The sequence below is a fragment of the Manihot esculenta genome, chromosome 8 (genome assembly GCF_001659605.2).
Source record: "Manihot esculenta cultivar AM560-2 chromosome 8, M.esculenta_v8, whole genome shotgun sequence".
Lineage (NCBI taxonomy): Eukaryota > Viridiplantae > Streptophyta > Magnoliopsida > Malpighiales > Euphorbiaceae > Manihot > Manihot esculenta.
Genome location: NC_035168.2, coordinates 8,002,289 through 8,074,377, shown reverse-complemented (window position 1 = coordinate 8,074,377; position 72,089 = coordinate 8,002,289). Strand labels below are relative to the sequence as shown.

Here is a 72,089-nt window from a genome sequence, read left to right as displayed (position 1 = left end):
GGGATCTCATCAATGCCCCAATGGGCGATATACATGTGTTGAGTTGGCTAAGCATCTATATCATAAAACATCTAAGATCATGTATTTAAAAGGGATAACACATCCATATGGTCAAGCACAACCTCTAATCCTCAATGTCAATATACATATCATGACTATACAACTTTACATTTATCTTACAATTTATCATGTCCACTACCTATCTATTACAAACATGAGACTTTACTCTTCTTGGCTTCTCTGTCTAGTCCGTACCTGCAATCCTGGGGGATTAGGGAGAGGGGTGAGCTACTAGAGCCCAGTGAGCAGAATAGTGAAATCATATATTTAAAAATCTCATGTCATTATGTAATGCAACACATCACAACAAATCACATCTCGGATGGTATTGTCACCAATAGTCCTCTACCTAGTCCAACTGTGCCGGGACGTAGAATGGGTACAACTGGTCTTTCTCTTATCATACATATCATAACATACCAATGTGCCAGGGACGTAGAATGGGTACAACCTGGACTTTCTCTTACATCGTGCCAGGGACGTAGAATGGGTACAACCTGGACTTCCATACCATATCATGCCGTAACATCATCATGCCATATGAGGACTAAAGGATCATCCAATAACCAATCCACATCAACATCATAAATGCAATGCAACATATTCGTGAATACTAATGCAAACAACCTACTATATCTCATGTCATTCATGATGCATGGATCATGCTCAAATTCATATTTCATTTATTTTAAAACTTACGGTTTATTCCACTCACCTCTGGCTAGCTCTGACAAACTCCGTAGCAGCTGGCTCACTGCTGGGGTCCTCGGTTCCTCGGGTCCGAACCTACACAGGTGGACTCCAATTGAGGGACCAAACATACATAAACATAACTCTAATATACTCCCCAAAAACCCCCTAAAACATCATAAAACAACTACATAAAAACATGCAAGAAATGGCTGGACAGGGCACTTTCGGCGGCAGGTTCGGCGGCCGAAAGTCCCTCCAGAGCCGAAAGTCAGGCAGGTTCGGCGGCACCTTCGGCGGCCGAAACTCCCAGACAGAGGCGAAACTCATGCATGTTCGGCGGCACCTTCGGCGGCCGAAAGTCCCAGACAGAGACGAAAGTCTCCTTTCGGGGGCAACTTCGGCAGCCGAAAGGCCTGCCTCCCCAGCCATGTTCGGCGGCCGAAAGTGCCTTCGGCTGCCGAACCTGGTTTCTGCCAAAGGGCAGAAACTTGGCTCCTTTATGCACATTTGCCTCCAAAACTAACCAATCATGCATAAACTTGTTCTAAAACATACATACACATCATACATCACACCTAGGGGTCTCAAACTATCAAATACCCCAACTACAACACTTCAAACATGCCACATTGTTCAAAAACATAACATTTGCTTAAAAACTCATACAACCCTATACATGCCATTCTACCCCATAAAACAACTTAAAACTTACTTAAAACATCCAATGAGCTTAAGATTGGCTCTTACCTCTTGAAGATAGAGAGAGAGACGACCTAAACTCGGAGATCCAAGCAAATGAGCTCCTGAGTTCCCAAAGCTCCAAAACTTGTCTTAAATGCTCAAAACTTGCAATGAGAGGTGAAAACTCAAGAAAAATGGAGGAGATTTGGAGAAAGAACACAAGATCTGGGGAGAGGGAGGTCAGAAGCTAGTTATGGCCGAAAATGGGAGAAAGCTCGCCCATTTCAGCTAAGTGACCCTTTTATAGTGGCTGGCCAGGCCACGTTCGGGGGCCGAAAGTGCCTCCGCATGCATGCCATGTTCGGCGGCCGAACTTGAGGTTCGGCGGCCGAACCTGGGCTTCCCTCACTTATGCCTTCGGGGGCCTAAAGCACTCCCGAAGTGCATGCATGTTCGGCGGCCGAACTTTGAGTTTCGGCGGCCAAACCTGAGTTTCCTCCAAGGGTGTTTTTATCCAAAAACTCATTTCCTCTTTACCTAAAATCATCAAAAACATTAAAACATTTCATGAAAACATGATTCTACCCTACTAGAGGCTTCCGACATCCGAGATTCCACCGGACGGTAGGAATTCCGATACCGGAGTCTAGCCGGGTATTACAGAAAGCTCTTGCAGGGCCAGAGATAGTTGCAATGACCAGCAAGTTAGTGCCTATCATCAGAGAGAGGATCAGAACAGCTGTAAGCAGACAGAAAAGTTATGCAGACATCCGTAGGAAGCAGATAGAATTCCAGGAGGGGGATATGGTGTTGCTGAAAGTGTCTCCAATGAAAGGAGTGGTTCGCTTTGGAAAGAAGGGTAAATTGGCTCCACGGTACAGCGGTCCCTTTGAGATCTTGCAGAAGATCGGGCCTGTGTCGTATAAGCTGAATTTACCTGCATCGATGGAAAGGATTTACCCGGTATTCCATGTTTCGATGTTGAGGAAATTTGTGTCAGATCCAGAGAAGGTTCTCAGTGAACCTGATGTAGAGATTCTTGGAGATCTCACGTATGAAGAGCAGCCAGTATGGATCTTGGACACATAGATTAGAAAGTTGCGGAACAAGGAGATACCAATGGTGAAAGTCCTGTGGAACCACCACAACGTAAAAGAGTGCACCTGGGAGACACGGGAGTCGATGCTCCAGCAATACCCATATTTGTTTTGAGGTTAGTTATAGCTCATTTTTTCCCCTGTTCTCTGTCTTTATGTGTTTAGTTGTTTGAGGAACATTCGAGGACGAATGGTCTTAAGGGGGGAAGAATGTAATACCCGGCCCGAGTCCGGCCTCGGAATTCCTGTCGTCTGGTGGAATCTCGGGTGTCGGAACCCTCGAGAAGGGTAAGACATATGTTTTCAGGTGTGTTTTAAAGAGTTTTGAATGTTGTTAAGTGTGAAAGGAAATGAGTTTTGCAAGAAAAGAAATAAGGGAGAAATGCAAAGGTTCGGCCGCCGAAGGTCACTTTCGGCCGCCGAACATTGCATGGTTTCGGATTCACGTTCGGCTGCCGAAGGTGGTCTGGCCAGCCACCTATAAAAGGGCCAAAGGTCGGTGGAAGGAGGATATTCTCCTTCACTTGCAGCCAGAGGTGAGCCAAAACCTTCTCACGTTGACTTTGATGATTTTCATGTTTTTCACCAAATCCTTCAAAGTTTTTAAGAGTTTTATTGTTGTTTTGAAGATTTGAGCAAAATAACCAAGTTTTGAAGCTTGGAGCTTTGAGAGAGGATTTCTTCATATCTCCACGTTAGGATCCTTCATCCTCAAGTTACTTCAGAGGTAAGTGAAGATCCTGAGCTATGAAGTGAGTTTTATCCGCCTAGAGCAATGAGGAGCGCTAGTAGGGATTGGCAGAGAACAGAGATAGTGCATGCACAGGTTAAGCCTTGGAATGAAGAAAAGTTTTAGAAAATGTATGATCATGTATGGGATTTCACAGGTACACAGACAGTATAACAGGCTTACTACGGGTCCCGGCGACCTTAAGTCGATCTGGATCCTAGTGTCGGTAGCAGTTCGATTTTCGGGCTGTTACAGAAGAAGACAAGAAAAACGCCACAAGGCGAGTAACCTCCAGGCGAGCCACAAGGCGGGTATCCTCTAGGCACATGACTAGGTATCAGTCCCGCTAACTAAGGTGTTATTTAAGACTCTAGAGATAATACAATCCTTGCAATTTGTTTCTATTTCCTAAGAGAAATTAGCATGCATAAAAAAGAAACTCCATTTTTTATACAAATAAGGAGAAAGTTTATGGTATTAAATATAAAAACCTCCTAAAAAGCTCTCATCTGACTTGGGAAAGATTTAAATTCAGGTTTATTACTTGTACACCTCCTAAAAAACTCTCCTCTGACTTGCGAAAGATCCACCAAGGAGAGAGCGAGTTTTTAAGGAAGTTTATCTCACGATTTGATGCAGAAGCAATACAGGTGGAAGAATTAAATCATAAGATAGTATGTGAAGTATTAAAGAAAGGAACACGCATTCATTTATCAAAAATCCCGCCACTACCTATCAGTAGCTAATGGACAAAACTCTAAAGTACATAAGACTCGATGATAAAGTTCAAGTATTGAGAGAGGACAAAAGGACGAGTCAAAAGTAAAACTAAAAGCTAAAGAGGCGAGGGTATGAAGAAGACAAGAAAAACGCCACAAGGCGAGTAACCTCTAGGCGAGCCACAAGGTGGGTATCCTCCAGGTACATGACCAGGTGTCAATCCCGCTAACTAAGACGTCATCTAAGACTCTAGAGATAGTACAATCCTTGCAATTTGTTTCTATTTCCTAAGAGAAATTAGCAAGCATAAAAAAGAAACTCCATTTTTTATACAAATAAGGAGAAATTTTATGGTATTAAATATAAAAAATCTCTTGGTTAGCATATGGGGATAAAAACACACGGTTCTTTCACTATATACAACTAGTAGAAGGTAGAGAATTACATTTCTCTAATACAAGGAAGGAAGGGCATTGGATCCAGGATTATTTAGCTCTTAAAGAGGAAGCTCGAGTCTTCTTTCAACATTTTTTTACAGTAGGAGATACTTTGAATGAAGAGCATTTGTTGCATCACATACTAGAGGTGATAATCTCAAAAGAAATGAAGCGCTTTATAGTATTATATCAGAAGAAGAAGTGCTTACTTTGAATGAAGAGCATTTGTTGCACCACATACTAGAGGTGATAATCTCAAAATAAATGAAGCGCTTTATAGTACTATATCAGAAGAAGAAGTGAAGCAAGTAGTTTCGGAAACTTCCAAAGCTCCATGGTCAGATGGATATCAAGGTCTATTCTTCCAGAAATATTAGTCTATAATTAACTGCAATGTATTTTATTAAGTTCAGGATTTTTTATCCCATGGAGTTTTGCCTAAAGAAATCAATAACACAAATATTATTCTTATACTAAAAATGGATGCTCCAATTTCTTTCTTAGATTTTAGGCCTATTAGTCTTTACAACTTTGCATATAAAGTGATATAAAAAAACTCTAGCCATTCGGTTGAAATCTTGGTTTAACCAAATTATGTCTTCTCTACAATCTTCTTTTGTCCCTTACAGATGCATTCAAGACAATATAATCATACCTCGTGAAGCCTTCCATGCCATCAAACGACATTTCATAAAGAAAGAAGGAACTATGGCAATCAAGTTGGACATCCATAAAGCATATGACAATCTCGAAAAAGGCTTTCTGTTGAGTTATGAGAAAATTGAGATTTTATGCAATATGGGTGAACTGGATTGAGCAATATATCTCAACTGTTAGATATTATATCCTCATAAATGGCTCTCCAATCATCGTCGTTTAGACCCAATAGAGACATACAATAAGGTGATCCTATTCCCCCATATCTCTTTCTGTTGGTATCAAATTGTTTATCTAGACTACTTGAGCATGTTTTGAAGTTTGAGTCCATATAAGGATACAAAATAGCTAGAGGTTGTCTAAAGCTAACTAATTTACTATTTGCCGATGACACTTTAATTTTTGGCAAAGCTTCCTTCCTTGAAGCCAAAAGTATCTTGGATACTTTTGATCATTATAATAAAATGTTTGGGTAAAAGATAAACTTACATAATTCTGATATAATCTTCAGCAAAAACACTCCCCTTGAGCTTCAAAAGGCTATTTCAAAAATGTCCTCTATCCCCTACTCATGGGTGTGGAAGAGCATGATGGAAGAAAGGAAAGCTTAATGGCTAGGACAAATGGAATATTATTGGACCTTCCTTACTGAATGTGTGGAAGGACCACTGGATGCCAACATTTCCTAGTTTTAAAATTTCAAGTAACAGACTATTGAATAGTCCAATTATTTATATTTTTGATCTTACTGATGCAGCCTCTATACAACGGATTCAACCTTTTCTCTATTCCAATTTCAGCCCCTATGAATGTGCTCAAATCTTGAAAATCCATTTGAGGAATGTTTACAAGGATACGGAGCTGGTCTGGCATTTTAATGCTTCTAGTATTTTGACTATGAAATTTGTTTGCTATATCCTAAAAACATATCAATATAGTGCATAAATAATAGAGGGACCTTTTTTCTCAACAGTATACCATGCTCCTTTTTAGAATAGTATTTGGAACCTACAAGTCTCCCCCTCTCAAATTAAAAATTTTGTATGGAGGGCAGTCAACAATTCCATTACAACCAGAGCCGATCACTTTAAGAAGCACTGTGCTTACTCTCCTATTTGCCCTATTTGTGACCTTGAAGAAGAATCAGTTGAACATATATTATTTTTCTGCTCCTATGCTATGGCGACCTAGTTTTCATTAACTTGGTATTTTGTCCTTAAGTTAATGGTTTGGGAGATTTACAATTTAGTCATTGAGTATTGTCATTATTAACAAGTTAGTTCTTGTATTTTTAGAAACCTATTAAAATGTGCTTATCTTTTTTATTCGTCAACGAAATAATCATTCCGTCTATCTTTGCCGTTAAAAATATAGTAAAAGACCAAATTACCTCCTTCTTTTCCTCCTCCTCCTCCTCCTCCTTCTTTTTCTTCTTCATCAATTCTTCCTCCTTCTTCTGCTTCTTCTTCTGTTTCTGCTTCTGCCTTCTTCTTCTGCTTCTGCTTCTGCTTCTGCTGCTTCTGCTTCTTCTTTTTCTTCTTCTCCTTCTTCTTCTTCTTCTTCTGCTGCTGCTGCTTCTTCTTCTTCTTCTCCTTCTTCTTTTTCTTCTTTTTCTTCTTCTTCTTCTCCTTCATCATCATCTCTTCTTCTTCTTCTTTTTTGAGGAGGAGGAGGAGGAGGAATTATTTCGTTAACGGAAAGAAACGATAAGGACGTTTTAATAGATGTGAGAAAAGATAGGGACTATTTCGTTGACAAAAAGAAACGATAAGGACATTTTAATAGATTTCTAAAAATATAGGGAGGGACGATTTCTTTGGCGGAAAGAAACGATGAGGAGGGACTATTTCATTGACGAAAAGAAACGATAAAGACATTTTAATAGATATGAGAAAAGATAGGAACTATTTCATTGACGAAAAGAAATGATAAGAACGTTTTAATAGATATGAAAAAAGACAAAAATGTTTTAATAGATTTTTGAAAATGTAGGGACTGATTTGTTAATAATAGCAATATCCAAGGACTAAATAAGGGGTTTTATTTAAGAGTAAAATTGAATTTTAAAATTTTTTTCTCTCCTCCTTTATCTAATTTTAACGGAAAAGATGACGGAAGGACCTTCGTTGACGGAAAGAAAAGAAAAGAACATTTTAATAGGTTTCTAAAAATATAGGAACTGACTTGTTAATAATGAAAAAATTTAAGGACTAAATTATAAATCTTCCTAATGATTTTAGCTCTTTTAGTGACTGATGGGTTAATATTTAATCTTCTTTAGGATAATAGGATATGAACCCTTTAAGCTTGCTAGCTTATTGGATTGGCAGATTTAGAAAGCTTGAAATAGAGCAGTGTTTGATTATATAATTATCTAGTGGGAGGAGTTAGAGGAAACGAGAGATAAGAACAGACAGAGAGAACACTAAACTTAGACTTAATTTTATTAGTTAAAACGTACTCTATTCGTTTAATAACTTTTTCCTATTTTTCTATTTTCATCTATTAAAATATTATTCATTTTTTATATTATAATTAATATATAAATTAACTATTATAATTTTATGTAATTTTTATTTTTTTTATAAAATCGTCCATTAATCATTATTGATGAAAAAATTATCCGCTAATTAAAATAACTATTATTTTCAAAAATGTAAATTAGATAAAAATTATGTAATAAATAAAGTAAATAAAAATTTATTAAAAAATAGTAATTAGTATAAAAAACACTTTTTAACCTATCCTCAAAAATTTTGGGGTTGCGAGTAATTTGGATAACGTTGCAGAGAAGAGTTTTCCCAATACTTTCTGGTTGCCACGCTGCCCGTACGTTTAGGGCTGGGTTTGGAAACTTATTACTAAAATTTTGGGCTTTTGTATAATAGGGTGGATTTTGGAGCCTCATAAATAAAATGAAATCAATGGCTAATATAATTGCAACACTTGAATAAACAATTTATTCATGATTTTTATTTTTTTCGTTTTAGATAGAATTTATTTAACTCTATCAAATTTCATTCAAAAGGGAAAATTTTGTTTTTTTGGGTTTGTTTTAGAAATATTTCACATTTAATTTCAATTATATTATTTATTTTAACTTTAAGTGAGATTTAATAATAAATAAACTATTTAATTCAGTTTAGTTTTATTTAATTTTATTAATAAAATTAAAAAAATTTAAGTAGGATAAATTTCTTAAAAATAAAAAATGAACTTTAATTTTTATTTTAATTTAACTTCATTTAATTATCTCTTTCATTTTCTTTTTCAGTTCTGATAATTGAGTTTAATGCTTTTATAATTTTTTATGTTTCTCTTCCTCTTCTGCTTCAATTTTTTTAGGAAAAATTACTTTTTAGTCCCTAAAATTTAATATAATTAACACTTCTATCCCTCTATTTTGGCGACCCAACACTTAAATCCCTCACTTTTTCTTCCATCAAAATTCATAGTCCTTCCGTCCATTTAAGCAGTTTGGTCAAAGATTCAAAGGTGAGAGGTGCTAATTTTTTTCAAAAATACTCTCCTCTCAATGTAAAATCCTTATTTTTCTTCTCTTTCATATCTTTTTCATTTCCTTTTATCCATTGTTAGTTCTCCTCTTTTTTTTTCTCTCTATTTTTTTATCTTTCTTCTCCCTCATATTTTCTCTATTTCCTTTTGACATTGTGATTTTTCTTTCTTCTTTTCTCTTTTTCATCTTTTTTTCCCTTATATTTTCTCTATATTTTTTTGACATTGTTGATTTTTCTTTTTTTTTTTCTCTCTTTTTCATCTTTGTTCTACCTCATATTTTCTCTATTTTCTTTTGACATCGTTTATTTATTTTTATTTTTATTTTCTCTTTTCTATCTTTCTTCTTCTTGAAACATTATTTGAGAGTTGCAGAAAAAGTAAGAGTTATGGTGAAGAAGAAGAAGAAGAAGAAGAAGAAGAAGAAGAAGAAAAAGAAGAAGAAAAAGTTGTAGAAACAGGTAGGAGTTATGGTGAAGAAGAAGAAGAAGAAGAAGAAGAAAAAAAAAAAAGAAGAAGATGAAGAATCTACAGTGGAGAGGCATTGGGTTTGAGTTTCGTGATTTTGAAATAGTGGGACTTTTAGTGAGAATCAATTTTGTCAATTTACATGTCCCAAACGGCTATTTTAGACGGAAGGACTACGAATTTGAACAGAAAAGAAAGTGAGAGACTTAAGTGTTGGGTCGCCAAAATAGAGGGATAAAAGTGTTAATTACGTTAAATCTCATGGACTAAAAAATATTTTTTTTTAAATACTACAATTAATCAATAACTGTAATTTAATGGTGTTAATATTATTTTAAATTTAAAATTAAATAAAAATACGCTACATTAAAATCCATTTTTTTTTCTTTTAAAAAATCAGAATCCCATATTTCATTGAAAATGGTCTTACACTTATAAAAAATAAAATCACTAATCAATTCAAATCTAGGTCCAAATAATAAAAACTGCACAAAACACATGCAAGCCCAAATCTTTCTTCTGTTGCAAGATAGCGGATAGTGACTCATTGTTGCGGAGAAATTATCGAGTACTATCACGATAAGCTAGTTCATCAAACCCATAATATCTTGATAAGTAATAAAAATGTGATACACTGAAACATAATAATTTGTATTATCGTTAATACAGAAATTTAAATTAGAGACTCAATTTTATTTTTTCATAATAATTTTAATTTCATTTAATTTATAAAAAATATTTATTTGCATATATAAAGTTTTTAAAATAAAATTTAATTTTAAACATATATAAAATTTTATAAATTAAATTAATTTACTCACTACTAAATATCGAATATGAATTTTTAAAATTTTTTAATATAAGTTATCTAAATTATTATCCATTAAAAAATAAGATGTGATTTTAATATTTTAATCTATATTTAAAATGTTTTAAATTTAAAAGATAATTGTGAATTATTAAAATTATTTTTTATTTATACTAAACCGTAGTGTTAATTATGTTTTAAATTTTTAGAAAATAGTAAAATTATTGTGGTTTAATTTTATCAATTCATAAAAAATTAAAATGTAATTAGCAAATTTAAAGCATAATTAATAATATATTTGATTAATTTAACATTTTTTATTATATTTAATTATCATAATTTCAAATATTAAATAAAAATAATTAGTGAATAACTTACGCTATAAATATTTTAAAAATAAAAAAAAATTAAGTAGAGAAGTTAAAATTTTAAAAATTAAAAGTAAATGTTTTACTTCGAATAAAAAATAAATAAGAAAAGAAATATAGATTAGGATGGCTACTTTAAAATTTTATTGCTTTATAATTTATTAATTTTTATTTTTATAAAAATTACTCAATTAAAAAGTTTATATATTTTATAAAATCATATTTTTTAGTTCATTTTTTAAAGTAATTGTTGACTTAATTTACTAATTTTCATTTTTATAAAAATTACTTAATTAAAAGATTTATATATTTTATAAAATCATATTATTTAGTTCATTTAATCAATTTATTTTATTTTTATCAAAAAATTTAAATAGTATAAATATTTAAATATATAGATATTAAATAATATATATAATTAAAATTATATGAACGAAATGATATAAATATTCAAATTAATAAATTTATAAAGATCCCTCAATTTCTGATCCGAGTAAATCTGATAGGTCTTAGATTCTATTTCCTAAATCTCAGTCCTATTTTAAAAAAAAATCCAAAAATTTATTTTATAAATATAAAAAATATTTTAATTGATTAATTTTTAAATAAGATAAATTAATAAACTATTTTAAAAATTTAGAGGCTGAATGATAATTTTTATTTAATTAATAAAAATTACATAAATATTCTATTAAATTTTTATAAAGTTCAAGGGGGCCATGGCCTCTGTTTAGATCCGTCGTTGATCGCTAGTACTAGGGATAGACTATCATGTCCATCGCCACTAGCAAGAGCACATCTCCATTCATGGATCATAAACAATGACAAGCACTAAAACATGCCACAACCATGGATAAAGAGGGGAGAAGCAGCAAGAGCCATGAAAAGCTCCAAGACTGAGACCTGTCCGGAGTCGCAGGGATCACAACTAAGCAAAAAGTGAGGATTGGAGATGAGGCCCGTCATTGCCAGCCCTTATCACCTCAAAGAAACCCATTTTGAGGAGGATCATAGACATATAATTATCTCCTCCTAAATAAACTAAAAAAAGACTAAAACACAAAGAAAAAATAACAACTATCATTCTTCTCATTCCCACCCTATGAAGTTTGAGGCTAATTTTCATTCTTAGTCTCTTGATTTTGAGGATATTTTTAATTTAATACCTTTTAATTTATTTTATTTTTTTTAATTTTGATTTTAGCATTATTAAACCTATTTTTATCTATTATATCAAGTTTCGAAGACAATATAAATAAAATATTAATTTTCAATCTTTATATCTCCTATAATTTCATTTGTTTCTAATCAAAATTTAATAAATTTTAAATATTTATATTAATCACATCACATATAAAATTTATTTTATTAATTTTAATTATTAAATATAAATTTTTATCTCTTTTAAAAAGTATTAAAATTTTTCCCTTTTATCCATTTATTTTTCTTAAATTTAAAGATTTAAAAATAAAATAAATATTCAATATTAACTAAATTATAAGAGTCCATAAATTTTTTAAATATTACTCATTTTAATTTGTGTTTGTATTTTATTAAATATTATTATTATTGTTATTATTATTATAAATTACACCTGTTAGTATATATTTTACGGAAAAAAAAAATAAATTGAGAGATAAAGTGAAGATAAAGAAATATTTTATTATTATTTTTATTAACATGAAAAATAGAGTTTTATGATATTTAAATTAAAGTGAAAGAACTAAAAAAATTTAAAATTAATTGATGAAATTAAAAAATAATCAAAATTAAGAAACTGAGTATAAAAATTACCCGAAGTTTGATATTTTACTTGACATATAGTGGCATTTTTTTTTTCCAATTTTCTAAAAATATTTTAAAATTTTAGCAGCATTCATATTAAAGAAAGCTGAAACTTGTTTATTATTTATTTTTTTTTCAAATTTTTTTATGAATACTTTAAAAAAAATTTTAAAATTTTAATTTTTTATTACTTTAACTAGTAAAAATAAGAAATTTTAACGTCACTATTATAATTCTTTTATTTTTAAAATAAAATAGTAAGTAATTTTGTCGAACATTATATGAGCTAATATTTAGGGGATGAAAGTTATAACATTTATTTTATAAATTATATTCATAATATGCATAGTGTTTGATCATGAATCCATGAACTTGGTGTGTTTTGCTTCAACAAGTTTGATCTTCAAATGGTGGGTAGGCCCAACAATTGATTAAGACTGAAAAATAATAGATTTGATAGTTACATCATTGATTACAGCTAAGCTGCTTAATCCAAGATGGAGGTTGCTGCACTAAATTACCTTTCTATTATCATTAAAGTGATGAATAAATTCATTCAACCCACTTCCCACACTAATAAGATTTTTTCAAAAAAAAAAAAAAATGTTAATAAAATAACAATGCCTTAATCTAAAATATCCACTTTTATGCTTTTATCTGGGTCACTTCACTATTATAATATAAATTTATATATATATATATAATAGAAATTAAAGATCAAAGGGTAATAATATTGAAAAATTAACTAAAAGAAAATCATATAAAAAATAAAAGAAAAGTATACGATTTGGGTTAAATATCAAAGATAAAAAAATTAAATGTGGTTGACTACTTTCATGAAGTACAAACATAAACTTTAAAAATATAACTTATAAATACAATACACAACACTTTGAAAGCTATGACCTTCTAAAAAAATTGGTACAAGATTTAAAGATCGAAAAAGATTTCTTATTTATAGATAAATTTTGAATATTTTGTGACTTTGTTTGAATTTTTGCTCTTTAGAGATTCTTTTTTAGAATCGTTTTCCTTTTTTAAAATGCTTTTAGGTACTTTAATTATTGGTTTTTCACTTTAGATGCAATAATTTTATTAAAGATAATACATTATGAAATGCTTTTGGACAATAATGCTGAATATGCTTTTGGATATAATAATATTAGTAAGTCTAATTTAATTTTATTTGAAAATGCTAAAATAGGAACCAACGAGATTTTTTTTCAATCAAATATTTAAATTTAATAGAATAAAGGATATTTTGGTTGTAGGTAGAATTTTTGAATAAATCTCAAAGTTTGTAGTATTAATTGCTAAATAAATTAGCTGCACAAACATATGGGTAAGCATCGCAAAAAACATCTTCAATAGTAAACAAAGTTTGAGAATATTCCTTTAAAAATATTATGAAGGAAGTCTAGCTCTTTAAAAATTTTTTTTCAAAGTGCTAGTTCCTGAGATAATAAATCATTTGGACAAATATTTTTTAGTTCAAAAAGAGATTTTGAATTTGAAATTACAATCTCTTTCCGAGAATTTTGTGAATAAATTTATGCAACAATATTTTCTGGAGATTCTTAGGTCGAGTACACTTAAAGACTTTAACAAAGATTAAGATGGTTGAAAATTGAAGCTAACCAATCTTAACCTATTGTCTAGAGAGATCGGGTTTTAAGAAGAAAAATGATTTTAGCTTTGTAGAAAGTTTTGGCTTTTTAATTGAGAAATTTCAAGAGTACTTTCAAATAATTGGCTGTTTTAGAATAGTGAATTCTAAGGAACAATAAATTATTTTGTCGTAAACTTTGATTAGATTAGACTCGAACCATGAGTTTGGCCTTAAGTTTTTCAGGTTGATAATGTAGGATTTTATGATTGACTTTTTAATTTTTTAATTGGAAGAGACTTTTACTGTGAACTTTATTTCTTTGGATTCTCTAGGGGCTTCCTAGGAATCATAGTAAGAATTCTGTAGAAACTCACAGGTGGAAGAGTGAAGGAACTGAATTCATATTTCCATTAATATATTCAATACTAAAATAAAAATACCTAAAATGGCTTGTTATTTTGTAAAAATTTATTTTCAACAATATTTTAGACATCTTTTTTCAAAATCATTTTTCGTTGATTTCCAATCTATCCTTAAACGAAATTTCTAGTTTAGCAAATCATTTTGGAATTTTTGGATACAAAGGACAGTTGAAAAAATGTCTTTTTAATAGTAGAATAAATTTTTAGGTACTATCCTAATATTCAGAAACATATTGCATAAAACTTTTCTTTTTAGAAGGGTTGATTTGAGTCTTCTTTTAATATGATTCTAGTGAGAAAAGTGTCTTTGTAACACTTGAAATAGCTAAGTTTTTTGCAACAAAGAATTGCAAGAAATTTAACATTCTTATTTTTAGATGTGGTGAATCTCTAATAAAATAAAGAGTGAGTGGTAGGATAAGAGTGTCAACAACATTTTAGAAGGGTTTACCGTTTTCATCTAATATAGGCTTGTAAATGAGATGAGAGAAGTGGTTTTGTATATCACTTCATAAAGAATACAGAGGTATAAATACACAGTTGAGTCCCTATATCTTAGGAATTACAAAATACAAATATACTTTAAATATACACATCTAACTAACATTATCTTTGTTTGTTATTATCTCCAATACCCCCTCTCAAGCTAAGAATCTCTGTCAAGAATTCGCAGCTTGTTTTTGTGTTGCAAGAATCTGGTTGAACTCAATGGTTTTGTGAAAATATCAGCCAACTGATCTAGTGAAGAAATATAGTGAACACTTATATGACCCTCTTTAACTTGCTCACGAACAAAATGGAAGTCTACCTCAATGTGCTTTGTTCGTGCTTTAAAACAAGGGTTTATTGCAAGATAAGAGGCTCCTATATTATCACACCAAACTACAGTTGGGTTGCGTAGTGGCTGGTTCAATTCTGTAAGCAGTGACCGGATCCAAATTAATTCAGCAACTGTATTGGCGACTGAACGATATTCAGCCTCTGTCGAAGACCTTGCAACGGTTGGTTGCTTCTTAGCTGACCATGAAATTAAGTTTGGTCCCAAATAAATTGCAAAACCACCTGTTGAACGACGATCAATAGCATTCCCTGCCCAGTCAGCATCACAGAATGCTTGTAAAGTAGCTGCAGGTGATGGTGTAACAAACAACCCATGTCGAATGGTACCTTTGACATACCGAAGGACTCTTTTACAGGCTGCCCAATGTATTGTGGTAGGGGCAGATAAAAATTGACATAGCTTATTCACTGCAAACGCAAGATCTGGCCACGTTAAACAAGCGTATTGTAATGCACCCACAGTCTTTCGATACAAAGTTGGATTGTCCATAGGCTCACCATCACTGATATGTAACTGACAAGAAGGAGCCATAGGTGTCTTAACAGCAGTCGCTTGATCCATTGTTGTCTCTTTGAGCAAATCTTGAAGATATTTCTGTTGAGAAAGCAAGATTCCTTTCGGAAGATGAAGTACCTCAATACCCAAAAAATAATGCAGCCGTCCTAGATCACGGAGTTTAAATTCAGTAGAGAGCTGTTTGAGACAAGTAGTAATTGCAACTGAACTATTCCCAGTAATAACTATGTCATCCACATAGAGAAGAATATAGAGAACTACTGCATCACTCTTGTAAATAAAAAGAGAGGAATCCGTGTGAGAACCTTCAAACCCAATACTGACTAAATAAGCACTCAGCCGTTGGAACCAAGCTCGCGGAGCTTGTTTTAACCCATATATAGATTTGTTGAGCTTACAAACATAGGATGGACATCTAGGATCTGTAAATCCAGGTGGCTGCGACATGTACACAGTCTCTTCCAAATAACCATGGAGAAACGCATTAGATATGTCAAGCTGTCGCATTTCCCATTTATGTGAAACAGCAAGTGAAAGAATAATACGAATAGTTTGCGATTTAATTACCGGACTAAAAGTAGCTTCATAATCAATCCCCTCGACTTGATTATAACCCTTCGCTACTAATCGCGCTTTACATCGTTCAATAGTACCATCCGGATTGCGTTTCACTTTGAAGACCCACTTGTTGCCAACAATATTTGTATGTAAAGGCTTTGGAACCAACGTCCAAGTTTGATGTTGAAGTAAAGCTGAAATTTCCTTACTCATAGCCTCTCGCCAAATTGGTATTTTAATAGCTTTGGAGTAACAAGAAGGTTCTGTAATTGATTCCTGTAAAATATCCACCTTTGTTTGTAAACCAAAAAATTTCTTCTTCTTTGGATTCGGTCGTAACAGCATTGGATGAGTACGAATTGGAGGAGCAGAGGTAGCAGATGGGAGAGCAACTTGTAGTGGTTCTGCGGATTCAATTTCTACAGCTGCTGTCTGTTCAATAATAGAAGATTCAGAGTGATGCGGGACTGAAAGTGAGATATCAGTAGCAGAATCGGTAACAGCTGGGGCTGTATGTTCATCACTAGAAGGAGCAGAAACAAGTGTTGGAGATGATGATTGGGGAGAAAAAGAAGGAGCTGCAGCAGTACATGTAAGCCACGGCACTGAATGTTCAGATGGAGGTTTTCCCAAAAGAGAATCAGCAACATTATCACATTCTTTATAAAGAAACCGAGATTCATCCACACGAACATGTCGGCTAAGATATATCTTTTGATCTGTAGGATTAAAACATATATACCCAAGATGATGATTTGAATAGCCAAGAAAAACACAGGCAGCACTTCTATATGAGAATTTATTCCGATTGAAAGGACGAAGTAAAGGATACATTGTGCATCCAAAAACCCGTAAGAAATTATAATCTGGTGATGTGCCGAATAATTTCTCATAAGGTGAAGACTGTTGGAGTACAGGAGAAGGAAGTCGATTCACCAAATAAGCAGCAGTAGTTACTCCAAAATTCCAAAACCGCCTGGGAACAGAAGAATGAGCTAGCATAGTTAAACAAGTATCCACAACATGTCTAATTTTCCTTTCGACAGTTCCATTTTGCTGATGGGTGTGTGGACATGTAATTCGATGATGGATACCATGTTCTTTGAGATAGGTATGAACAGCTCTAAATTCCCCACCCCAGTCTGATTGAAAATTCAGGATTTTTGCATTAAACTGCCGTTCCACTGCTTTATGAAAATTAACAAATACCGAACACACATCACTTTTCCTCTTAAGTGGAAATAACCAACAGAAGCGAGAAAAATCATCAACAAATATTGCAAAATAGCGATCACCAGTAAAAGATAATTCGGGAGCAGGACCCCAAACATCACCATGAATTAATTCCAAAGGTTTGTTTGAAACAGAACCAGTAAGAGACAAATGAATTTGACTATGCTTTCCTAAACAGCAGGCTTCACAAAGACTATGCTGTTGTTTTATTGACGAACTAGACAAATTAAACGTGGAAATAACAAATGACACTGTTGTTTGTTGAGGATGACCAAGGCGTGAGTGCCAATCTGGAGTTGTACTGCGAGCAGAATAGAAAGCTTGCTTTCGTGATTCATGTGAAGGCAAAACAAGCTTGTACACACCATCCTCAGCCGGCCCTTGAAACAACACTTGTTTACTTGGCTTGTGCTTCACAACAAATCCATCAGAATCAAATTCAAATGAACAAGCATTATCTTTGGCAAATCAATAAACAGACAAAAGTTGATGTTGCAGAGATGGCACATGAAGAATATTATTGAGTTTAGTATGTGCAGTGGAAGTGGGAACAAGGCGTTTTCCAACATGTGCAATAGATAAGCCAAAACCATTACCTATGGTAACTTTGTCAGTTCCTTTGTATTTATCAGTAATATCCAAAGCTGACAAGTCTGGTGTCATATGGTGAGAGGCACCAGTGTCGGCAAACCAATTCTGTGAATCAGAAGAATCTGAAACATTAGCAATATTAGCAGTAATCTGATTGGAATCCTGATCGTACCGTTTTCGACACCACTTGGCCTGATGGTTGTTGAGACCACAAATTTGACAAGGATTAGGGTACCATCGTTTGGAACTCTTTGAATTAGTTCCAGAATGCGCCCCAGAATTGCGATTATTACTGCCACGTTGATAATTCTTACTGCCAGAGTGAGACCCAGAATTGTTTTGTCTTGCAAAATTAGCAAGAATAGGAGAAGCCCGATTGGAATTTTGAATCAAAATCTCATGCGACATCAACTGACTAGACAACTCGGAAAAAGTTATTTGTGTTTTACTAGCAGACAGTGTAGCAATAACAGGATGATATTCAGAGGGCAATAAACGAAAAATAGTAGCATTAAACTCATCTGTGGAGATGGGTGTCCCTGCAGCAGCTAGCGCATCTGAAATCACCTTAGCTTCGCGCAAAAATTTAGCAACCGATTTATCACCAAAGGACAGATTCTGCAAGGCGATATGGAGCTGAACCCGTACGGCACTATTGCTAGTTCCAAACGCATCTGAAAGAGATACCCAAGCGTCACGAGCATTCTCAATTCCAGTGACATAGGGCATAACCTCCTCAGTTAATGACGAACAAATCCAACTGAGTAGAAGTTGATCTTCTTGAACCCATTTGATATACTCCGGATTTGGAGAAGGTAGATTTGTTGTTGAATCGGTAATAATAGGAAGAGGGGCTGGTGTTCCATCAATATGCTGATTGAGATTATAGCATTTGATGATAGGTAGGAACTGGGTTTTCCAGGCTAAATAGTTTGTCTCTTTCAATTTTAATGAGAAAGAGAGTTGAGCATGAGGTGGTGTGGTGAATAAATTTGATGTTTGAATAGGAAGAATGGGTGATGTAAGAGATGAAAGAGAAGGAGATACAGGAAGAACTGGAATGTTTGTTTCAGAAATTTGAGGAGAGGTACTCATCGTGGCTCTGATACCATGTAAATGAGATGAGAGAAGTGGTTTTATATATCACTTCATAAAGAATACAGAGGTATAAATACACAGTTGAGTCCCTATATCTTAGGAATTACAAAATACAAATATACTTTAAATATACACATCTAACTAACATTATCTTTGTTTGTTATTATCTCCAATAAGGCTTATGTTCTACGTCAACTTGCACTGACTTTAAAATCTCCTGCTTTTATTGAGTAGTAAGTTGATAGTCCCACCAACCTTTGAGTTGGCCAAAGAAACTAGTTATAGGAAATTCAATAATATTTTAGTTAGGAGTTTTCGTTTGAGTTTAATAAGTATCAACAACCATTATCATCTATTGAAGAGTGTTGAGAACATTGTTCAAACATTTCATCTATTTTCTATTCATATAAAAAAGTGACATTGTAATGATTTAAAAAAAAAAGTATTAGGTCTATCTTCAAGGCTAATGTTTGGAATTGTGGCTCTCAGATAGTAAAGTTGTTAGAGTTTTGCCAATGGACTTTGTTGAGTTCATCTAGGGAGCTTTATTAATAGGCTTTCTCATATTTTAAGTCTTCATATAGCTATTCTATTATGTTTACAGAGGCTTCATGGGAATTTGGGATGACAATATTTGATTAAGAGGAAGTTGAAGGGTGAAGTCAGTTTAGTCGGACTTGGATGGCTTGAAGGAACTTGACATGGAGTAACTAGTTTTGGATTTTATGACAGACTTAGATCGGACCTAATTTTTGCTGCTGACGTTCGATGAAGACCCACGATAACTTTTCGGAAAAGGAATTTCGAGACACGACTTTCAAAAGTGTGACAAGAGCCGTAGGTCTGTCACCAAGTTTGATATGGAAATTCCATCGTTTAGGGGGTCAATTTTGCATTTTAATTATTTTTTGATATTTTTGTAATTTTGCATATTAGGGTTTTTTTTTTTCTATTATAAATAGCCTTCCTTAACTATTAGAGACTCACTTTTCAATCTTTAAATAATTTCAATAAGACTCTTTGGCTTCTAATCTATCTTTTCTTTTATATTATTTTAGCTAAACGATGTTGGTTAAAACTCCTGATGGAGTATAATCAATCCCTTATCAGAACTCATCACTGGTCTTTTAAGGCTTAGTTCTCTTTGAAACTTCAACAGGCTTAAAGATTGGAGCTGTTGTCTTTGAGTTTGATAAAAAAGTAATCATTGTAGAATGTTGGATATGCTTCTGAACAGCAGTTAGCTGATTCCTAATAGTATAAAGATAGTTATTGGTCCATTTGTTTTAGTGTATAATACTTTCAAGGTCTTTAGCTTGGTCACTGTCACTTTTGAGATTAAAAGATGAAACTATTAGGGTTGGTTTTGAGGTGCTTAATATGGATTTCTCTAAAGGATAGATGAATGGATTAAAACCATTCATTTTTGGTAGTTTTCCAAGAAGTGATTTCTGAGAATGGATTCAATGATTTGGAAAAGGAGTATTCTATATAATTCTTAAAAGTATAGATCTCAAATCAATCAAATTTCGCTTCATTATGAGGCGCATAAAAATATTTTTAAAGATAAACTTTATTTATATGAAAATTCTTTTGAAGAACATTGAGTCTATATTCTTACTCATAACAGAGAAAGAAGGAGGTGTAAGTCTCGGTTATTCTTCAAACTTGTAAATTGGCTTTGGAATAATAATAGTAAAATTAACATCTTGCATGGAAGTTTGAGATATGTTTGAAATTGAATGTTAAAAAAAGTTTTTGTAAGATATGTGGATAATTAGAAGTGGCTTTTGGTACAACTTTCTTAAATGATTAGTTCTTTATAAGGTAAATTAATGACATAAGGTAAGTTTGAAGCTCTTCTTATGTGTAGGGTGTCTATTGAGAAACAAGCATTATAGAAATATTGCAAGCTTGTGGATTTTCTAACAAATATTATTTTGACTTTTCCATAAGCAAATTAGATAATTTGTCAAAGTTGCGTGTTTGAGGTGGGGGCTTTGTGGCTTCTTCTAGGATCCATTCTTCTGGACGAGAAACATCTTTCCATTTGATGAGTTTTGAGATAACAACATTTTCTCTTGTAAGATCAGTTTAGAAGTGGAGTGCTTTTTCTTTTTAGCTGTGAATGAGGGTTCTTCAAGAAAAATACAATCATCATTGGTGTAATTTATTTTAAAAGTTAAAGCAACAAGAATAGAACCATCAAGCATTTTGTAATTATGAGTTTTGATTTGAAAAAAAAAATGGTTACGATAATATTTTTATCATTCAAGGAAACAATTATGTTTGGATACCATTTAAATAAATTAGACCATTATACAGACTGAAATCAACAGAACTAAGTATTAAATCTTAAAAAAATCATAAAATCGTGCATATCTAAGAACAACCAAGATGGAAGTGTTTATGCCTTCTCTAGTCAATGGCTTTATTCCTACTTTGACTAATCCTAGATGAATACATTTGTAATTTTTTGCTTTGTGCTTGCTCAAAAAAGACTGAGTTAAAAGCTTTATAGTCTCAAAAGACTTTATGAATGACCATATCTTCGGTTTTAATGATATAATCAATTTTGCTAAAAAATTTTCATTTGCTTTCTTTGTACATATGATCTTGAATTTTAGAGATTTTCCAATTATTAATAGATTTTTCAAAATCTTCAATTATTTGAGTAGATCTAAACTAAATGGGATAACGATAATTTTAAACTTATGCTAAATTGTTGTTTTAGTATTATTAAAACAATAATTTCACAACTGCTATTTAGAACTATTATCCAAACTTTAAAATATAGTAATAAAAATTATATTTTTCTTAGTTTATTTTTGAATTTCAAAGTTTGGACCGGCATAAACTTGAATTTTTATCATGTGTAATTTTAAATAATTTATTTCTAGAGCAATTTTAGGTTAATTTAATTGCTTCTTATTTTTAAATTGTATCTTAGAATGTCAAATTTTTGCCAAATTCTATGTATTTTGGTATGTGAAATAAATTTAAGATTAGATATCAAATTTGTTCTCTGTAATACCCGGCTAGACCCCGACACCTGAATTCCTACCTCTGGCGGAATCTCCGTTGGAATCCGGAATTTCTCGGATGTCGGAAACCTCTAGAAGGGTAAAATATGTTTTCCAAAATGTTTTTACATGTTTTATGGTTTGATTAAGAAAGAAAATTAAGTTTTGAAAGAAAATAATAGTTTGAAGGGAAATGCCAGGTTCGGCCGCCGAACCTCATGTTCGGCCGTCGAAAGTGGCTCCCTTTTGCTGCCGCCGAATGTCAAGTTCGGCCGCCGAACGTGGTGGAGTTGTGGAAGCACCTTTGGCCTCCGAACGTGGTCTGGCCAGCCACCTATAAAAGGCCCCATGTCCAAAAATGGGCGAGTTTTTCTCTCCATTTTCGGGCAAAGGTGAGTTCTTGACCCTCCATAGTTGATTTTATGTTTTCCTTCAAATCTCCCAGAGTTTTTATGAGTTCTTACCATATTTTGAAGATTTTAAAGCTAAGATCAAGGTTTTAGAAGCTTGGAGACCTCAGGAGCTTATTTCTCTACATCTCCAAGTTTAGATCGCCTCTCCTCTCGATCTTCAAGAGGTAAGAGTAGATCTTCACCCTCTCTTATGTTTTAAGTAAGTTTTGTGGGGTTTTAAGGGTATATGATGCATGTTTAGAGTAGATTTAAAGTGTTAGGGTTTATGTACCATTTATGGTAAATGCATGTTTAATGTGATGTTTGTTGGGGTTTAGGCTAGTTTTAAGCCCCTAAATGCTTGGGAATGTGTTTTTACATGAGTTGGTATGAGTTTGGAGGGTTTGAGAGGCAAATGAGCATGAGAGGCTTGAGTTCTCCCATTCTGGAAGAACTCAGGTTCGGCTGTCGAAGCCATGTTCGGCCGCCGAACCTGCCTGTGGTGGTATGTTTTGACCGCCTAAACTCACCTCCGAAAGTTGGACTTTCGGCTCTGGAGGGGAGTTTTGGCCGCCGAACCTGCCGTCGAAAGTGCATGAGTTTCGAATCTGGAAGGGACTTTCAGCCGCCGAAGGTGTCGCCGAAGGTGCCTGAGTTTCGGCTCTGGAGGGACTTTCGGCCGCCGAACCTGCCGCTGAAAGTGCCCTGTCCAGCCTTCCTTTGCATGTTTTCTATGGATGTTTTGTGATGTTTTAGAGGGCTTTTTGGGGAGATGTTTAGAGTTATGTTAGAGTATGTTTGGTCCCTCATTTGAGTCCACCTGTGTAGGATCGGACCTGAGAGACCGAGGAGGTCAGCAGTGAGCTAGCTGCTTCAGAGTCAGTAAAGCGTCAGCCAGAGGTGAGTAGAACACAACTTATTTATTTTAAAGGAATGAAATCCTTTTTAGTATGACTCATGCATCACGAATGCCATGATATGTATTAGGTTGTTTTGCATTAGAATTCACGAATATGTTGCATTGCATATTATGATGTTGATGTGGATGGATGTTGGATGATCCATTAGCCCTCAATGTGATATGATATGATACGAGATGGAAAGACCAAGTGTGGCCTAATCGCCCCTGGCATAGAGTAAGAGAAGACCAGGTGTGGCCTAATCGCCCCTGGCATATTGGATATGCTATGTTATGTCATGCTTAAGAGAAAGACCAGTGAGGTCCATTTTACGCCCCCTGGCACGATTGGATATGTAAAGGGCTAATGGTGACAAGTCTGTCCTTGATGTGAATTGTTTGTGATGTGATGCATTCCATGAAAGCATATGTTTTAATATATTGTTTTACTATTCTGCTCACTGGGCTCTAGTAGCTCACCCTTTTCCCCTAACCCCCAGGTTTGCAGGTTCATGATAGATCGGGAGGTCGTCAAGAGTAAAAGAGGTGTCTATGTAATAGAATAGTTGTGGATATGATGAAATGACATGTAATGTAATGAAATGTAAAATGAGATAATGTAAAGTATTATAATGGTGATTAGTATTGTGTTTGGCCCTAATGTTTATGGTAAATCCCTATTGTACATGATCTTAATGTAAATGTTTTAATGTTATGGTATGTTGAACCAAGCTTGACGTATGAGATGTTGACCCAACTGGAGCATTTGATGAGGGCTCCAGTAAGGGGTTTTATGTTTACAGTATAATGCATGCAGGTCAAGCTTGGTGTATGTGAAAGATTAAAGTTTTTATGAAAATGTATGATCATGTATGAGATTATATCATATGTACAGGATGTATAGTAGGCTTGCTACAGGTTCCGGCGACCTTAAGTCGATCTGGATCCTAGCGCCGGTAGCGGTCCGGTTTCCGAGTCATTACATTCTCACTGCATCACTAATGCCTTCTTTTGCTTTTGCGAATGAATTTGTGTATTTTCATATCAATTCATTTTTTTTTCTCCATTTTAGTATGATAATTTAGGTGGTTAATTAATCATACAATTTTATAATTTTTCATGCATGTAGTTTACTATTTTAATAAATTTTACAAGTTTAATGTCCAAAATTAGGTCATCTGTAATTTAGTTGAATTTTTCATTCGTTTTAAGCTTCGTTCACTACAAAAATTTCACAGTTTAATAATAGAAAAATCCGTTAATAAAGAAAAGAAATTTGATACTCATTCATGTCACTAACGGATTACAAATGAATTTTATCTATTGTAAAAAACTTCATTAGTAATTTTTTTTTTCCAATAGCTTGCAAAAATTGTTAGTGACTATAACAAAACAACAATGGATTTTTTTCACTGTAATTTATAATAGATGAGTATTCCGTTATTGGCGGTAGACATTTTGATAATGATTTTTTTAATATTACTAATAGAAATTCCATTATTGATTTGTTACAAATAATAACAGGTCGTTCGTTAGTGTAGTGTACAACTAACTAAATTTTAGCACTAAGGGATTTTTTCTGTTATTAATACCAATGAAAAATTCATTGATAATCCATTATTGATAAGTTTTTTCACTATAATCTATATTTTTAAAATGCTACGCCTTTGCATAAATATTCATATATACTCATGATCTCAACACAAACATAATTGACTATATTATATATAGGCAAGAACTAACTTAATCACTAAAATTAAAATTAAAAGTGCTTTAAATGCCAAATATTTTATAGATAATAAAATAAAAGTTATACTAAGTTTCATAAGTTAAAATAAAAGTGACATCATCATCCATAAAATATGGCAAACTAAACTCGCTAGCTTATTTTATGTATCTTCATCATTGCTTGCATACTGATCAGAATTGATAGGGGCATCATCACGGTGTTGTTGTGAAGCAGGAAGAAGAAGCGAATGTCTGAGAGGATGTCCAATACCTTGTTGCGCCATCATCCTATGCATAAACTTCTTCAGCTATTGTACTTTCGAGTTAAGACTATCATTCTCTGTCTTTAGTTAATCAATTTTATTTTTCATTATGTTTATTTTATCATTCACAGCAGCATTCACCTAGAGATTGAGATAAAATAATATGAAGAACTATGAAAATATATAGAAGTTTAGGATAAACTTGACTTTTTTTTTGTCCACCAATTGCCTCATGATATAAACTGAGCCTTATCTATGGCTCGCGGCTCACTAATTCTCTTCTATTGCTATGTAGCTGACTTCTTCAACTCTATGAAGCATTCATGCAAAACTTATGTAAATAGCTTGAATTCTCTCATCAACGAACTCATTTATTCTTTTTTTTTAGGTATGCACTCAAAATGCTGACAAATCTATGATAAAATTTATTTATGAAATATATAATTATCACATAGTTATTTTTAAGTTCATAATTATTATATTATGAACGTCAAACATGTACGTCAAGGCTACCCCACATGTCTCCACTGGATGCATTATCAGTGATTTATATATTCTTTTCAATGTTAAAAAATTCAAAGGAGGGGCTAATTAGAAAATCAAAACATTTTTTTATTGACTAATTTGAAACTCAATGAAATTGTATTTGATATTAAATAATTTAAATTATAAACATAAAATTCAAACTAACTCAAAATTAAATTTAAATCATTCATCAAATAACTGATATATTTTAATTTCTTTGATATGAAACTAGTTTTTTAATATAAAAAAATACAATTATTTATTGAAATATTTATTTTAACTTAAATGGATTATAATGAAACTATAGTAAAAATAAATAGAACTTCTATATTTATTTTCTAATTCAATGGTAGATCCAATTAAATAGTAATTATCCATTGAGAATAAAGTGTAAATAGTTATAAGAAATTTTACATGTTACATCAAAATCTGCATTTGTTAATTGGTATCCTTAATTGAAAAGCGATCATATACCTTTATGGAGAAAAGGAAGCGACAATCTTAAGCTTGTGATCATGATTTCATCGAATCGGTATTTGATTTTTTTATTTCTTTCTTTTTATTGATTGTCTTTTTCGTATGGATTAACTTTTCTCTGCTTTTGGTCAAGGGAGAGATTCTTTTTTTATCCTTTTCTTTTGTTTGTGCCTCCTCTTTCAGTTTCTCTTGTTGGAGATGGGATAATTTTGGTCGTTTTATTTTGCTGTTGTGGTTGTTTCTTTTGTTTTCTTCATGCAGGCTTTAGTTTTCTCTGTGAAAGAATCATTTTTATGATCATATAGTTTGAGATGCTCCATTTAATTTTCAGGGAGAACTTTGTTTTAGATTACATGAACATATTGAAACTGATTGATGCTCCTATTGGTATTAGGAGTGAACATTCGATTGATTTAATTTAAAATTAAACCGAACGAATTAAAAATTAAAATTTTAATATTTGAAAAAATCAAACTGAATCGATTTTGGATAGAAATCAATTTGAATCAAATCGGTCTGATTCGATTTGATTTGATCGATTAGACTTTTTAACAAGTTTTTTTTTTATTTTTTACATATTATTTTTAGTATTCTAAAATTCAATTGAAATATTTCAATATTAGTTATGATCTAATCTCTCTATATTATAAAAAATAATATATTATTTCTCACTAATCGGTTCGATTTTATTAATTTTTTTATTAAAATTGAATCAAATTGAAATAACTGAAATTTTTAAAAATAAAAAATTAAACTGAACTGAAAAAAATAAAAAATAAAATTAAAATTTTAAATTAATTTCATTCGATTAATTTTTTTGGATTTTAACCAAAAGCTATGTATTCACATCTAAAGCTCTTGTCTATTTAAAGCTATTGTCTATTTAGCTCTTTGCATGTTGGTTATGATTGTTTTTATGGTTCTTCTTTCCTCATTGGGTTTGGTTTTTAGTGATTGGCTTTATTGTTTGTCCTCTATGGCAGTGGATTAGTAGATTGCTATTGGTGCCGCTGTGATGGATTGGTGTAAGGTTGTTACTAGCATGTCTCCATGGGTTTCCACATTTTTTATGGTTTGGGTCTGTTTGATTTGGTATTCTTGATTGGGTTTGGTTTTATTTGATTTTATATGTTTGTGGTTTGACCCTTTGCTATAGAGTCTTTGTGTAGCCCTATTAACCTTATTGTGTATTTTTTTTTTCTAGAAATGTAATTTAAATACATAAATCACTTATTTTATATATAAAATTTACTTATGAGGTTATATAAACTAAATTTTATTATATTTTAAGAGAGAAAAGAAATGGCTAAATATTTTTTTTTTATATTGGGCAATTTTCTCTCAATTCATTTTTATATTTTTTCCAGTTGGGACTTAGTCACTCCTACTTATCCTACGGGACACTATCATCTGCTCCTTCAAACAGGAATGGTCTTCCTATTTGAAAAAAAAAATTTATATTTATATTTTAGTTGAAATATTTTAATTTTAAATTTATTATCCAATGCTTTTTTAATTTTGTGAGACTTAACCTAATCCTAAAGTTAATATATAACATTCAGTTTTTATTGACATGAAATTCAATAAATATTGAAGATTAATTATGTATATATATTGAAAAATTGAATTTTTATGTGTATAAAAATTAAATTTTAGGGGTTGATTTTTAAGTTAGAATAAAATTGCACATAATTAAAAAAAATTGGGGCAGGAAATTTAAATTATTATGTTTGAATTAAATATTTTGTTGTTTATCTAATTAGACAAATAAAATTTTTTAGATGAACCATAATTTAGTCTATGTTATCTTTAAATAATTATTTAGTTGTTCTTGAAAAGTTATAGGCTATAGGCTACTTTTGAGGAATACAACGTTTGGGAGGAGACATCATTCATGGCCTTTCAGAGGAGGGGAGAACGTTTCTATTGATACCTCAAGGATTTAGATAAGAGCGATTCAAGCGTAGTCCAAAAGGAAGGCTAAAATGGAGGATGAAGTATTGCCGGATGAGGCTTTGAAAAACGTCGCCTGAAAGATGGTTCAGGCGATGAAACCAAAAGGAGCAGGAAGAGGATTATACCTTAGATAATACCTCACCTCTGTCAAAAGAGATCTTAGTAGAAACTTTTCCAACTAAGTTTAAGCTGCCAAACTTGGAAAAATATAAAGGAACATCATATCCTAGAAGTCAACTGGCGATCTTTAGGATGACCATGCAGTTTCAGGATGTCAACAACTTCGCGTTATGCCAAATGTTTCCATTAACACTCATAGGTTTAGCTCGGAAATGGTATCAACATCTGAGTCTATGTTTGATTCAGAACTTTACATAATTCGTTATGTTATTTAAATTCAGGTTTATTACTTGTATACCTCCTAAAAAACTCTCCTCTAATTTGCGGATGATCTGTCAAGAAGAGGACGAGTCTTTAAGGATTTTTATCTCACGGTTTAATGCACAAGCAATACAGGTGGAGGAATTAAATAATGAGATAATATGTGAAGCATGAAAGAAAGGAACATGCAACGATTCTCTAATCAAGAAATCAGCCGCTTGTACCAACAGGTAATGAAAAAATTCCAAAAGTGCATCAGGCTGGATAACGAAGTCCAAGCATTAAGAGAGGACAAAAGGACGAGTCAAAAGCAAAACCAAAAGACAGAAAGGTGAGGATATGAAGAAGACCACAAAAGTTACCCAGTGTCTCGAAGAAGGGATAACCAAGTATAAGAATTGTACTCTGTTGAATTACGATCACATATTCTAATGTAGATAAGAAAAAACGACAAGGAGGTCAGGTAGCATTCCAAGCTCAATCTTAAGAAATTCGAAAGGCGAGATAGAACCAAGTACTGCCACTTTCACGAAGAATATGGACATGCAACAGAGGAATATCAATAGCTAAGAGACGAGATCGAGAGGTTAATAAGGGATGACATACTTTAAAAGTTTATCCAAAAAAAAAAAAGAGAGGAGACTCGAACCCGAGGTAGCAGCTCTTGAAACTATCCCTGACTGTAAACCTGTAGGGGTTATACATGTAATTGCAGGAGGATCTAGCAATGATAAAGAAAAATGAACAAGCCACAGAAAATGTCCTGAATGTTCAACAGTAGAGTCAAGTCATATGCATTGAAGGTAGAAGACTTAGTCCTTAAAATAACAGAGGTAACAGGAGGTAATGTCGGGTATGGTAAGTTGACCATTTAGGGTCTCGAAGGTTATTCAACTAAGGTCTTATAAGCTACCCAAGTTAGATAGCCGAGTCATTCCCCACTCCTGGGTATTTGTAATATGATTTTTTTTTTATCAATAACAATTAACGATGTATTTTTCATGTGTTATTCAATGACAAGGAACAAGGGTTTGCCTTCTTCAAAAGAATTAAAGAGCATTCATTAAAGGCCACAAGGCGGGAATCCGTCAAGCCATACTCCGGGTGTTAGTCCCACTAAACAAGACATCTCATGCCAAGCCATAAGGTGGAAATCTGGATATTAGTCCCGATAAACAAGGTATCTCGTACCATGTCACAAGGCGGGAATTCATCAGGCCATAATCCTGGTGTTAGTTTCACTAAACAAGGCTTCTCATGCCAGGCCGCAAGGCAGAAATTTGTCAGGCCATGATTTGGGTATTAGTCCCACTAAACAATGCATCTTATGCTAGGCCACAAGGTAGGAATCTGTCAAGCCATAATCCGGGTGTTACTCCCGATAAACAAGGCTTCTCATGCCAGGCTACAAAGCAGGAATCTATCAGGCCATGATTCGAGTGTTAGTCCCACTAAACAAGGCATCTCATATCAAGCCACAAGGCTCCGCCAGGACATAATCCAGGTGTTAGTCCTAATAAACAGGACATTTTATACCCAAGACAGAAAATAGGTATCCGCCAGTCCGACCAACTGGGTGCTAGTCTCGTTTTACAAAAAGTTTATAAGGCATTTTATGCTCAGGTCATAAGGCGGGTGTATGTCATGCCGACCAACCAGGTATTAGTTCCATTTTACAAGAAGTTCCTAAGGCATTTAATACCAAGGCCATAAGGCGGGTTCCGCCAGGCCATAATCCGAGTATTAATCCCGCCAAACAAGACATTTTATACCTAGGCCACAAGGTGGGTATATGCCAGGTCGACTAACAAGGTGTTAGTCCCGTTTCACAAAAAGTTTCTAAGGCATTTTACGTCTAGGCTACAAGGCGGATATACGCCAGACCGGCCAACTGGGTGTTAGTTCCATTTTAGTAAAAGTTTCTGAGGCATTTTATGTAAGGCCACAAGGTGGGATCTGGTAGGCCATAGTCCGGGTGTTTATCCCGTTAAATAAGGCATTTGATGCCAAGGCCACAAGACGAGATCTGCTAGGCCATAATCTGAGTGTTAGTCCCGCTAAATAAGGTATTTGATGCTTAGGCTATAAGGCGAGTTTCGCAAGGCATAATCTGAGTGTTAATCCCGCTAAACAAGATATCTGATGCTAGAGCCACAAGTCGAATTTCGCTAAACTATAATTTGGGTGTTAGTTCCAAAAGACAGGCAAATTTTTACTAAAAAGCACCACAAGGCAGTTAAACACCAAACAAGTCTTCTGGTGTCCTTTCCAAAAGACAAAGGCTAGTCTTCTACTATCCTTCCCAAAAGACAAAAGCAAGTTTCTGCCAAAAAGTGCCATAAGGTGGGTATCCGCCAGGCAAACGATCAGGTGTCAGTCCTATTAATAGAATTCTTTAAATTGTTATCATGACCGAGTGTTAAGTTCTTTTTATTTTTTATTTTTTTTAAGTTATTTATTCCATAGCCATAAGGCGGATAACCATCAGGCGAGTCACAAAGTGGGGATAACTCTCGTTGAAAAGTTAAAAATATCTTATGACAAAAAGAGTATGCCAGGTGCCTGGTCGGGTGTTAACCTCTTAACAGTCTTCTAAAAAGACTATTCAAAGTCTTATTTGGCTATGGTCGGACGAGGGTTATGGTCGAGTACCGAGCATATAAACACTTAGAGAAAATAATGTAGGAAAGATTTCTTAATAAAAATATAAATTAAAAAATAAAATAATTATCAGGCAAAGCGATGCAAGTATGGAGAGCCAATCTAAACAGGCTACATGGCCCAAATCGAGAAGACAACTGTCACATTCGAATCTAAAGAATCGAAGGCCAGCGGGAGACTTCTGATATTACACAACGATCACTCAAAGTAAGGCATGAACTGTCACCATTAAATAATGCCACGTGACATGAGTCCGATAAGCCGATACACAGTCCTATCTATGGAAAGGAAGGCCCGAATACCGTAATACCCGATTTTTCATCAAGACTCACTATTTCCTGAAGAGATCGAGTCTTCATATAAAGTTACCGTTAACAAGCACAATCCAGCAGATTCCTATTACACCTGTAATCGCGGGATCTTTGACCGATTAGCTGGCGAGATCTCTTATCAAATTAGCCGGCCACATCATCGCCGAATTTCCAGTAAATACTATAATTAACTCCCACATTCTTATAGTATAAAAACTAACAATCACAAAGATAAATGTACACAATTCTTGCGCAACTACTCTTGAGTTCTAAGAATTACATTATACTTGCCATTCTTTTCAGTTTATTGACTTGAGTGTCGAAATGACTACCGTAGGTGTCAACCACCTCATTTTCTCTTTTTTGCAGATTAACTAATTACAATACAATTTCATTTTGGTCACATCACAGTGTTTAAAGAAAAAAAATTTTAAATTTGACCCTTTGTATTCTATTTAAGAAATAATTATTTAAAAGTATTAATATTTTTTTAATATTTATATCGCTGAGAATTGCATAAAGTTGGCAATAACGAAATCTGTGAAGGTTGCTAAGGTACAAAAATTGGTTAAACTATTATTAAGAAAAGTGCTATTTTTAAAAAAAAGTCATTAATTATAGTATGATTATAAAATAATTCTTAATAACATAAAATTTTTTTAAGTAATTTATTATTTAATTCATGTAATATAAAAAAAATTATTAATTAATTTTTTTATTTTAAAAATATATTAAAATATTTATGATATATTAAAAAATTTATTAATCAATCCTTCATTAATTTTAAATATTAAATATACTTTTATGTAATTCTTATTATGAAAAAAAATTTATTTATCTAGAGATTTTTTATATTGAGACGAATTTTTTGTGTTATCTTTTAATGAAAATATGAACGAAGTACCATTGTAAAAAATTAAAGTTTGAGATTTTTATGTGTAATTTTTCTATTTAATATTATAAAAAACATATATTATTATAATTATATAAAAATTAATAACTCACATTCTTTATAAAAAATAAATAAATTAAAAGCTACCTATTCATAATGGGAATAATAAAATAAGGGCATAATGGATAAAAGAACAAAAAAATCTAACAAAACATCACTGGCCACCATTAAATAAATTGATTCTGGATACCGTAGGAACAAATCTCTTTATAGGTATAGATTCTACTTACGTATTTTTGCTGGAAGTAATTATCAAAAAACACATTACATATATTTATTAATTGGGAAAGAAACAGAAAAACGAAAAATAAGAAGAAGAAGAAGAAGAGAGAAGCAAAATTTACATTTGAAGTTCAGTTATACGGTAGAGAACTCTCGTCTTATGCAGTTTGAGCACTGGTGTGTAGTGCTACTAAGGAGGCGTAGAAACCATCTTTGATGTTGATGAGAGTCTCATGCCTTCCTGTCTCCACAATCACTCCATTCTTAACCACTGCTATAACATCTGCATTCTTGATTGTTGATAAACGATGAGCTACCACTACTGTTGTCCTGTTCACCATAACTCGGTCCATTGCATCTTGAACCACTCTCTCTGATTCTGCATCTAATGCACTGGTGGCTTCATCTAATAGCAGTATCTTTGGACTCTTGACTATGGCACGAGCTATGGCTACCCTTTGCTTCTGTCCCCCTGACAACTGGACTCCTCGCTCCCCTACTGCAGTTTCATACCCCTGCATTTGCATTGCCAAGTGTACTTTAGTCTAACATCAATATAGGAAAATTTTGTGAAGAAATAAATGATGGTGTTTGAAAGCAATGGTTGAGTTAATCATTCATTTTATTAGTTTCTTACCTGTTTTAAACTACTGATGAAATTGTGGGCATTGGCCAATTCTGCTGCCGCTATAATTTCTGCCTCAGTAGCTTCTCCTTCCTTTCCATACGCAATGTTGGCACGGATTGTGTCATTGAATAAAAGAGGCTCTTGGCTTACTAGCCCCATCTGCTGCCTTAACCACCTCAGTTGCAGTTTCTGAATTTCAACTCCATCAAGTGTGATATGGCCTAAATCGGGATCATAAAATCTTTGCAACAGTGCAAGTACTGTTGATTTGCCACTCCCACTTTCTCCAACCAGAGCAACAGTCTGAAGCAAAATTAAAACCGATCAATATCATTCTAATGTATTGCTCCTTTACAATTCCCTTCTTCATGTGCTAATTGGCTGAAACAAATGGGATTCATACTAGTATACAGAAGTTACCTTTCCAGAATGAATAGTTAAGCTGAGGTCCCGGAAAATCTGAATGTCTGGTCTAGATGGATACTTAAAACTTACATGATGAAGCTCAATTTCTCCCCTTACATTCTCTATTGTTGCTCCCGACTCATCACTAGGGTCTATCTTTGACTGCCTGTCTATGATTGCAAATACAGAAGCAGCAGCAGCCTTCGCTTTGGCGGAATCGGTACCCATGGAACTTGACTGAGACATTCCTATGGCTGCCATAGTCAAAGAAAAGAAAACCTGCAAGATGAAAATCAATGAAAAATATGTGGTAATGGGAGAAAAACAATTGATAAATATGAAAGATAAACCCACTTGAAAAACATCTGCAAATGTTATATGGCCACCCTCAACTAGTCTTGCTCCCGCGTAGAAACTAATTGCATAGAAACAGAACAAAAAGAAGGAGGACAGTCCAAATCCTATGCCGCTGACCATTCCTAGCCTTACTCCTGTCCACATAGGGCCTTCACATTTCTTTTCATATAGTTGCATCGCCTTCTCTTCAGCACAGAAAGAAGCAACCGTTCTTATGCTCCCAACTGCATCATTTGCAACTTGGCTTGCTTCCTCGTACATAGCCTGCAGCCATTAAGATTCATGTCTTAGGAAACAAAATAAGTGAATTTATGGGACTCTGTCATATAGCATGTCTGAATATGGAATAGTGAAAATCTCAGCTTGACAGATAACATCGATGAGGATTCAGTTTCTTTAATCATGAACCATTTATTTTCCCCTGGATTGAATTCAGCTTGTTGCAGCCAAGTCAGGCTGATTGGCTTTAGAGCATACCTTTGCATCTGCACTGAATCCTTTCATGAACTTTACTTGGACTACTCCATTGACACCTATCAGAGGGATTAGTGCGAGGATAACGAATGCTAGTTGCCAACTTGCAGTGAAAGCAATGACCATAGCAGTCACTGTTGTTGCAATGTTTTGAACCAACTCAGCTAATGCATCTCCAACTAGGGCTCGCACCGTGGCAGCATCTGCTGAGAGTCTAGCACCAATTGCACCACTTGAGTGCTCAGGCTCATCAAACCAACCAATCTCCATGTGGACCACCTTCTCGTAACACATAGACCTAATCCGTTGTATTAACTTGGACCCAGCTACCGAGAAGAAGTAAGTTCTGAATGGATGCACCAAAAATGACGCCAGACCAAGGGTCATGAACATTAGCGCCCAGAACTTTGAATCCTTTCTCAGTTCATGAGGTGGTTCGAAAAATGTTTTGATTGCTTTTGAAATTAGTACACCAAATATAGGAAGTATTGTACCGTTGATACTTGCAGCAATAGTTCCAACTATAAGGACTGGAAGTTCTGGCTTGTTGAGATATGCAAGGCGGAGGATTGGGACCTCTGGATATTTTTCTTTTGAGGGAACTTCTTCTAGATTTTCAAGGTCGTTTTCAGGGCCATCGAGTCCTGTGGGTAAACCAAACGAGAGTGACAGCGAATGGTGGCTGCTATTTCTTGATGATCCCCTACTTATGGAACGTCGCAAAGACCTTTGACTTGACAGTCTAAATGATTCCACAGAAATTTCTGACCTGCTACAATCATTTGGTGCTTGTTCTGACTCTTTGTTTACTTCCTGCAAGCGTACTAGCTGAGAGTAAGCTCCATCAGGATCCTCCAATAATTCTGAATGTGTACCTGGAAATTGACAAATATGTCAAAACTTTTCTCCCTAACATGATCACATCACAAAATTCAAATTTCTATAAGACCTATTAGGCATAAATTTTAATTTATACAGTAAAGAAATCGTGTATAGATTCCTGATGTTCTATGTTAAATTTAGGATAGAAAACTTCAGGAATTGAATCGTGTAAAATTATTACACATAAATCATACAATTCTTATTTGTTATAGTGTGAATATAATCTATACATAATTAGAATAGTTTGCAAAATTATAGGACTAATTAATACTAATTGATAGATTGAGAATTTTTAAAAAAATAATTTATTAATTTAATAAGGCTTATAATATGTATATAAACACTCTTGTTTAATAATTTTTTTTAAAATGATATATTAAAAAAAATGAAAAAAAATCATATTTGCCTAAGAACATTTTCAAATTTAGGGTGTTTTGAATTTTTGTTCGAAAATAATACTGTTGAAGTTGGAATAAAGTATAGAACATGCCAACTTAAAAAAAAAAAATTATGGGCTATATATATTCAATACTTGGCCACTTGCATGCAGGAATTTTCCTGCATGCAAGGTATTGTTTATAAAAAAAAAAAAAAAAAATTAAAAATAGTTTATAAAAAAATAAATTTATTGTTTTAAAAGTATTTTTATTTTTAAATGGATATAAATATAAAAAAATATTTAAATAAATAATTATTTAAGAAAAATTACATAAAATTATTATAATGAAATTATATATTTTTGGAATCTTTATCAATTATTTTATTAAATTGAGTTAAAAAAATTTAGAATTTCAATTATAATAAAAATTTATTTTTAGACTTTGTTTGTTTTATAGAAAATATTTTACTTAAATATTTTTCAATTTTCTTTAGCACACTCAGGAAGATTAATCAATAAATATTTTAAATATTTTAGAATTTTTTTCTTTAAAATATCTATTCTTTTCATATTTATATACATCTAATTTAAAAAAAAATAATTTTAATTATTAAAAAAAAGTGTCTAGTTGACATTTTGTATAAATTTTTCATAATTAATAATAATTTTAATTATTAATTATTATATATATATTTTTAAAAAGAAAGTATTTTTAATTTTTTTTAATAAATAATACCTTGCATGCAGGAGAATTCCTGCATGCAAGTGGCCATGTTCGACACTTAAATTTTTTTTTGTAAAGTTGGCATGTTCGACATTTAAAGTAAAGAACATGTCAACTTATTGTCCAACAAAAATTTAAAACACTGTGGATCTGAAAATATTGCGGGATAAACATGATTTTAATTTTTTTTGCATGATTTAAAAGAAAGCTTTTTGTTCAATAGAGAAAATAACAACTATTTTCTACAAATTTAGTTTGTTACATGGTATAAGAGTCTTCAATTTTTGAGATTTATTTTTTGGGCATTGTTCACGAGAATTATTTATCTTCATGTGCATTGTTTATCGTACTATTCAAAGACATCTGAAAGATGCGCCTGATTTTTTTTGTTGCCTCTATCTTGCGGTTCCAACCCTGTGTACTGTTTTGTTTTTTTGGAACCTCTTTTCTGATGATGTTTTGTGACTTTGCTGGATTGGGTCTCGTTCCAATCCGATTTCAATGTTTTAGAAATTTAAAATATGGGCATCGGTAGTAAGACTATGATTGCCAAAGGAGAGTGGAAAAATAATAATCAATGTGGAAATACTGCTCCTCAATAAAAGGGCCTACTCAAAAGGTCAACTTCAATCACTACTATTGTTGAGACAAGTAGAATATGCCTTATTTCTCCTCAAATGAATGGATCATTGATTCTAGTGCCACGGATCATATGACAAGCAATGTGCCTATATTCTCTACTTTCCAATCACATGGGGTACATGTTTTTGTAATCATAGCTGATGGGTCGCAATATAATGTTCATGGATCTAGGACTATTAAGCTTACTCCTTCCATCACTTTATCATTCGTGTTAAGTTTATACAATCTTGCCTTTAATTTAATCCATGTGAGTAAACTTACTAAAGACCTAAACTGTTGTGTCACCTTCTTTCCTGATCATTATCTTTTCCATGATCTTATGATAAAGAAAATTATTGGTAAATGACATGTATCTGATAGAAGATTATTGGTAAATGACATATATCGGATGGTCTCCATATTTTGGATGCATAGGTGCCTCAATTAGTTGCTTGTTCTAGTGTAATCTCTCCATTTGAAGCACATTATCGATTAGAATATCATTCTCTACTACTTTTAAAAAAGTTATGTCCCCATTTTCTGTAAACTGTGAATATGATCACCCCAACGATGTAAGCGATACTGCGGATCTAAGGCATTGAAGGTTATGCAACTTTTGAAACCTCTGCAGTTTTTGTAATTTTCTTGCAGAATTTTGAAAAATAGAGGAAAGGAATTTTGGAACAGAGGAAAGGAATTTTGGAACAGAGGAAAGGAAATTTACTCAGATTCCTTTAAAATTTGACTCACATCCCCTTAATTTCTTCATTTCTCCCCCGTAAGCTTGTTCTTCACATCTTTGATCCCAATCATCATGCTCAAGTCATCGATCTTGTCTTGGTACAGTGGCTTTGTCAGAATATCAGCGAGTTGTGACTCAGTTTTTACATACTAGATTTCGACTTCTCCTCTTTGGACACACTCCCGTATGAAATGAAACTTAGTATCTATGTGCTTACTTCTGTTATGATGGACGGGATTCTTTGTGAGAGCGATTACAGATTTGTTGTCAACTCTTAACACAAACTTGTTTGTCTTCCAACCGATCAACTCATATAACAGCCTACTAATCCATATGCCTTGACAAGCTCTTGCTGTTGCAGCAATATACTCTGCTTCACATGAGGATAAGGCTATGACTTTCTGCTTTTGAGAAATCTAGGTGACAGGGCTTTGGCCGGGGAAGTAGATTACCCCTGTCGTGCTTTTTCGATCATCCACGTCTCCGGCTAAGTCACTGTCGCTATAACCTACTAGCTTGAACTCCTCTTCCACCATGTTGTATATGCACCCATGATGTAAGGTGCCTTTCACATAACACAATATTTGTTTCATGGCTGGTAGATGTTTCGTTGTTGGGGCTTCCATGAAACGACTTACAATTCCAACTGAATATGCAAGATCATGTCGAGTGTTCACCAAATACCTCAGACTTCCGATTGCACTCCTGTATAGTGTTGCATCTACCGGAGGACTTCCATCTGACCTGCTCAGCTTCACCCGTGTATCCATTGGAACCCGACATGGCTTGCACTCAGCCAGGCCGAGCTTCTCGAGCATCTTCTCAGCATACCCTGACTGGTTAAGGGTGATGCTATACGGCCTTTGCTTGACTTCTATACCCAGGTAGTAGCTTAGCATCCCAAGATCACTCATCTCGAAGATCTTTCTCATCTTGGCTTTGAAATTCTCCACACCTCTCGGTTTTGAGCCCATGATTCTCAGATCATCTACATACACTCCCACAATCTGCACTTCATCTCCATTGTGTTTTTTGTAGACTGCATGTTCGATCATACATCTTTGAAACCCCAGCTCTCGGAAACATTTGTCTAGCTTTATATTCCATGCCCGAGACGCCTGCTTAAGACCATACAGGGCCTTTCGTAGCTTCAGAACCTTTCCTTCCTCTCCTTGTTCAATCAATCCGTCTGGTTGTGACACGTAAACTTCTTCTTCTATCTCACCATTCAAGAATGCAGATTTGACATCCATATGATGTACTATCCATCCTTCTTGTGCGGCTACAGCAAGTAACACTCTCACTGTCTCTAGTCTGGCTACAGGTGCAAAGACTTCTTCAAAGTCTATGCCTTGTTTCTACACATACCCCTTCGCAACAAGTCTCGCTTTATATTTAATGATCTCCCCTTCTGGATTCTTCTTTACTTTGAAGATCCATTTCAGACCAATAGCTCTCTGGTCCTTTGGGAGTTCTGCTAGTTCCCATGTTCCATTTCTCCTGATAGCCTCCATTTCTTCTATCATTGCTTGTCGCCAATGTTCACTGCAGGCAGCTTCATGGTAAGATGCTGGTTCTTCAATTGACATCAGGTAAAGACCGTAGTCTTGATTGATCTCTACTGTGTTTTCATAAATTTCTTGAAGAGTTCTGAACCTCTTTGGTCCATCTGAGCTGCTTTCTCCTGTCTTTGAATGTTCTGAACCTAATCCGGCTATAGGTGATAAGGAAGCCGGCGTCAGTTCCTGACTTCAGAGGTTTTTTTCTTCTTCCGTTTGTGCTTCCTTGTATGTGATGATAAGTGGTCCTTCTGTTGTGGAGTTTGATGTTGTTTGGTTTTGCCATTCCCACTTCTCTTCTTCCTGAAACACAACATCCCGACTTACCATTATTAGATTAGTATTTGGGTTCAATAACCGGTATGCTTTGGACCCTGGTTCATATCCCAATAAAACCAACTTCATGCTTCTGTCATCCAATTTTCTCAAGTGAGGAGCTGTGTTCTTGGCATATGCAATGCAACCAAAAACACGCATATAATGAACATTGGGAAGTCTTCCATGCCACGCTTGATACAGAGTCATGCCTTGGACACTTCCTGTGGGTGATCTATTCAATATGTATACTGTAGTACGTGCAGCTTCTGCCCAATATGTAGCTGGCACTCCGAAACTATTCAAGAGACACCTTATCATCTCCACTACGGTTTGGTTTCTCCGCTCTACTACTCCGTTTTGCTGTGGGGAATAAGGAGCAGTGAGCTGTCGTTTGATGTCGTGTAACTCGCAGAACTTGCTGAACTCATTTGATGTAAACTCACCTCCTCTGTCTGTTCTAAACATTTTGAGCTTACATTCGGACTGGACTTCGATCTGAGCTCTTACTTTCTTGAAAACACTAACAACCTCATCTTTTCTTTTAAGCATCTCAATCCACATATAACGATTGTAATCATCCACGAGCAAGAGAAAATACCTATTTTCGCCACATGTGGTAGGTGATATTGGCCTGTACAAGTCACCGTGCACGAGTTCCAAAGGTTTGGTTGCTTGATACTCTCCTGCTTTCGGAAAACTTGTGCGATGCTGCTTGCTGATCACACATTGTTCACAAATGTGCTTTACTGTTTTTATTTATGGTAAACCTTCTATCATGCTTTCTTGTGCAAGCTTGCGTAATGCTTGATAGTTGAGGTGCCCGTAGCAAGCATGCCATAAGTAAGATTTTTCAAACAGCCTTGTCAGGTGGCACTCTGATTTTGCTTGTGTCATTCTCATCATGTAAAGGCGATTTTTCGCTCTCTGTACCTTGACTATCAACCTGTCCTTTACATCATATACTCTCAGAATCCCTGCTTTCAGCACCTTTGCAAAAGTGGGTGCAAAGTGGATACGTGTAACAGCTGGCTTAACAACTGGCATAGCAAGCTTAATTTCTTCTTTTCTCCCCCGTAAGCTTATTCTTCACATCTTTGATCCCAATCATCATGCTCAAGTCATCGATCTTGTCTCGGAACAGTGGCTTTGTCAGAATATCAGCGAGTTGTGATTCAGTTTTTACATACTTGATTTCGACTTCTCGTCTTTGGACACATTCCCGAAAGAAATGAAACTTAATATCTATGTGCTTACTTCTGTTATGATGGACGGGATTCTGAGCTCTTGGTGAAAGGGTTGATGAAACGTATGTAGTGAAGAAAATGCTACGTTCAGTGTCCCCTAAATACCTTCAGATTGCCTCAACCATAGAAGAATTTGGGAACTTGTCTGTTAAGACAATTGAAGATGTAACTGGTTCTCTCAAAGCTCACGAGGAGAGGTCGCGGAGCTACGATTCCAGAGGAGACGAATATGTGCTACTCACTAAAGGAGAGTGGAAAGCACGAGCTGAGTCCTTAAGATCCAACGAGAAGCGCCCACAGGACGTGAGCAGAGGCCGGGGACGGGGACGTGGACGTGGTAGAGGACGCGGCAGAGGTAGAGGAGGAGGTCGCGGCAGGGGTCGTGGCCCTCTTGGAACAGGCCGAGGTCAGGATGATGAAGGACAACACCGTCAGAAGTTCGACATTAAAAAGGTCAGGTGTTATAATTGCAATGAATATGGCCATTTTCAATCTGATTGCAAAGCTGAAAGACAAGAAAAAAATGAGGCACATTTAGTGGAGCAATTCGAAGAGGAGTCAACGTTGTTAATGCTAGAAACCAGTGAGCTAATCCATATCGACGAAGAGAAGAAAGAAGAGCCGATGCTGAATGAAGAACAGATGCATGATTTCTATGGAGGAGAAACGACAGGAACCATGTGGTACTATGATACAGGGGCAAGCAACCATATGACAGGCAATAAGCTAGCCTTAACCAATCTCGATGAATCAATCAAAGGGAATGTCAGGTTCGGTGATGGTTCAGTCATCAAGGTAGAAGGCCGAGGCACCTCAGTGTTTCAGTGCAAGGATGGAGATCATTTTAAACTAACGAATGTATATTACATTCCTCGATTAAGATTCAATATTATAAGTCTTGGTCAACTCGACGAATTAGGGGCAAAAGTGGTGGTAAAAGCAGGGATTCTGAGAGTATATGATGCAAAGGACAGGTTGATAGTCAAGGTGCAGAGAGCGAAAAATCGCCTTTACATGATGAGAATGACACAAGCAAAATCAGAGTGCCACCTGACATGGCTGTCTGAAAAATCTTACTTATAGCATGCTCACTACGGGCACCTCAACTATCAAGCATTACGCAAGCTTGCACAAGAAAGCATGGTAGAAGGTTTACCGGAAATAGAAATAGTAAAGCACATCTATGAATAATGTGTGATCAGCAAGCAGCATCGCACGAGTTTCCTGAAAGCAGGAGAGTATCAAGCAACCAAACCTCTGGAACTCGTGCACGGTGACTTGTGCGGGCCAATATCACCTACCACATGTGGCGGAATAGGTATTTTCTCTTGCTCGTGGATGATTACAGTCGTTATATGTGGATTGAGATGCTCAAAAGAAAAGATAAGGTTGTTAGTGTTTTCAAGAAAGTAAAAGCTCATATCGAAGTCCAGTCCGAATGTAAGCTCAAAATGTTTAGAACAGACAGAGGAGGCGAGTTTACATCAAATGAGTTCAGCAAGTTCTGCGAGTTACACGGCATCAAACGCCAGCTCACTGCTCCTTATTCCCCACAGCAAAACGGAGTAGTAGAGCGGAGAAACAAAATCGTAGTGGAGATGATAAGGTGTCTCTTGAATAGTTCCGGAGTGCCAGCTACATATTGGGCAGAAGCTGCAGGTATTGCAGTATACATATTAAACTGATCACCCACAAGAAGTGTCCAAGGCATGACTCCGTATCAAGCGTGGCATGGAAGACTTCCCAGTGTTCATCATATGCGTGTTTTTGGTTGCATTGCATATGCCAAGAACACAGCTCCTTACTTGAGAAAATTGGATGATAGAAGCATGAAGCTGGTTTTATTGGGATATGAACCAGGGTCCAAAGCATACCGGTTATTGAACCCAAATACTAATCTAATTGTGGTAAGTCGGGATGTTGTGTTTCAGGAATAAGAGAAGTGGGAATGGCAAAACCAGACAACATCAAACTCCACAACAGAAGGACCACTTATCATCACATACAAGGAAGCACAAACGGAAGAAGACAAAAACCTCCGAAGTCAGGAACTGACGCCGGCTTCCTTATCACCTATAGCCGGGTCAGGTTCAGAACATTCAGAGACATGAGAAAGCAACTCAGAGGGACCAAAGAGGTTCAAAACTCTTCGAGAAATTTATGACAACACAGTGGAGATCGATCAAGACTACGGTCTTTACCTGATGTCAATTGAAGAACCATCATCTTACCATGAAGCTGCCTGCAGTGAACATTGGCGACAAGTAATGATAGAAGAAATGGAGGCTATCAGGAGAAATGGAACATGGGAACTAGTAGAACTCCCAAAGGACCAGAGAGCTATTAGTCTGAAATGGATCTTTAAAGTAAAGAAGAAGCCAGAAGGGGAGATCATTAAGTATAAAGCGAGTCTTGTTGCGAAGGGGTATGTGCAGAAACAAGGCATAGACTTTGAAGAAGACTTTGCTCCTGTAGCCAGACTAGAGACAGTGAGAGTGTTACTTGCTGTAGCCGCACAAGAAGGATGGATAGTACATCATATGGATGTCAAATCTGCATTCTTGAATGGTGAGATAGAAGAAGAAGTTTATGTGTCACAACCAGACGAATTCATTGAACAAGGAGAGGAAGGAAAGGTTCTGAAGCTACGAAAGGCCCTGTATGGTCTTAAGCAGGTGCCTCGGGCATGGAATATAAAGCTAGACAAATGTTTCCGAGAGCTGGGGTTTCAAAGTTGTATGATCGAACATGCAGTCTACAAAAAACACAATGGAGATGAAGTGCAGATTGTGGGAGTGTACGTAGATGATCTGATAATCATGGGCTCAAAACCGAGAGGTGTGGAGAATTTCAAAGCCAAGATGAGAAAGATCTTCGAGATGAGTGATCTTGGGATGCTAAGCTACTACTTGGGTATAGAAGTCAAGCAAAGGCCGTATAGCATCACCCTTAACCAGTCAAGGTATGCTGAGAAGATGCTCGAGAAGCTCGGCCTGGCTGAGTGCAAGCCATGTCGGGTTCCAATGGATACACGGGTGAGGCTGAGCAGGTCAGATGGAAGTCCTTCGGTAGATGCAACACTATACAGGAGTGCAATCGGAAGTTTGAGGTATTTGGTGAACACTCGACCCGATCTTGCATATTCAGTTAGAATTGTAAGTCGTTTCATGGAAGCCCCAACAACGAAACATCTAGCAGCCGTGAAACAGATATTGCGTTATGTGAAAGGCACCTTACATCATGGGTGCATATACAACAAGGTGGAAGAGGAGGAGTTCAAGCTAGTAGGTTATAGCGACAGTGACTTAGCCGGAGACGTGGATGATCGAAAAAGCATGACAGGGGTAATCTACTTCCTCGGCCAAAGCCCTGTCACCTGGATTTCTCAAAAGCAGAAAGTTGTAGCCTTATCCTCATGTGAAGCCGAGTATATTGCTGCAACAGCAGGAGCTTGTCAAGGCATATGGATTAGTAGGCTGTTACATGAGTTGATCGGTTGGAAGACAAACAAGTTTGTGTTAAGAGTTGACAACAAATCTGCAATCGCTCTCACAAAGAATCCCGTCCATCATAACAGAAGTAAGCACATAGATATTAAGTTTCATTTCATTCGGGAGTGTGTCCAAAGAGGAGAAGTCGAAATCGAGTATGTAAAAACTGAATCACAACTCGCTGATATTCTGACAAAGCCACTGTCCCGAGACAAAATCGATGACTTGAGCATGATGATTGGGATCAAAGATGTGAAGAACAAGCTTACGGGAGAGAAATGAAGAAATTAAGCTTGCTATGCCAGTTGTTAAGCCAGCTGTTACACGTATCCACTTTGCACCCATTTTGCATGTTGTTTCCGAATCTGTTTCTGCATGTTTATTTTTTTGAATTGGTCAGCGCTTGATCTTCGTTCAATCTGAGATTTACGTAATGTGGCGTGATGCTCGGATTAAAGCTTGTTTTTCAGTTTTTTTAGTTTAAGTATAAATAAGGCAATACCTCAATGAAATTGAGGAGGTGAGTCAAATTTTAAAGGAATCTGAGTAAATTTCCTTTCCTCTGTTTTTTCAAAATTCTGCAGAAAAATTACAGAAACTGCAAAGGTTTCAAAAGTTGCAGAACCTTCAAAGCCTTAGATCTGCAGTATCGCTTACATCTTTGGGGTGATCATATTCACAGTTTACACTTGGTATCAGAGCAACCAAACCTCTAGGACATGGAACAGTATTTTGCTGCTGCTAGGATCTCTGTGTCCAAATTGTCACAGGGGTCTAAGTCAAAATACACGCAGCGGAACAATCACTTAGAAAACCTGCTAGGCAACCAAAAAATCCCACTTGGCTCAGCCACACTCTCTCACAAAGTGAGGTTCAAAAGGCATAAAATCTCAACCAACAAAGTGCAAGACAATAGTATTTACAGGAAATAACTTTCCCAACCTTTCATTCACTAAAAGGAAACAATACATGAGACACCTCTCACATAACTTCTCCCAAAATGTTCCAGCAGTGCTCTTTTTTTAGCTCTCTCCCTAGCCAACCCCCCATATTTACATATGTATGAGTATATATAGGATACAACAACAGCCTACAAGAAGTTGTGGTTGACACCCCCAACCACTAAGGAGAAAATTCCGCCCACTACTCATTATAGGAGTTATATAACTACCCACTACTCATCATGGAAGTTATATAACCGCCCACTAATGATCATGGGAGTTATAACTACCCACTTCCCTCATAGGAGAACATGCCCACTACTCATCATGGGAGAACATGCCCCACTCTAGCATCACTTCCCCACGTTTGTAGGCCACTCCTTTGCATTCAGTAACTTCCAATCCCTACTGTAGCAGCATCCTAATGTGATGGACTGAACTGATACCCAAAGTCCAGCCCTTGCACCCAGCAGATCACCAGCCTGCCTGACTCGCGGTTGTCGAAGCCGGTCAAAAATAACCTTTCTGGTTATCAACAATTTTACAACTGCAGATAGTGGTGAAAGGATCGAATCCACAGAGAATTGATTACCTATTTATTTTTCTTAACAAGACCAATAAAATAAACTGAAATAATAATAAATTAAAGATGAGATAAAAGACTGAAAGTGGGATCAAATGAGATAAACTGGAAGCAGAATAAAAATAAATTGCAATAAAAGTAAAATGGGGGGGTTTGAGATTGATTGCAGTAACTAATAATGAGAGTAATAACAGAAAGCAAATAATTAAAATAAAAGAGTAAATCAATATGAGAAAAGCCTAGTTGAAGATATGGATCCACTTTGGTTGTTTGGGTTGATCATTGAAACTTAAATTATCTTGATTGGTTCAATAGATTAGGTATGGGGGTGGAAGACGCTTCTCACAACCATGTCTCTCCTTATGATTAAATTAATTAGGGAACGTCCTCTAATTAATTACTAATTAACAAATTGCCAAGAAACGTCCTTGGGCCATAGGCATCAAAACAATTGTCAATTGCATAAAGAAATAGAGAGATCCAATCCTAGCTACCCAAACGTATGGAGATAACGCTAGATCATGCAATTTTCTTGGATTTTATCCCAAGTGTTCTAAGGTCAGAGTATTTCCAGCAATTACGGACTAAAAATAATCCCAACTAACAATCAATTAACTTTGCAATTAAAATCAAGTGGCCAATTTGATCAAAACAACAAAGTAATCATGTAATTAAAGCATCAATTGCATAAAATATTGAGCAAAACCAAAGACAATAATTTATGTTCAGATCTCACAACCCATTAAACAACCTTAGTTTCAACCAATCCTCAACTAGAATAAAATATTTCAGCCTCTCATGGCTGAAATAAAACCAAAAATAAAAGAAAAGAAAAAGGTAGAAGAAGAGATGTGAATTTCGTAGGTGTCTCCCAAGGGGAGCTTAAAGACCATGTAGAGGCTTCCTATGTGGCTTTTTATAGTTGAAAAGTGTTGCCCTAGGTCATACTTACTGCCCAAGAGGTATTTTCTGCCCAAGATGTGTCTGAAAAGGAAAGAATCGCGCTTTTCGGCTTCAGAAGGAAGGCTGCGCGAAAATGCACTGCGGAAGGAAGTTGGTGCGCGCGGTTTGGTCTCAGAAAGGGAAGGAGGCGCAGATTATGCTTCCTAAATAAGTTTAGATGCTGATCTTTCTTCCTAATTAGTGTAGAGGCTGCCCAAAGTGCTGCCCATGTGCAACTTGCTGCCCAAGTTGTTGCAGAAAAGGAAGGTGGTGCGCAGATGGCTCTCAGAAGAGGAAATTGCGCAGATTGTTTCTGAATAGGAAGGATGCACGAATTTTGATCTTCAAAGGGGAAGATATGCTTGTCCATACATTCCTTTTTAGGTGGAGCCTCTTTTGAAATTTGAATATTGAATGCAGAAGAGGAATAGCATCTCTTTGAGATCTTGCTGCCTAAATAGGAAGATATGACTGCTGCAGTGTGTGCACATCTTTGAACAAGGAAAGAAAGATATGCGATTTGAATTTCAAATGATCTTCTGACTGAGCTTTCCTTATTTGCTTTTGCTTCTGCACTTTCCTCATTTGAAAACTTTCCTTTTCTGAAAACTTTCCTTATTTGGAAACTTTCCTTTTTTGGCACTTTCCATATTTGGCACTTTTTAGCAGTTTTAAGAGCATTTTCTCCAGATTGTCTCTTTACACCTAATATCTGCAAAACATAATTAAAACCACAAAATTAAGTAGAAAAGATGTAAATAAACATCAAGAACATAATGATAAAATAGACTAAAATATGCTCTATCACTGCCCCAGCACACAGCCTTGCCAATCGAGTGCATCCCTGCACACTCCCAGTTGTGGTGAAATCAAGGCCCAACTTCACCCCAACTTAAGCCAACCGGCTCAAGGGTCTAACAAACCACCCCACCAGAAGGAGCCAACGTCCTCGTTGGTAGGGCTCACAAATAATCCTCTATTTGCTCTTTAAACTGCCACAAGGTTGTATCTCTTTCCCAAGTAGCTTCTAAAACTGGCTTGTCTTTCCATCGAATAAGGAACTCTGTTCTCCTATTCTTTTTGCTTTGCCCCAGTGTCCTATGATCCAGAATCTCCCGAATCTGATCATCGAACTGTTTCCTCACAACCGGCAGAGCTCTCTTCTGTAATACCCGGCTGGAGTCCGGCATCGGAATTCTGCTTTCTGGTGGGATCCGGGATGTCGGAAGTCTCTAGAAGGGTTTGCGTTATGTTTTTCTTAAATGTTTTACTATGTTCATCAAGTTTTATGTATAAGGAAATGAGTTTTTGAGTGAAATGAACCAAGGCAGAAAAGCCAGGTTCGGCCGCCGAAGTTGAGGTTCGGCCGCCGAACATGCATGGCTTTTGGTTTCACGTGTGGCCGCCGAAGGTGGTCTGGCCAGCCACCTATAAATGGCCCTCAGTCGGTTGAAGCGGTGAGAACACCGTTTCTTTTGTCTTCTGAGGTGAGATCCTGCCCTTGGTGAGTCTTTCTTCATGTTTTCATTAAATCATGCAAAGATTTGATTAGTTTTCATGATTATTTGAAGGTTTTAAGCTAAACACTCAAAGTTTTGAAGTTTGGCGAGTTTAAAGGCAAGTTGCTCCAAAACTCCACGTTAGGATCGTTCATCTACTTGTTTTCACAAGGTAAGTGAAGATCCTGAGCTTGTTTGTATGTTTTCTGACGGTTTTATGGGGTTTATGGAGAGAGTTGCATGAATAGGGTTATTTGTGAGGTTTTGATGATTTTGTGCATAGAGCTTGTTTCTGTGTTGTTTGTGTTGTGTGTTTGGGGTTTTTTAGGTAGTTTTGGACCCCTTTGAGCATATACATGAGTGTATGCAAGTGAAGGAATTGAGGTGTTTGTGTTTGAATGAGTGTGGTGCATTTGGCAAGAGGCAGGGCACGTTTCTGCCCTGCTGATGAACTCAGGTTCGGCCGCCGAAGGTACATTCGGCCGCCGAACCCCTGAAGAGGTGTGAGGAGGTGGCTTCGGCTGCCCAAGCTTGCCCCCGAGCTTTTGGACTTTCGGCTCTGGAGGGAAGTTCGGCCGCCGAAGGTGCCGCCGAAGGTTAGAGACTTTCGTCTCTGGAGTGCCTTGTGGCCTCCGAACCTTGCCCCCGAAAGGGTTCGGCAGCCGAAAGTGAAAGTTCGGCCGCCGAAGGTGCTTGAGTTTCGTCTCTGGAGAGGACTTTCGGCCGCCGAACCTGCCGCCGAAAGTGTTCTGTCCAGCCTACTTTTGCATGCAATGCAACATATTCGTGGACACTAATGCAATCAACCTAAGGGATAATCATGATGCATGAGATATGCTAAAACATTCCAGTGTTCAGTTCAAGTAAAAGCATTAAGTTTAGTTCCACTCACCTCTGGCTATCTGGACTGACTGACTCTGCAGGCTCTGTAACCCTCTGGAGCAGAACTCACTGCTGCTCTCTCTGGTTCCTCTGGTCTGTATAGGTACAGATAAACTCAAATGAGGGACTTTTGAGTGAAATGAACCAAGGCAGAAAAGCTAGGTTCGGCCGCCGAAGTTGAGGTTCGGCCGCCGAACATGCATGGCTTTCGGTTTCACGTGTGGCCGCCGAAGGTGGTCTGGCCAGCCACCTATAAATGGCCCTCAGTCGGTTGAAGCGGTGAGAACACCGTTTCTTTTGTCTTCTGAGGTGAGATCCTGCCCTTGGTGAGTCTTTCTTCATGTTTTCATTAAATCATGCAAAGATTTGATTAGTTTTCATGATTATTTGAAGGTTTTAAGCTAAACACTCAAAGTTTTGAAGTTTGGCGAGTTTAAAGGCAAGTTGCTCCAAAACTCCACGTTAGGATCGTTCATCTACTTGTTTTCACAAGGTAAGTGAAGATCCTGAGCTTGTTTGTATGTTTTCTGACGATTTTATGGGGTTTATGGAGAGAGTTGCATGAATAGGGTTATTTGTGAGGTTTTGATGATTTTGTGCATAGAGCTTGTTTCTGTGTTGTTTGTGTTGTGTGTTTGGGATTTTTTAGGTAGTTTTGGACCCCTTTGAGCATATACATGAGTGTATGCAAGTGAAGGAATTGAGGTGTTTGTGTTTGAATGAGTGTGGTGCATTTGGCAAGAGGCAGGGCACGTTTCTGCCCTGCTGATGAACTCAGGTTCGGCCGCCGAAGGTACATTCGGCCGCCGAACCCCTGAAGAGGTGTGAGGAGGTGGCTTCGGCTGCCCAAGCTTGCCCCCGAGCTTTTGGACTTTCGGCTCTGGAGGGAAGTTCGGCCGCTGAAGGTGCCGCCGAAGGTTAGAGACTTTCGTCTCTGGAGTGCCTTGTGGCCTCCGAACCTTGCCCCCAAAAGGGTTCGGCAGCCGAAAGTGAAAGTTCGGCCGCCGAAGGTGCTTGAGTTTCGTCTCTGGAGAGGACTTTTGGCCGCCGAACCTGCCGCCGAAAGTGTTCTGTCCAGCCTTCTTTTGCATGCTTTGCATGGATAGTTGAGTGCGTTTAAGGGGATTCTTGGGGAGGTTAATAGAGTTAGTCATAAGCTAGTTTGGTCCCTCATTTGAGTTTATCTGTACCTATACAGACCAGAGGAACCAGAGAGAGCAGCAGTGAGTTCTGCTCCAGAGGGTTACAGAGCCTGCAGAGTCAGTCAGTCCAGATAGCCAGAGGTGAGTGGAACTAAACTTAATGCTTTTACTTGAACTGAACACTGGAATGTTTTAGCATATCTCATGCATCATGATTATCCCTTAGGTTGATTGCATTAGTGTCCACGAATATGTTGCATTGCATAATTATTTGTTGATGTGGGTAAATGCTGAATGATCCAATAGTCTCAGACAGGAAGACCAGGAGCCTTTGACTACGCCCTGGCAGGTAGAGTAAAGACCAGGAGCCTTTGACTACGCCCTGGCAGGTATATAGTAAAGTCCAGGAGCCTTTGACTACGCCCTGGCAATGGTAAGTACAGAGGTGTTATATACACATATACATATATGACAGGAAGACCAGGTGCTCGATTCTACGCCCTGGCACAGAGTTACTGGGACTATGTGGTGACAGGTTTACTCTTGATGTGGATTATTTGTGATATGGTGCATTCCATGAGATCATGTTTTACTGAGATGTTTTACTGTTCTACTCACTGGGTTATAGAGCTCATCCCACTCCCTTAACCCCAGTTTTGCAGGTTCAGTGTACAGTGTACAGCGACAGTCCAGCAGAGTACAGAAAGAGTACAGGAACTTGTAATAGTATAGAGTGGACATGTAAAGTGTAAAGAGATGTAATAGTTGTGTATACAGTTAGAGTTGTGCTTGACTTAATTGTATTGTGTTGTAAAGCTCTTGTTATGTACATGATCTGTATATGTATATATGTTTTATTACCAGGCTTAACAGATATGAACCCATCTAGAGCAAGCTCTAGTCAGGGGTACAGCGTACAGAGTACAGAGTACAGAGTACAGAGTACAGAGTACAGAGTACAGAGATAGTGCATGCACAGGTTAAGCCTTGGTACAGAGAAAAGAGTTTTTATTTTTACATGATCATGTATGAGTTTTACAGGTATACAGAGAGTATAGCAGGCTTGCTACGGGTTCTGGCGGCCTTAAACCGACCCGAATCCTAGCGCCGGTGACAGTCCATTTTGGGGTCGTTACATCTTCGCTTGGCTCCTTGATGACTCAGCGACATCTTCGTGAAACTTCTTAAGGAAACTCACATGGAAAGTTGGATGAACTTTCAATCTTTAGGGCAATTTCAGCTTGTAGGCAACATTGCCCACCTTGGCCACAACTTCAAAGGGCCCATCATACTTAGGGATCAATCCCCTATGCACGGTTTTACTGCTTATCTTCTTCCAAATCTGTGGAGTCAACTTCACCAGCACCTTCTCGCCAATGTCGAACTCCACGTCCCTTCTCCCCCTGTCTGCATATTTCTTCATTCTCCTTGAGGCTTTTCTCAGGCTGTCACCAGCTTCTTCTAGTAACTCCTATCTACCCTTGGCGAACTTATATGCAGCAGGACACTTGCCACCAGCCCCCTGTTTGGCCATCTCCACAGGAGTGTTGAGTTGATGCCCCAGAACAAGTTCAAATGGACTCGCTTCTGTAAAAGAAGATTTATGCAAATTATAACAGAATTGTGCACTACCCAACAGTTCCAACCAGTTTCTTTGACTTGCACTCACATAATGCCTAAGGTACTCCTCAAGCAACCCATTGATTCTCTCGGTTTGCCCATCGATTTGGGGATGATTGGCAGTGGAGAATTTCAACTCCGTCCCCATCATGTTGAATAAAGCAGTCCAGAATTGACCAGTGAACCGTGCATCCCGGTCACTCACAACGTCTCTTGGTAAGCCAAAGTACTTCACAACATTTTTGTAAAACAAGTCAGTAGCAACATCGGATGGACAGACAGAAGGGGCAGGAATAAACACCGCGTACTTGGAGAATCGATCCACCACAACCATAACAGAAGACATATCACTTACCTTAGGAAATCCCCCAATGAAATCCATAGACACGGACTCCCAAGGTTTCTCCGCAATGGCCAATGGTTGAAGCAAACCAGCTTGCTTCTGGTGCTCACTCTTGTCTTATTGACACACTACATAAGTGCGAATATAAGCCACAACATCCTCCTCCATCTTCAGCCAGAAATAGTTCCTACCAAGAAGAGCCATCATTCTCCTCACTCCTGGATGCCCAGCCCACTGAGGGTCATGTGTCTCCCTAAGAATCTCCCTTCTTAGGCCACCAACACTAGGAACAAACAATCTGCCACCTGAAGCCATCAAGAAATCATCTTCCAGATAATATCTTCTCACAACTCCATCCTTAATCTGCTGAACCAGCTTTTTGTAACTAGCATCCTCCATGCCATGGCTACGAATCTTGTCCATCATATCAGACTGGACACGAGTAGTGTTATACAATGCAACCACTACCTCTTTTCTGCTTAAGGCATCAGCAACCTGATTATGCCTGCCTAGCTTGTGCTCCCACACAAAATCGTATTCAGCCAGAAATTCCTGGCAACGAGCCTGCTTGGGAGATAACTTCTTCTGAGTCTTAAAGAAGGTGTTAGCAACGTTGTCAGTTTTAACAACAAACTTCATACCCAGCAAGTACACTCTCCACACATGGAGACAATGGACAACAACAACCATCTCCTTTTCATGGGCAGAATATTTCTGCTCAGCTTTATTTAGCTTCCTGCTCTCAAAGGCAACGAGATGTCCTTCCTGGACCAGCACCCCTCCAATAGCCTTATCAGAAGCGTCAGTATGTACTTCAAATGGTGCAAAAAAAAAATCAGGCAATTTCAGCACAGGTTTTGAGTTGACCAAGACTTATAATATTGGATCTTAATCGAGGAATGTAATATATATTCGTTAGTTTAAAATGATCTCCATCCTTGCACTGAAACACTGAGGTGCCTCAGCCTTCTACCTTGACGACTGAACCATCACCGAACCTGATATTCCCTTTGATTGATTCATCGAGATTGGTTAAGGCTAGCTTGTTGCCTATCATATGGTTGCTTGCCCCTGTATCATAGTACCACATGGTTCCTGTCGTTTCTCCTCCATAGAAATCATGCATCTGTTCTTCATTCAGCATCAGCTCTTCTTTCTTCTCTTCGTCGATATGGATTAGCTCACTGGCTTCTAGCATTAACAACGTTGACTCCTCTTCGAATTGCTCCACTAAATGTGCCTCATTTTTTTTCTTTTCTTTCAGCTTTGCAATCAGATTGAAAATGGCCATATTCATTGCAATTGTAACACCTGACCTTTTTAATGTCGAACTTCTGACGATGTTGTCCTTCATCATCCTGACCTCGGCCTGTTCCAAGAGGGCCACGACCCCTGCTGCGACCTCCTCCTCTACCTCTACTGCGTCATCTACCACGTCCCCGTCCTCGGCCTCTGCTCACATCATATGGGCACTTCTAGTTGGATCTTAAGGACTCAGCTCGTGCTTTCCACTCTCCTTTAGTGAGTAGCACATATTCGTCTCTTCTGGAATCGTAGCTCCGCAACCTCTCCTCGTGAGCTTTGAGAGAACCAGTTACATCTTCAATTGTCTTAACAGACAAGTTCCCGAATTCTTTTATGGTTGAGGCAATCTGAAGGTATTTAGGGGACATTGAACGTAGCATTTTCTTCACTACATACGTTTCATCAACCCTTTCACCAAGAGCTTGGAGCTTGTTGACAACTGTCGAAATCTTTCCAGTGAACTCATCGACGGATTCACCATCCTCCATCTTCATGCTTTCGAGCTCCCATCTGAGAGCTTGTTCCCGTACTTCTTTGACCCTCTCTGCATCGAGGTTCATAACCTTGAGAGCGTCCCATGCCTCTTTAGCTGATTTCTTTACCCCCAACTGTAACAGGGTATCTTCGGTGATTCCTTGAAAGATTGCCGCCAATGCAATCCGGTCTGAACGAGGATCAACTGGATCTTCTAATTCAACAACATCCCAAACACCTTGAGTTGCATATATGCTTGCATCTTGATTGCCCAAGCCGCATAATTTGTCTTTGTTAGAAGCGGATACTGCAGAGAGACACCCCCTTCTCTTATGGGCGCTCTCACTACCGTTTTTGCCGTCTGTCCAGTTTCTGTCGTCTGGCCACTATTGCCACCATTACCACTACGGACAGCACTGGACGATGAAGATTCGTGTCGTGGCATGTATTTGGGCATAAACTAGGTTCCGGGCTCTAATACCAAGTGTAAACTGTGAATATGATCACCCTAAAGATGTAAGCGATATTGCGGATCTAAGGCTTTGAAGGTTCTGCAACTTTTGAAGCCTCTGCAGTTTCTGTAATTTTTCTGCATAATTTTGAAAAACAGAGGAAAGGATGTGGAGCAAGTTACAATCACTAGCATGTACTTGTCAGGGGATGCCAAGTTGTGGTGGCGAACCCGTATGTCTGATGATGCCAGTGCTGGCAGGCCGAGGATTGACTCGTGGGAGAGATTAAAGAAGGAAATGAAGGACCAGTTCCTACCTTGCAATGCCTCTTGGGTTGCAAGGGATTCTTTAAAACGGCTGAAACAATCGGGTACGGTAAGGGATTATGTCAAGGAATTTAGTTCTTTGATGCTGGATATCCAAAATATGTCCGAGGAGGACAAACTATTCAATTTTATGTCTGGTCTTCAACCATGGGCACTTGGATGATGTTATGCAAAGTGGATACGTGTAACAGCTCGCTTAACAACTGGCATAGCAAGCTTAATTTCTTCATTTCTCCCCCGTAAGCTTGTTCTTCACATCTTTGATCCCAATCCTCATGCTCAAGTCATCGATTTTGTCTTGGAACAGTGGCTTTGTCAAAATATCAGCGAGTTGTGATTCAGTTTTTACATACTCGATTTCGACTTCTCCTCTTTGGACACACTTCTGAATGAAATGAAACTTAATATCTATGTGCTTACTTCTGTTATGATGGACGGGATTCTTTGTGAGAGCGATTGCAGATTTGTTGTCAACTCTTAATACAAACTTGTTTGTCTTCCAACTTATCAACTCATGTAACAACCTACTAATCCATATGCCTTGACAAGCTCCTGCTGTTGCAGCAATATACTCGGCTTCACATGAGGATAAGGCTACGAATTTCTGCTTTTGAGAAATCCAGGTGACAGGGCTTTGGCCGAGGAATTAGATTACCCCTGTCGTGCTTTTTCGATCATCCACGTCTCCAGCTAAGTCACTGTCGCTATAACCTACTAGCTTGAACTCCTCCTCTTCCACCTTGTTGTATATGCACCCATGATGTAAGGTGCCTTTCACATAACGCAATATCTGTTTCACGGCTGCTAGATGTTTCGTTGTTGGGGCTTCCATGAAACGACTAACAATTCTAACTGAATATGCAAGATCGGGTCAAGTGTTCACCAAATACCTCAGACTTCTGATTGCACTCCTGTATAGTGTTGCATCTACCGGAGGACTTCCATCTGACTTGCTCAGCTTCACCCGTGTATCCATTGGAACCCGACATGGCTTGCACTCTGCCAGGCCGAGCTTCTCGAGCATCTTCTCAGCATACCCTGACTGGTTAAGGGTGATGCTATACGGCCTTTGCTTGACTTCTATACCCAGGCAGTAGCTTAGCATCCCAAGATCACTCATCTCGAAGATCTTTCTCATCTTGGCTTTGAAATTCTCCACACCTCTCGGATTTGAGCCTATGATTATCAGATCATCTACGTACACTCCCATAATCTGCACTTCATCTCCATTGTGTTTTTTGTAGACTGCATGTTCGATCATACATCTTTGAAACCCCAGCTCTCAGAAACATTTGTCTAGCTTTATATTCCATGCCCGAGGCGCCTGCTTAAGACCATACAGGGCCTTTCGTAGCTTCAGAACCTTTCCTTCCTCTCATTGTTCAATGAATTCGTCTGGTTGTGACACGTAAACTTCTTCTTCTATCTCACCATTCAAGAATGCAGATTTGACATCCATATGATGTACTATCCATCCTTCTTGTGCGGCTACAACAAGTAACACTCTCACTGTCTTTAGTCTGGCTACAAGAGCAAAGACTTCTTCAAAGTATATGCCTTGTTTCTGCACATACCCATTCGCAACAAGTCTCGCTTTATATTTAATGATCTCCCCTTCCGGATTCTTCTTTACTTTGAAGATCCATTTTAGATCAATAGCTCTCTGGTCCTTTGGGAGTTCTGCTAGTTCCCATGTTCCATTTCTCCTTATAGCCTCCATTTCTTCTATCATTGCTTGTCGTCAATGTTCACTGCAGGCAGCTTCATGGTAAGATGCTGGTTCTTTAATTGACATCAGGTAAAGACCGTAGTCTTGATCGATCTCCACTGTGTTGTCATAAATTTCTCGAAGAGTTCTGAACCTCTTTGGTCCGTCTGAGCTGCTTTCTCCTATCTCTGAATGTTTTGAACCTGACTCGGCTATAGGTGATAAGGAAGTCGGCGTCAGTTCCTGACTTCGGAGGTTTTTATCTTCTTCCATTTGTGCTTCCTTGTATGTGATGATAAGCGGTCCTTCCGTTGTGGAGTTTGATGTTGTCTGGTTTTTTCATTCCCACTTCTCTTCTTCCTGAAACACAACATCCCCACTTACCACAATTAGATTAATATTTGGGTTCAATAACCGGTATGCTTTGGACCCTGGTTCATATCCCAATAAAACCAGCTTCATGCTTTTGTCATCCAATTTTCTCAAGTGAGGAGCTGTGTTCTTGGCATATGCAATGCAACCAAAAACACGCATATGATGAACACTGGGAAGTCTTCCATGCCATGCTTGATACAGAGTCATGCCTTGGACACTTCTTGTGGGTGATCTGTTCAATATGTATACTGTAGTACGTGCAGCTTCTGCCCAATATGTAGCTGGCACTCCGAAACTATTCAAGAGACGCCTTATCATCTCCACTACGGTTTGGTTTCTCCGCTCTACTACTCCGTTTTGCTGTGGGGAATAAGGAGCAGTGAGCTGGCGTTTGATGCCGTGTAACTCGCAGAACTTGCTGAACTCATTTGATGTAAACTTGCCTCCTCTGTCTATTCTAAACATTTTGAGCTTACATTCGGATTGGACTTCGATATGAGCTTTTACTTTCTTGAAAACACTAACAACCTCATCTTTTCTTTTGAGCATCTCAATCCACATATAACGACTGTAATCATCCACGAGCAAGAGAAAATACCTATTTTTGCCACATGTGGTAGGTGATATTGGCCCGCACAAGTCACCGTGCACGAGTTTCAGAGGTTGGGTTGCTTGATACTCTCCTACTTTTGGGAAACTCGTGCGATGCTGCTTGCTGATCACACATTGTTCACAGATGTGCTTTACTGTTTCTATTTGTGGTAAACCTTCTACCATGCTTTCTTGTGCAAGCTTGCGTAATGCTTGATAGTTGAGGTGCCCGTAGCGAGCATGCCATAAGTAAGATTTTTCAGACAGACTTGTCAGGTGGCACTCTGATTTTGCTTGTGTCATTCTCATAATGTAAAGGCGATTTTTCACTCTCTGCACCTTGACTATCAACCTGTCCTTTGCATCATATACTCTTAGAATCCCTGCGTTCACCACCACTTTTGCTCCTGATTCGTCGAGTTGACCAAGACTTATAATATTGGATCTTAATCGAGGAATGTAATATACATTCGTTAGTTTAAAATGATCTCCATCCTTGCACTGAAACACTGAGGTGCCTCGGCCTTCTACCTCTGCCGCGTCCTCTACCACGTCCACATCCCCGTCCCCGGCCTCTGCTCACGTCCTGTGGGCGCTTCTCGTTGGATCTTAAGGACTCAGCTTGTGCTTTCCACTCTCCTTTAGTGAGTAGCACATATTCCTCTCCTTTGGAATCGTAGCTCCGCAACCTCTCCTCGTGAGCTTTGAGAGAACCAGTTACATCTTCAATTGTCTTAACAGACAAGTTCCCGAATTCTTCTATGGTTGAGGCAATCTGAAGGTATTTAGGGGACACTGAACGTAACATTTTCTTCACTACATACGTTTCATCAACCCTTTCACCAAGAGCTCGGAGCTTGTTGACAACTGTCAAAATCTTTCCAGTGAATTCATCGACGAATTCACCATCCTCCATCTTCATGATTTTGAGCTCCCATCTGAGAGCTTGTGCCCGTACTTCTTTGACCCTCTCTGCACCGAGGTTCATAACCTTGAGAGCGTCCCATGCCTCTTTAGCTGATTTCTTTACCCCCAACTGTAACAGGGTATCTTCGGTGATCCCTTGAAAGATTGCCGCCAATGCAATCCGGTCTGAATGAGGATCAACTGGATCTTCTGATTCAACGACATCCCAAACACCTTGAGCTTGCATATATACTTGCATCTTGATTGCCTAAGCCGCATAATTTGTCTTTGTTAGGAGCGGATACTGTAGAGAGACACCCCCTTCTCTTACGGGCGCTCTCACTACCGCTTCTGCCATCTGTCCAGTTTCTGTCATCTGGCCATCATTGCCGCCGTTACCACTACGGACAGCACTGGACGATGAAGATTCATGCCGTGGCATGTATTTGGGCATAAACTAGGTCCCGGGCTCTGATACCAAGTGTAAATTGTGAATATGATCACCCCAACGATGTGAGCGATACTGCGGATCTAAGGCTTTGAAGGTTCTGCAACTTTTGAAGCCTCTGCAGTTTCTGTAATTTTTTTGCAAAATTTTGAAAAACAGAGGAAAGGAATTTTGGAACATAGGAAAGGAAATTTACTCAGATTCCTTTAAAATTTGACTTTTTCATGATGTACCTTCACTAGAATGTGAGTCTTGTCTTTTTGCAAAACACCATCGTATCTCACTTAGTCCCAATATCAATAAACGGGTTGAATTTGCTTTTGAAATAGTTCATTCAGATATTTGAGGACTCTGTCCTATTGGGTCTACAACTATTTAAGGTATTTTGTTAATATTTAGGGACTCTGTCCTATTGAGTCTACAACTGGATTAAGGTATTTTGTTACTTTTATGGATAATTTTTCTTAGATGACTTGGATTTACTTTACGAAGAATCACTCTGAATTGCTTTTTTCACTTTTCTGTCTTTTTGTGCTGAAATTAAAAATCAGGTTAATGTTTCTGGGCATAAATAGACCTAAAGGCGCATGGGTCATATATTACACGGAACGACATTCTTGCCAAGGTTGAATGTCTTTAACTATTAGAATTAATACAACGAATCACACTTTTCCACTAAACTATACCTGCTATGATGCGATTATTGTATATAAATAAACCTTTGTCGAGAAAATTGAGGAGTGGTAATGCCAAAGTATACATGTCATGATCATTTCAAACTTTTATGATCCAACATGGTATTATTCATTAATCATCATGTGTTGATACTCTTGCTCAAAATGTGGTGGCTAAAAGGAAGAATAGGCATCTCCTTGATACTGTTCGAGCTATTTTATTCCAAATGCAAGTTTCTAAGCAATTTTGGGCCGACATTGTCTTTTCTGCATGTTTTCTCATTAATCGCATGTTCGTCTACGGTATTTAATGGTGATACTTCATATAGTGTTCTCTTTTCTAATCAGTCATTGCTTCCTTTGGAACTATAGGTTTTTTTACAGTACTTGCTATGTTCGAGATGTTAGATTTTACGTGATTAAACTTAATCCTAAAGTTTTAAAGTTATCTTCTTGGGATATTCTTGTCTTCAGAAGGGATATCGGTGTTATTCTCCAGAACTCCATAGATATTTGGTCTCAATTGATAGTCTTTTTTGAGAAAATTTCATTTTTTCCTGCAGCACAGACCTCTACCAGTGATGGAGAGGAAGATGAGTGGCTCATCTATAGGATCACATCCGATAGTGAGATCTCCACTAGTGTGTCTTCTCCGACACAACCTGTTGAAGGTGTTCCTCCTAGTATTTAATCGTCTTTTAAGCTACCAGTGGTTCAAGTTTATTCTAGAAGACAAGTAATCGATGATACATGTCCTGCACCAAAATCTTTTTCACCATCAAATCCATTATCGAGTGACCTTAATCTCCCCATTAGTCTTCATAAAAGTAAACGACGGTGTAAATCTATCCATTCTATTGCTAACTTTCTCTCTTATGATAAATTGTCTCCCTCTTCTAACTCCTTCATTGCCTCTCTATATTCCATTTTCTTACCTAAGATAGTTAAAGAGACCCTATCTCATTCTTGGTGGTATGATGTGATGTTTGAGGAGATTAAAGTTCTAGATGTTAATTATACTTGGAAACTAGTTTATTTACCCTAAGGAAAGAAGGTTGTGAGCCGTAAATGGGTTTTTTTCCATCAAAGTCAACCCAGATGGTTTTGTGGTAAGGTTTAAGACTCGTCTTGTTGCTAAAGGATATGCACAAACCTATGAAATAGATTATTTTGATACTTTTTCTCCTGTGGCCTTGGTTCGCTTGTTCATTTCCTTAGCTGCTTCTCAGTATTGGCCTTTATACCAGTAAGATATCAAAAATGTCTTTCTACACGGTGACCTCCAAAAAGAAGTGTATATGGAGCAACTACTTGGGTTTGTTGCTCAGGAGGAGTATAGAAAAATCTGTCATTCTAAAAAATCTTTGTTTGGTTTGAAGCAGAGTTTCGGTACTTGGTTTGGCAAGTTCAATGATGTTGTTCAAGAATTTAAGTTAAAAAGAAGCAAGTGTGACCACTCAGCCTTCTATAGATATTAAGATGCTGGTATTATTCTCCTTGTTGTGTATGTTGATGACATTGCCATTACAGAAATGATTATACAGGGATCTCCTCTTAAATTCTTATTGCATGCGAGTTTTCATACCAAAGACTTGGGTCAACTTAAGTATTTTTTAGGAGTAGAAATTTTGAGGAGTAAAAAGGGTATTTTTTTTTTATCTCAAAAGAAGTGTGTCCTTGACTTACTTGCAAAAATAGGGAAGTTGGGAGCTAAACCTTGTATGTCTCACGAATGATGATGCAGGCCCTTATGATGATCTAGAGAGGTATAGGAGGTTGGTTGGAAAGCCAAACTACCTTACGTGATGACTCGGTTAGATATTGCTTTTACAGTAAGTATTATAAGTAAGTTCATGCCTGCATCTACAGTGAAACATTGGACTGCTCTAGAACAAATTCTATATTATCTAAAAGGGATCCTTGAACTCGGTATACTCTATAGTAAAATCATAGGCATACTACAGTTGATTTCTTTTCAAATGCTAATTAAACGGGATCTACAGGTGATAAAATATCTTTTTTCAATGTCCAATCAGAATACAGGGCTATAACTCAATCCACTTGTGAGATTTTATGGATAAATTATTTATAGAAAGAAGTTAGTGTGGATGTTGTATTACCCGCAAAACTTTGATGTGATAATCAGCCTGCTCTTCACATTGCCTCCGATCCAGTATACTATGAACAGACTAAGCATATTAAAATTGATTGCTATTTTATCCTTAAGAAAATTTAAGAAAATTTAATTTCCATTGGTTATGTGAAAACAGGAGAGCAATTGGGTGATCTATTTACCAGGGCATTAAATCGGCTTAGAATAAAATATATTTATAATAAATTGGGCATGATAAATATCTATATTTCAACTTGAGGGAAGCATTATAGTGTAAACATAATCAGTACATAATTAAAATAGACTGCAAAATCATAAAGCTAATTGATATTAATTGATAGATAAAAGGATTTTAGGAGAATGATTTGTTACCGTAACAAAATCTTATAATCTATATGTAAACATCATTGTTCAATAGAAAAAACAATAACTATTTCTTACAAATCTAGTTTGTTTGTTACATTACTGAAAAGCTTTATGGCATAATTTGAGCACTTTGCAAATAACCAAAAATGGAGGCCAAAGACTAACAACACCAGGGAACAACTCAAAAGCAAAATCTGTAGAAACAAGCAACGAAAGAAGCAAATGGAAAATTTTGCCCTGCTTACTGGATGATGCACTACATGTCTATTTGAGAATGCTTATTCAATGGCTATTATTTTTAGACATACCTTTTTCGACCATCTTTCCTCGATGAATGACAGCAATTATATCAGCATTCCTCACAGTGGTCAAACGATGGGCAACAATAACAGTAGTCTGGTCAAGCATAATCCTGTCTAATGCTTCTTGCACTACCCTCTCAGATTCTGTATCAAGTGCACTTGTAGCTTCATCTAAAAGTAAAATTCGAGGATTCTTCAGGATTGCTCTTGCAATTGCAATTCTCTGCTTCTGGCCACCAGAAAGCTGAGTTCCATGCTCACCAACCATGGTGTCAAGTCCCTGGAAAAACGCAAAATCAGCAATTCATATAATCTTAAAACAAACAGCACTTTTCATTGATAAATAGGCTAACTTAGAACCTGAGGTAGTTTATCAATAAATTTTGCAGCATTAGCAAGTTCAGCTGCAGATCTTATTTCTCCAATAGTTGCACCCTCCTTCCCATATGCAATATTGTCCTTGATGCTACAACTAAACAATACAGGTTCCTGACTGACAAGGCCAATGTTTTCTCTAATCCACTTAAGTTGAAATTCTTTGATGTTAATTCCATCTATAAGAACTTCACCAGAGTTTGGATCATAAAATCTCTCTATCAGACTGATTACTGTTGATTTCCCACTTCCACTATGCCCAACCAAAGCTGCAGTAGTGCCACTTGGGATGGAAAGAGAGAATCCACTGAATATCTCCTCATCTGGTCTGGCTGGATAACTGAAATATACATCTCTCAGTTCTATATCTCCACGAATGTCATCCATTACTTGTCCACTCATATCATAAGCATCTATCTCTGGCTTCCTATTAATAGTCTCAAACATTTTATATGCTGCAGCTTGACCGGAAGCAAATGCCCTCATACATGGAGATGCCTGCCCGAGGGACCTGCATAAATGCAAGCAACAAGCAAAATAATTTATGAAAGAAGCTTCTGTATAAAATGCTCAGCAAATCTACGCATTCGAAAAATGCACTTGGAAAAATGATTCATGAAAGAAGATTTATATAAAATAGTCAGCATATATGTGCACTTAAAGCGACATTTGAAAAAAGAACTGAACTCACATTGAACCAATCAAGACAGCAACAATCACATTAATAACTTGTCCTCCACTGTATCCCTTTTCCAATATCAGCTTTGCACCAAACCATACAGCCATGGCATAGGTACAGAACACAATTAAAATAATTGTGCCAATAACTACTCCAGAAGCAAAGCCTTCATGAGCACCTGATTTGTAAGCAATTTGGAGATACTTGTTGTAAGTGCTAATGGCTCGCTTCTCCCCAGTAAATGATGCGACCTGGAATGAGAAATAGCATCATACATCCTTTTGTTCATTGAAAGACAAATTCTTATATCTTTCAAACATCCTTTTGTTCAAGTAACCTACAGTTCTAATTGAGCCAATTGTCTGCTCTACTGCAGTAGCTGCTTCTGCATAAGCATTTTGTCCACGAGTTGCCATTCTGGATACCAAAATCGACCCAGTTGCACCAGCTAGCACTAACAGGGGAATAGCAGCTAACATGTCAAGGGCAAGCATCCTTCCTTTGGCAAATGCTATAGCAAAACCCCCAATGAATGTTGCCATCAGCTGCAGAAATTTTCCAACCTGCACAAAACAAGCAGCCATAAATTCATCCCTGGATTAGATGAGCAAGATAAGTGAAATTCACCATAATCTCCCCGTTCTGGCAGAGGCAACACAATTGCAGCAATATGCTACCTTTTCACCCATTGCATCTTGTATGAGAACGGTATCACCAGACATTCTGCCAACAACCTCTCCAGTATTTGTTTCTTTATCAAAGAAAGCAATATCTTGTCTCAGTATAGTTTTCAAATAATAGCTCCTTATTCTCGCTGCCTGCCTTTCCCCTGTGACCATCCAGCAGGTCACCTCTGCAAACAACAAAAACAGGATTTATTTTTAATTGACAGTGCAATTAGGACTTCAATTTGTATTTTGAGCACGAGATGAACTTACGTAGAAAGGCTGCTGCTGCAGCTCCAATTGCCAAGTAGAGAAATTTTTGAGAGACCTGAAGAACTTGCAAGTATCAAATCAGTAAAATATTCACATGAACAATTCCAAGACATCCCAAGAGAAAAGAACAGAATTTAGAATCTGAATTTCCATGGAAAATGTTATACCCACCGACTATTAGTTTCATTTTACCTTTGAAACTATATGAAGTATTTCCTTGTCAGCCTGGTTTTTTCCGAAGGAATCAACCATTTGTCCCATTAGCAATGACATGAGAGGCATAGACACTCCATTCCCAAAAGCACCAACTGTGCCAGTAATCATCAACGATATATCGACAGAGTCAGCAAACGAGAAGAGCTTAAGAAAAGGAACGGTCTTAGCTTTCTCTTTGCCATTTTCTTTGCTTCCACTGGAGCTAGAGTCTTTCTCCTCCACCACCACCTGAAAATTTGAGTTGTTGGCCTCCTGTATATTGGGATTGCCGTTTTCCTCAGCCATAATACAGACCCCAAGATGGGAAACTCAGATTTAGTATCAGAAGATCACAGAATTTTCCAGAGAATTTAATTTGAAGCCGCAGAACCCATCCCTATCAAACCTATTAACTAACTTACAGCACAAGCAACAGAAAACAGTGTCAAATTACTACAAAACAAAAGAATCGTAAACAAAAGAGACAGTCTTAAGATTTCACCTAATTCCAAACCATTACGAATGATCAGTCCAATATAAAAATAAAAAGAATTCCACTGATGCCTGAGACCAAAAAGAAACAGTAACCATGCCTCACTCAATGAAGATTCAGTGTGCGCACATGCATTCATGTCTATAGATATTCAATAGCTGTATCACATACCTTTTCACTGCAATTGCCGAGGTTCCTGAATGATTTATTTAATTAATTTAATTTATGATCTCATCGCGTGAAAGAACTACTGAGCCGCCGCCACAATGGGGAAGAGAATTAATAAGAATAAGATAAGGCAGGTCAAAGCCACAGGCACGTAATCCGTTAAGCGCTTCAGCAGCTGAAGTTCAGAGTTGAAAAACAAAGAAAGTAGTACCAAAGGACATTTTTGTCCTTTTGGCGATTTATGGCTACGTATTGATTATATAAATGAAAACCGAAGTGATCGATGGAGCCGCCGAAATTATCTCCGTCTCTAATCACCGTCAAAAAATACAGACTAATTTTTATTGAATATAATTATTTTTTTCGCTTCATAATTTTATTTTTTATTTAAATTATATTAATATAATTAACTATAATTATTTTATTTTATTTTATTTTTAAAAAAATATCTAAAATATTTTTTAATATTTAATAAAATTTAATATATTTAAATGAATATAATTAAAGAACTAATTAAAAAAAATTTATTTTTTAATATGTAAAAAATAAAATATACAAAAATTATGGAAAGAATAAATTTAAAAATTATAAATTACTTTTAAAAATAATTTTTTCCTTCTAAAAAAAAGCTGATTTCTACAAAAATATATACTAACAATTAATAAAATATGCATTATTTTAATTTTAAAATTTTGAATATATAATTTTACTGAGGTCACTGTTTTCTTTTGATTATTTAAAGTTATAGCTAGAATCAAATTCTAACGTTGCTATTATAAATACTCTAATGTATATAGAATTTTAATTATTATTAAATAAGAGTTTAAATAAAAATTAAAACTAATAGAAATTTATACGGTTCGAAAGGATGAGAAGAGGGAATATAGGACTTGTTTTGTTAATTATAATTTATTATTATTTAAAAAAATTAATTTAATTATGATAAAAAAATTTATTAATATTTAAATTATAGTTGATTGAATTATCATAAAAAGAATTATTTTAATATTTAAATTATTTATATTAAAATTTTATCATGATTTAAATTTATTTTTTTTAAATGAATAATTAAAAAATCGTATCTCTGATAATTACAATTTATTGTTTTTTATAATTTTGTAATTGAAGAAATAAGATGTTTTTAACATTTAAATTCTTTTAGCATTAAATTATTTACATTAAAATTTTTTCATGAGTTAACTAATTTTTTTTAAAAAATAAATTATAGTCCTGATAATTACACTTTATTGTTATTATTATTTTTTTTTTTGAAATGAGGATTGGAGATTGAGAAAATAGAAAAAAAAGAATATGAGACTAATTTACTCAGATATATTTACTAGCAGACTAAAACTGTGAATACACACTTTATTGTTATTTAAAATTTTTAATTTAAAAAATTTTAATTAAAATTTATGGCGGATGATGTTTTTTAACATTTAAAATTTTATTTATTGAAATTTTATAAGAAAAATAATGAATTAAACAAAAAATTCATTAAATTGACTAATCAATTCAAGAGTTTTTTCAGAAATTAAATAATAAATATTTAAAAATTAAAATTAATGAAAAACAATAATTAATAAATTAATTAAAATTTAAACACTTTTTTTTTTAAATTAAAGAGTTAAAATGAGTTTTTTATAGTATAAAGATTAAATAGTAAATTCTTTTATAATAATAAAATAAAAATATTTTTTATAATTTATTTGAATTAATATATATTAAAAAATAATTTAATTGATAAAATAAAATTTTAAAATTGTTATAATAATTCTGATAAAAATTATAAAAAAAAAATAATTTGATAAAATCTTTAACAAAAAAATCAATATTTGGGCTTTCAGTTTTTACTTTTTTTGAAAAAAAAAATCACAATAAAAACCAACACATCCTAAGAGGATGATTTTATGATATAAAAAATTGCCTTGTGCTTTTTTTAATTTCCTTTCCGGCTGGCTGGAGAAAGTAGTGGACAATTGCTTTGGACAACCTAACACGTGAAAAATTGTCACCTCTTCAGGATTCCGCACGTGGGATCCAAAAAATTATCAGGTGTTTTCAGTGTAATATTTCATCGCGTTAAGGTGATATATCAAATTAATAGTATTAAATAAATAATTTTAATTTTAAAAAAATTTTAAGTTAAATTTAACTTTCATATATATAATTTTTAATAATAATATTAATTTAATGGATAATTTTTATTTTTTCTGATTACATATTTTAATATCATTGATTTTCTGTACTATTTCAATATGAGAATCGGATTTTTAACCTTTTCAAGTTTAAAATAAAAAAAAATTTATAATTTTAGTTCAAAAAATCATATTTTCAAATCAGAGTGAAAACCGATTCTACCGTGCAGTAGAGCTTGGTACACTCTTATAAGAAAGAATAATTTTAAAAAAATTATATTATTGCACTTTAAAAATGTTAATGTATTGCGAAATTTCACATTTTAAAATTTAATTTTTATTTAATTAATTATTATATTATATTTTATTAAATTTATTTATTTAATTATATATTAAATTTATAAGAATATAATTATAAAAATTATATTAATATTAATATTAATTATTTTAAGTTATTTATAATATAATATAATATAATCTTTTTGCTTCTTAATTCCTGAACAGACATAAGTTTGGATATTATACATATTATTTATGTATAAAGTTGTTGCACCAGAAATAAGAGTGCCATTCGAGTGAGCACCAGTACAAAAAAGATGCTCCCTTTTTTCTGGCTAATCATGTCTAGATTTGCTTCGCACTAGTTGCTGAAATTAAATAACTTCTTATATATTATTATTTCTATTATTATTATTGTTTTATTAATTATTATTTCATAACAAATAAATTTTAAAAATATTTTTATATATACAAAAATTAATCAACAAAAAATAAAAAAAATAAAAATTAAATCATTTTCTATCTTTTAAAAATTTTATTAAGATTCATATATATAAATTTATTAACATATTTTATTTTTAAATTAAAATTAATACTTCAAAATTATTATATTGAGACTTAAATTGTGTCTTTGTCTTTATAATTTAGAGACAAATAACTGTTGACTTACATTTAACACTAAATTTGTCTCTGCTAATATCTTTATATTAATATTAATTTTCAAATCATTAATTATTATTAATAAAAACGCATTTATTTGTTTTTATTTTATCATATCATTGGATTTAATTTAAATGTAACTTAAAACAAAAATATGCCTAAAATATTATTATTATTAAAATTTTTAAAAATCAATAACATAAACCTACTAAAAAAACTCCAGATTTAGCATTGGCTGTTATTAATTGTTTCGACTCCATCTTTCTTTTTTATAAGGAAGCAAAAGTCTCCCAATTTTTTGTGGAAACGATGTGGGATTTCTCTCTTTTTTTCGTTTTTAATTTATAATTTAATATTTCGAAACGAATTATTAATATATCAAAACTTATTATAATTTATAAAGTTTTAAATATAAGTTTTATTAAAAATAATGTTATAAACTTTTTACCACCATATCAGCTATCTTATTTATAAATTAAAATCACCAAAATACTTAATTTATTAGCAAAAACAATTTTTCAATTTATTTTTTATTTTTTAAAAATTATTTTATCATCAAATATAATTTATTATATGATTAAATTAAAAAATATATAGGATTTAAAATTTTATTACCGTCTTAGTAAAATTTATTAGATTTCAATCGAATTAATCATAACGAAAAAAATAGAAAAAATATAAATTATTTCATTAATATGAATCACCTTTAAATGAATAAAATAATATACGTAAAGAAAATAAATATTTTTTTTTCAATAAAAAAATAAGATTGTTCGTTTCGATTATATTGTCATAAACTACAAACCATCCAAATATATGTTCTCCAACGGTTTCTACACATAATACCAATTGAAAATCTTAGAACAATTTTAAAAGTTGAGAAGGAGGAAAGGTTTTGAATACTAGTTCTTTATCTTTCTATAAATTCTGGAGGCTCACTAAAATTTATCTTCTAGAGAGACCACATGCTCTCATAAAATACCATTTTATCTTAAAACCTTATAATTTTAATATAATAATATTTATTTATTTATTTAGTTAAGTAAATAAATTATAATTATATCATATAAATCTTAGACAATTAATTTTAATTAAATTCTTACTTGATTAATTAGGTTAAAATCGTAATCCTTTTAAACTACAATTTTATTCTAATATCATAGAACTTATACAATATCAAGTCTTACTTGATTTAACTTATCATTTTATTTTTCATTTTATTCTTTATATTTGAAACCTATTAGGTTTTAAATATATTGATTACAAATATAATTAACTAATTATTTAATTTGAAAGTCAATAATATTGTCTAGTAACATGTTAAGACTATCCAAATATTTGAAATGTCAAAAGTGGTTTGGTTAACCTTTCTGTGCATGGTTTCTCAGTATAATTAATATTCCTTTATTACAAATGTCCCGATTTAATATTTAATATATAGAGTGTGTCTACTATATTAAATCATATTAGTTCTTACTTATTAGCGGACCTATTTAATGAAATTTCAAATTTAATTTGCTAATTTCATTTCACCTTATGCAGAGATTTCATAATTAATACTAGTAGAGAACAAATGAGACATTCTCTAAGAAACCTAGGGTGATGAATCCTATCTTAATTACATAAACACCTTCACATAGTTTCTATTATATCCAATTAATCCCATTTATTACTTATAAACTAAGGAACGTGTAAGATGAATCAAAACATAGAAGTCCATATATAAGATGATTTATTGATTTCAAGTCGAAAAATCACTTACACAACTATCACTTGAGTAACCCACAGACATAGGTTATTTTTTATATGGATTTCTCCAGTGGGTCGATTCAGTTTACTTATTTATAAACCAATTAATGTACTTGTTTATAAAATAAACACTTTCATATTAGTTCTAGATATCTCATATATTTTAACCTATGACATTATTTGCTTCCTCTAAAAGAAAAGAACATAATATGTATCAGTCTCAATAGTCCTAAACATTATCCAATAATGATAAGAAGATTGATCAGGAATATTTAGAGATATTACTCAAATGTAATAGAAATCTCACAATTATAACTACATTATAATTTCATTTGCATAGTAATATAGTCTTATAAACTTTATCTTTATATTAAAAATAAATAAATGTCTTTATTAAAATGTATTAAATACTTAAAATACATAAAAAAATAATATCCAACTACAACCAACTGATTGGCTATATGGCATATTACTAACAATCTCCCACTTACACTAAAGCCAATCACCCATGTGTCTTATCCCATAAGCACCCATGTGGTAATAATGTTTCTATAAAGACAATAACTTAGTGGGAGAATCTACAAGATTCTCATCTATGGGTATTTGCTTTATGTCACATCTTTCCTCTCAATGAGATAGATCAATTGGAACCACCTAAATACATGCTTGGATCATTAATGAGACCTAGTTTCTTTGCTTGTGCAATGGTTCCTTTGCTATTAGAGTACAAGGTAACTGGATCAACAATACTAGGAACCACACCAAGTTCATGAATAAAATTCTTGATCCAAAATGCATCCTATGCTACCTCAGACACAAAAATATATTCAGCTTAAGTTGTAGAAGCTCCAGTAGTCTCTAGTTTGGAACTTCTTCAATTCACTGCTCCACCATTTAGAGTAAAAATGTAATCAAATTGATATTTTTTATCATCAAAATCTGATTAAAAACTTGCATCCAAATATTCATGAACTTTGAGTTCATTAGTCCCTCCATAAACTAGAAAATTATCCTTAGTTCTTCTCAAATACTTAAGGATATTTTTTACAGCAGTCTAGTGACCTTCACTGGCTATGCTCAGTATCTTCTAACTATGCTCAATGCATATGATACATCTAGTCTAGTGCATAGCATAACATACATTATGGATCCTATAGTAGAAGCATATGGAATTCTTTTCATTATTTCTCTTTCAACTTATGTCTTAGGACACATATTTTTGGAGAGACGAACTTCATGTGACATAGACAGAAATCCTCTCTTGGATTCCTCCATGCTAAATTGTTTAGCACTTTGTTAATGTATGTGGATTAGGATAAGTCAAGCAATCTATTAGATTTATCTCTATAGATCTTAATTCCTAGAATATAAGCTGCTTCTCCTAAATCCTTCATGGAAAAATTCTTGGACAACTAAATCTTACAGATTGTAGTAGTGGAATGTCATTTCCTATTATTAATATATCATTTACATATAAAATAAGAAATATAAATCCACTCTCGCTAACCTTTTTGTAAATACAAGGTTCATCCATATTTTTGATAAAATTAAACTGTTGTATTATTTAATTGATAAAAGTCCATAAATAGACCTTTGCAATTAGCATATCTTATTAGGAAATTTCTTGGATTCAAAACCTTTAGATTGTGCCATATACACATTTTCAAGAAGATTCCTATTTAGGAATGTTGCTTTGACATCTATTTGCTAAATTTCATAATCATGGTATACTGCTATCGCAAGTAAAATTCTTATGGACTTAAGCATAGCTACTGGTGAAAAGGTTTCATCAAAGTCAACAACTTGCCTTTGTCTATAACCTTTAGCAACTAGCCTGGATTTGTACATTTGTATATTGCCTTCCATGTTAGTTTTTCTCTTAAAAACCCACTTGCACCCAATGAGTTTGTGCATCAACCAAA

The 72,089-nt window shown here is 35.4% G+C and overlaps 1 protein-coding gene across 2 annotated transcripts; it reads right to left on the bottom strand.

The window, feature by feature from the left end:
• Window positions 1-32,599: 32,599 nt before the first annotated feature.
• LOC110620756 (ABC transporter B family member 11) lies at window positions 32,600-65,545 on the bottom strand. Of its 2 annotated transcripts, XM_021764604.2 has the most exons (12): window positions 64,678-65,542; window positions 64,486-64,540; window positions 64,225-64,400; window positions 63,889-64,110; window positions 63,560-63,798; window positions 62,854-63,379; window positions 62,500-62,773; window positions 34,545-35,416; window positions 34,065-34,331; window positions 33,726-33,989; window positions 33,315-33,608; window positions 32,600-33,192 (listed from the first exon to the last, which is right to left on the bottom strand). In XM_021764604.2, exons 1-12 carry the CDS (start codon window positions 64,984-64,986, stop codon window positions 32,836-32,838), a joined length of 3,855 nt encoding a protein of 1,284 aa, XP_021620296.1. In that variant the 5' UTR covers window positions 64,987-65,542; the 3' UTR covers window positions 32,600-32,835. The 2 variants fall into 2 exon arrangements, with proteins under 2 accessions (XP_021620296.1, XP_043814997.1); XM_043959062.1 differs by lacking the exons at window positions 32,600-33,192; window positions 33,315-33,608 and having other exon boundaries at window positions 33,824-33,964; window positions 64,678-65,545.
• Window positions 65,546-72,089: the final 6,544 nt, after the last annotated feature.

Excerpts from the sequence above, each read along its gene's own strand:
- LOC110620756 (XM_021764604.2), bottom strand. The coding sequence starts at position 64,986 with ATGGCTGAGGAAAACGGCAATCCCAATATACAGGAGGCCAACAACTCA. Across the intron at positions 33,609-33,725 it reads TAACTATTCATTCTGGAAAG|ACTGTTGCTCTGGTTGGAGA; the intron begins GTAACTTCTGTA and ends ATTTTGCTTCAG. Across the intron at positions 33,193-33,314 it reads TCATCAGTAGTTTAAAACAG|GGGTATGAAACTGCAGTAGG; the intron begins GTAAGAAACTAA and ends ATGCAAATGCAG.